Raw genomic sequence first — 72,089 nt, forward strand, 5'->3', positions numbered from 1 at the left:
GGAACATAATAAAAAACAGAATCAACCAGGGCAGACAGAACAGAATAAAGGTCAAATGCAGTGAAGAAAAGCAAAGCAGCAGTGGTTTTCTCCAACAACTCAGTGAGGCAGAACATCAGCACCGCATGACCGCAGTCAGTGAGTAACAAAGAAGGATATCCTGTGTGGCACTGGCAATAACCCTCCCATGAGTCTGTGAGGGCAAAACCAAATAAACACTGAACAAACAACTTCAGAACACTGCAGCTGCTCCCAGCAGCTTACCTGTCACAACAAGAACACGGAAGTAAGAGACGGCAGATCATGACAGAAATCCAGCCTCCAGCAAGCGAGAAAGAGACAGATGCGCCCCACTCGCTTTTATGCAAGCTTTCCTCCACAGTGATTGGCTGAAACAAGACACCAGCTGGAAGTCACCTGAACTAATTACTTCGTCCTGCTACAATCCATCCCCATAAACTGAATCGTCGTTCCGACAATGAAGCAACCAAAAATCAACCAACAGCATTCACTCCTAATGACCTGTGCACCAAACAGTTCATTAACATGTTTTTTAAACCACCTTATCCTCAGAGGGATCCAGCAATACCATTGCCGCACAGGAACATCATCTAAAAACAAAACCTCATTGAGAAACCAGGTCAGGACCACCCAGATCCCTGTTCTGGGCTGCAAAGGTGGAGCTAATCCGATTCAGAAAAGCTCTCACCTTACCCAGTGCTTCCTTTTATAAATCCACCATACTCCACATAAGGATAAGATGACATGAGCCTGGACACCTCCACGCCACCTACACCTGAGCCGGTACCCGCCTTACCCAAACTGTGACTCCGCAATTTGCTGGGCGCCAGTTTTCTGGCCTCCCGGGATGAGCACAGGCAGGAACACAAGGCTCCGCCACACTCCTTGATGAGGTGACCCGGTTGCTAAAAAACCTACAAACACGAAATACTCAGGATCCGTTGGCTCAACTGCCCCTGTAACACCTCAATAATACTGACCAAATCCAAACACTCCTTGCTGGGGCAATACTTAACCTCCTCCAGCCAGTCACCCAACTTGATGCCCATCCTTACCCTCAATGGAAAGCATTTTCGGACACAGGGCAGAAAATCTGTCTGCCTCTTAAAGGAACACTGGCACTGTAAGGTGCAGTAGGGGGAAGCAACCTCAAGGGTGCTGCACTGGGGCCAGGCACAGCTGCCACCTGTTCCTGTTTAAGCTTCTCATTAACCGTTCTTAGCTGAGTGGCCAAATCCCACATTTCCTGCCTCTCCGCTTCCATTACTCCCTCCGCACTGGCTAAGACTTTCCCCACCATAATGGTACGATGAGAAAACGAGGGGAAATAGGTACCTCGCAGTTCCAAAGAAGCTTGTTGCCATGTGGTTAGAAAGTTCTACTCAAACTCAAAGTTTAAACTACTTCACACTAATATACTTCAGGTAAAGCGATTTAAAACATTTATGGTCTAATGGTTAAGCACTGGGCTTGAGACCACAGGATCCTCAGTTCAAACCCCAGCCTGACCTGAAAATCACTAAGGGCCCTTGGGCAAGATCCTTCATCCCCAAGTTGCTTCCGGTGTGTAGTGAGCACCTTGCATGGCAGCATCGGTGTGTGAGTGTGTCTGTGTCAGTGTGAGGCATCATTGTAAAGTGCTTTGAGCTTCTGATCCAGATGGAAAAGCGCTATATAAATGCAGTCCTTTTACCATTTGCTGTCATGCATCATTTTTTAAAGTCTATAAACAAGCCTTGTGCTGGTCCATCTGCTTCTGATGATGGTGCTAGACCTACTGCTAGTGCTAGCACCAGTATTGCCACAACAACTTTGAAAAGTTACTTTATTAATTACTTTAAACAGTTACATTTTACACTTACTTTATACAGTTACTTCATTAGCAGCTGCGGACAACTTGTCGGCAGCTGCTGAATGTAACTAATAAAGTAATTAGTAATCTAGCTTGGTTATTTTTAACAAGGTTAACAAGGTCCCATTGAGATTGAGATCTCTTTTACAAGGGAGACCTGGGGCCTCATGTACAAAGCATGCTTACACACAAAAACCTGGTGTACGCCCGTCTCCACATCCACGTGCAAATGTATCAAAAGTGACGTGAGCGTGGAAATGTGCGGTGCCACACAAAAATCCAGGCTGGCGTGCGCACGTTTCTACAGCTATTAGTCCACTGCAGACATGTATAGGTGACATTGGGAACCGTTAATAGTGTGAAAACAAGAAGTCATCTGAGTGGTGTGCACATCAGAGACACACTGATGAACATTTAACACACCCACACCCACGTGTTAGCAATTATATAGATGGACATAAAAGCATGCGCAAAGTAAAATGGTACTAACAGTGGCTGCATTAGCGTTGTTAGAGGACCTTGCAAATGGTGCAAATCAACGTAGCGTGTATTCAGGGAACACGAGGATTTACTTCCAAATGAGGATAATTGGCTCTGAAACCGATTTTGATTGTCAAGGCCACTGTTATTGGAGGTGCGCACAGAGCAGCGGTCGCACATACTGTAGGTGCTGACCACACTGCCCCGGGTAATGGTCCATCAATATGTGGAGGCTGCACGATGCGAGATGGGGGTGGGGGTGCTTGTGTTTAGTTTATTCATGTAATTGTTCTGAATGAAAACCAGAGCGGGCACATTTGGGCATGTGTGCATTCAAATATGTTTTTATTATAATTATTGTTGTTTTTTTTTGTTTTTTTTTGCTTGATGGTGAGCTGCAGAGCTTCTTAACAGGCTTCCTGTGCTTCATATTTGTCAATAAACGGGTGTGTAAATTGTGAATGGTCAGCGGAGGTGCGCCTCACCTTTTTAATGTCATTGTGTGCGCCGCAGCATGTCGGCCTCACACACGCCCAGCTCCCACGAACATTTTTCCAGTTTTATGATTAATCCATTTAACAGCGTACTGAATAAACTGTCCCTGTGTGTCTCCACATAATTTGCAGTCATCTTTAGTATAATTTTGTTTCTGCGTTCATGTTGTCAGATGTGTGTTGTGGGGAATCCCTGCTCAAAGGGCCTAGTTACATGAAATTGCATATTTAAATGGGGCGTGGCCAGGGAGGAGTTTGGTTCCATGCTCAATTCCACGTTCAGTGGGATGTACAAACAGTGTGTGAATTCATGCCTACGCACACTTTTATACGCACATCTGAATATATTTGTGCTTACGCCAGATTCAGGGTTTTGGTGTACACCATGTTTAGTAGAAAGTCCATGTTAGTATTTGTACAGTAGTGTTCAGAATAATAGTAGTGCTATGTGACTAAAAAGATTAATCCAGGTTTTAAGTATATTTCTCATTGTTACATGGGAAACAAGGTACCAGTAGATTCAGTAGATTCTCACAAATCCAACAAGACCAAGCATTCATGATATGCACACTCTTAAGGCTATGAAACTGGGCTATTAGTAAAAAAAAAGTAGAAAAGGGGGTGTTCACAATAATAGTAGCATCTGCTGTTGACGCTACAAACTCAAAACTATTATGTTCGAACTGCTTTTTTAGCAATCCCGTGAATCACTAAACTAGTATTTAGTTGTATAACCACAGTTTTTTATGATTTCTTCACACTGCGAGGCATTAATTTTGTTGGTTTGGAACCAAGATTTTTGTTGTGTGGGCCGCCAGAAGAGGAGGTACTGCTGGCCCACCACCAGAGGGCGCCCTGCCTGCAGTGCGGGCTTCAGGCACTAGAGGGCGCTGCCGCCTCACAGGAACAGCCGAGGTGACAGCTGTCACTCATCAACTGTGACAGCTGTCACCGATCATCTGCACTTCATCCCAGATAAAAGCAGGATGACACCTCCACCACGTCGCCGAGATATCGTTCTTCTAAGGAGGTAATATTCTCTGCTGTATTTAACGCTGACTAATAATCTGAACTTCTTTGCAGCCGTTTTCCTGTGGTGTTGCCTTATCTGTGGGATTGGCGTTTGGTGTGATCAGCGACGGCTTCGCTTCACACCCCCACCAGATAAGTGCTTAAACAGGAGCTGCACGAGTGTGTGATTTGAGGTGGAGGTGGAATTCCCACCGTTGTTGTTACTGGGTGTACCCACACTTGACTGTCTTTGCTCTTCGCCAGCAGTACCAGATCCGACACGCGGAGATGGTGGCCACCTGAGGGACTCGGGACCTGGCGGCTCCAGTATCCTTCGGGTTCGGTGGCGGAGGAAATCGTGTGGTTCCGGTTCTTCTCTAGACGGACGTCTCCTATTGTCGAGCCTGCCCACACGACACCTTTATCCATTGACTTTGTATCATTCTATAATCTGCTGTGTATGGTTGTGGCATTCACAACAGTAAACTGTTCAAATTTGACTCCTTCTATTGTCCGTTCATTTGCGCCCCCTGTTGTGGGTCCATGTCACTACACTTTCACAACAGGATATCTCGGCCAGCGTCATGGACTCCGAGGGGCGTCACCCAGCGATTGAACGGCCAATGGGAGAGCAAGGTACACAGGCGTCTGCAGGAGGCATGATTGGTGAGTTGCAGCACATCCTCACCGCCTTTACGGCTCGGTTGGATCAGATGACCGAGCAAAACATCCTCCTGAACCGCAGGGTGGAGGCTCTCTCCGCACAGGTGGCAGCGAGCGCTCAGGGCGCTGCTGCAGCTCCTCCTCCTGCCGACCCTGTGCAAGATATGAATGTTCCAGTGGTCATTCAACAACCCCTCCACCATCCCCCTGAAACATACATAAGCCCCCCAGAGCCGTACGGAGGTTGTGTGGAGACGTGCGTGGACTTTCTGATGCAGTGTTCGCTCGTCTTTGCACAACGACCCGTGATGTACGCGTCTGATGCTAGCAAGGTGGCTTATGTTATTAACTTGCTTCGTGGTGAGGCACGCGCTTGGGCTACAGCACTTTGGGAGCAAAACTCACGGCTCCTTACCTCTTATACTGGGTTTATGAGGGAGTTCAGAACAGAGGAGAGACTGCTTCAACAGTGCTGCTGTCAATGCGACAGGGGCGCCGGCGCGCAGCCGAATATGCAGTCGACTTCCGCATCACGGCTGCGAGGTCCGGCTGGAATAACGTTGCGCTCCGCGCCGCCTTCATAAACGGAATGTCGTCGGTCCTGAAGGAGCACCTGGTAGCTAAGGAAGAACCACGGGATTTAGATGGTCTTATCGATCTCGTTATACGGTTAGACAATCGGTTGGAGGAACGCCGTCGGGAGCGAGACGAAGGACGTGGCCGGGCACGCGCCGTCCCTCTCCCTTCCGGGTTCAAAAAGGTTCCGCCCTCCCCACGCTCCACAGCCGCAGCGCTCCGTGGAGCAACAGCTCCCCCTGCTGATGTTGCTAGGGAACGCACAGGGCCAAAATGAGAACAGCTGACAGAATGAGGAGGCTGGTTCCGTGGGGAGTGTTTTCTCTGCAGCTCAAAAGAGCACACACAGAAAAACTGCCCCAAACGGCCCAAAACGACAACACCCACCCTTAGAGACTGGGCTAAGGGGGGGTCATAACATTCACGTGGGACACACACATATTGCCACACGACTCCCAGTTACAATCCTGAGTGGGGATTTAACCCTTCAAGCCCCAGCACTGGTGACACGGTGTCCCCGAAGGGAATCTGCTAGACAGCAGATGGGCAAGGGAGGTAGGGCTCCCTCTGGTGGCGCTCCTTCACCATTGCAGGTGCGGGGCACTAGATGGCACCCTTCTCCCCTTTAATCATGCACAAGACACAACCTGTAACTCTGGTGGTTGTCTGGGAATCACCGGGATGGAGATCGATGTTTTTTGTGACTCCTTCTACCTCCCGCGTGATTTGGGCTTCCCGTGGATGTTGAAACACAATCCCCGGATTGATTGGCCGTCTGGGGTGCTGGTTCAGTGGAGCGAAACCTGCCATCGGGCGTGTTTAGGATCCTCGGTCCCTCCCGGTTCCCAGGCTAAGGAGCAGGTCAAAGTCCCTCCCAATCTGTCGGCGGTGCCGGTTGAGTACCACCGATCTTGCTGACGTTTTCAGCAAGGATCGGGCACTCACCCCTTCCCCGCACCGTCCGTACGATTGCGCCATCGAATTGATTCCAGGCGTGGAGTCCCGTCCCAGCAGGCGTACAACCTCTCACGACCTGAGCGCGAATCGATGGAGACCTACATCCGGACTCCTTAGCTGCCGGGCTGATCCGGAACTCACCTCCCGATGGGAGCAGGTTTCTTTTTTGTGGGCAAGAAAGATGGCGGTCTTCGTCCATGCCTTGATTATCGGGGGCTGAACGAGATCACGGTTCGCAACCGATACCCGTGTGCCTTTGTTGATTCGGTATTCACCCCCCTGCATGGAGCAAAATATTCACGAAACTGGATCTTTAGGAACGCATATCAGCTAGTTCGGGTCCGGAGGGAGACGAGTGGAAGACGGCATTTAACACCCCTGTTTAGGTCATTTGAGTACCTAGTCATGCCGTTCGGCCTCGCTAACGCCCCAACGACGTTCCAAGCTTTGGTAAATGACGTCTTGCGGGACTTCCTGCACCCGATTCGTCTTCGTATATCTGGACGATTACTCATTTTTTTCTCCGGACCCTGAGATCCGTACGGCATGTACGTCAGGTCTTGCAGCGGTTGTTGGAGAAACCGGCTGTTGTGAAGGGCAAGAAGTGTGAGTTCACACTGCACCTCTTTGTCCTTCCTGGGGTTCATATCTCCTCCAACTCCGTCGCCCCGGATCCGGCCAAGGTCACGGCGGTGAGAGACTGGCCCCAACCTACGAGCCGTAGGAAAGCTGCAACAGTTCCTCGGCCTTCGCAAATTTTTACAGGAGGTTCATTAAGGGGTACAGTCAGGTAGTTAGCCCCCTGACAGCCCTGACCTCTCCAAAAGTCCCCCTTCCACCTGGTTGGATCGGTGCGATGCCGCGTTTCAAGGAGTTGAAACAGCGCTTCTCTGACTGCACCCGTCTTGCTGAAGCCGATCCCAGTCGCCAGTTTGTGGTTGAAGTGGGACGCCTCTGACTCAGGATAGGAGCCGTGCTATCCCAGAGCGGAGGAGACCGATAAGGTTCTTCACCCGTGTGCCTATTTTTCCCGCAGGTTGACCCTGCAAGAACCGTCCGGGAGGCCCTGGCACGAAGCCCGGATCCCGGAACAGGGCCAAAGAACAGACTTTACATCCCACCAGAAGCCAGGGCTAGCCGTCCTGGACTTCTGTCCACCGGAGTCCAAGCTCTCCTGCCACCCAGGGGTGCATAGGACCGTGGCAGTGGTCCAGCAGCGCTTCTGGTGGGCGTCCCTGGATGCTGACGTCCGGGCTTACATCCAGGCCCTGCACCACCTGTGCCAGGGGCAAGGCGGACCACCAAAAGGCACAGGGACTCCTTCAACCACTTCCTGTGCCTCGTCGCCCCTGGTCCCACATCGCGTCTGGATTTTCGTCACGGGCCTCCCGCCGTCCCGGGGGCATACCACCATCCTCATGATAGTGGACCGGTTCTCCAAGGTGGCCCACTTCGTGGCCCTCCCGAAGCTCCCGTCGGCCCAGGAGACAGCGGATCTCCCTGGTCCACCATGTCGTACGTCTGCATGGAATACCAACAGACATCTGTCTCAGATTGTTGTCCCCAGTTTTCCTCGCAGGTTTGGAGACAGTTTCTGCCGGGAGCTGGGGGCCACCGTGAGCCTCTCGTCTGGGTATCACCCTCAGACCAACGGACAGGTCTGAACGGGCTAACCAAGAGCTGGAACAGGCCCCTGCGATGTACCACATCCGCCACACCGACGGCTTGGAGTGAACACCTGGCCTGGATCGAGTATGCGCATAACAGCCAGGTGTCTTCTGCCATCGGCCTCTCCCCGTTCGAGGTGTGTCCGGGGTATCAGCCCCCTTTGTTTCCTGTGGGTGGAGGGAGAGGTCGGTGTGCCCTCGGTCCAGGCCCACCTGCGGGAGATGCCGTCGGGTGTGGCGCACTGCCCGTTCGGCCTTGTTGAGGGCCCGGATGAGGGCAAAGACCCATGCAGACCGTCGACGATCCCCGGCCCCCACGTATCGGCCCGGGCAGGAGGTGTGGCTGTCCACAAGGGACATTCCCTCCAGGTGGATTCCCCTAAACTGAAGGACCGGTTCATAGGGCCCTTCAAGATCCTCAAGGTCCTCAGTCCCGCCGCAGTGAGGCTCCAACTTCCATCCTCACTGCGGATCCATCCAGTTTTTCACGTGTCCAGATTGAAACCACATCACACCTCACCCCTCTGTACACCGGGTCCGACGCCGCCTCCTGCCCGTATCATCGACGGGGAGCCAGCTTGGACAGTGCGCCGGCTCCTGGACGTCCGTCGAATGGGCCGGGGTTTCCAGTATTTGGTGGACTGGGAGGGGTATGGACCCGAAGAACGCTCCTGGGTGAAGAGGAGCTTCATCCTGGACCTCGGCCCTCCTGGCCGATTTCTACCGTCGCCACCTGGACAAGCCTGGTCGGGCGCCAAGGGGCGCCCGTTTGAGGGGGGGGCCCTGTTGTGTGGGCCGCCAGAAGAGGAGGTACTGCTGGCCCACCACCAGAGGGCGCCCTGCCTGCAGTGCGGGCTTCAGGCACTAGAGGGCGCTGCCGCCTCACAGGAACAGCCGAGGTGACAGCTGTCACTCATCAACTGTGACAGCTGTCACCGATCATCTGCACTTCATCCCGGATAAAAGCAGGATGACACCTCCACCACATCGCCGAGATATCGTTCTTCTAAGGAGGTAATATTCTCTGCTGTATTTAACGCTGACTAATAGTCTGAACTTCTTTGCAGCCGTTTTCCTGTGGTGTTGCCTTATCTGTGGGATTGGCGTTTGGTGTGATCATCGACGGCTTTGCTTCACACCCCAACCAGATAAGGGCTTAAACAGGAGCTGCACGAGTGTGGTGATTTGAGGTGGAAGGTGGAATTCCCACCGTTGTTGTTACTGGGTGTACACACACCCACACTTGACTGTCTTTGCTCTTCACCAGCAGTACCAGATCTGACACGCGGAGACGGTGGCCACCTGAGGGACTCGGGACCTGGTGGCTCCAGTATCCTTCGGGTTTCGGTGGCGGAGGAAATCGTGTGGTTCCGGTTCTTCTCTAGACGGACGTCTCCTATCGTCGAGCCTGCCCACACGACACCTTTATCCATTGACTTTGTATCATTCTATAATGTGCTGTGTATGGTTGTGGCATTCACAACAGTAAAGTGTTCAAATTTGACTCCTTCTATTGTCCGTTCATTTGCGCCCCCTGTTGTGGGTCCGTGTCACTACACTTTCACAACAATTTTGCTTGTTTACTAGTGTGCTTGGGGTCATTGTCTTGTTGACACACCCATTTCAAGGGCATGTCCTCTTCAGCATAAGGCAACATGACCTCTTCAAGTATTTTGACATATCCAAACTGTTCCATGATACCTGGTATGCGATATATAGGCCCAACACCATAGTAGGCGAAACATGCCCATATCATGATGCTTGCACCACCATGCTTCACTGTCTTCACTGTGACGTGTGGCTTGAATTCAGACTTTGGGAGTCATCTCACAAACTGCCTGCAGCCCTTGGACCCAAAAAGAACAATTTTACTCTCATCAGTCCACAAAATATTCCTCCATTTCTCTTTAGGCCAGTTGATGTGTTCTTGGCAAATTGTAACCTCTTCTGCACATGTCTTTATTTAACAGAGGGGCTTTGCGGGGGATTCTTGCAAATAAGTTACTTCACACAGGCATCTTCTAACTGTCACAGCACTTACAGGTAAGTCCAGACTGTCTTTGATCAATCCTGGAGCTGATCAATGGGTGAGCCTTTGCCATTTTGGTTATTCTTCTATCCATTTTGATGGTTGTTTTCCATTTCTTCCCGCGTCTCTGTTTTTTTTGTCCATTTTAAAGCATTGGAGATCATTGTAAATGACAGCCTATAATTTTTTGCACCTATAAGTTTTCCCCTCTCCAATCAACTTTTTAATCAAACTATGCTGTTAATCTGAACAATGTCTTGAACGTCCCATTTCCCTCAGGCTTTCAAAGAGAAAAGCATGTTCAACAGGTGCTGGCTTCATTCTTAAATAGGGGACACCTGATTCACACCTGTTTGTTCCACAAAATTGACGAACTCACTGACTGAATGCCACACTACTATTATTGTGACACCCCCTTTTCTACTTTTTTTTTTTTACTAATAGCCCAATTTCATAGCCTTAAGAGTGTGCATATCATGAATGCTTGGTCTTGTTGGACTTGTGAGAATCTACTGGTACCTTGTTTCCCATGTAACAATAAGAAATATACTCAAAACCTGGATTAATCTTTTTAGTCACATAGCACTACTATTATTCTGAACACTACTGTACATGAGGCCCCAGAACATCTTTTTTTTTTTTAAGATTTTGACAAATTCATCTACATCCAAATTATTGTTATGGCTTTCTATGTCCCAGGATGATCAAATTTCACTTTCTCTCGTGCAACATTGTGCACCGAAAGGGGGTTAGAACCTGTGATAACACTGAGAAGGAGTCTTACATGCTGCACTCAACACCCATGACAGTTACATACATTATGTAGCATCGGAAAAAGCTTCATTATACTTATGCAGGATTTACATATAGTAGAAAAGTTGGATTCAGGAGGACATCTCTGATATCACGTCACATCAGACAACATGAACACAGAAAAAGAAATTATACTGTAGATGACTGGAAATTGACAGACTGGCATCCTGTCCTGGGTGTACCCCGCCTCGCGCTCACCTTTACATGCCACAGTGGAACAATAGCTGCTGAAACGTGCATACGCTGGCTTGGATTTTTGCGAGACGCACCGCACATTTCCATGGTCACGTCATTTTGATACATTTGCACGTGGACGTCGAGATTGGCGTACACTAGGTTTTTGTGCATACGCACTCTTTGTACATGGGGCCCTGGTCCCTGGCCCAAAACTGGTAGTCCACACACACACACACAAACACCACACACACACACACACCACACACACACACACACACACACAAACACACACACACCACACACACACACAAACTACAATAAAAAGATTTTAGCTTGCACAGTTGCTAACATAGTTATGATATAGGTTAATAAGTGCTTTCTTCCAGCCCAGGTCGGTAAATTAGTTGGTTTTTTTTTTTGTTTTTTTTGGCCCACACAACACACAAGGAAATGACTATGGGTGCTCTCAATGGGTTTCCAATAGGGATTAGACGACTAGTCATTATAGTCGACTATGACTAGCTAACATCTGACTGGTCAACTGTTTTTTGTTTTTTTTTTGTCGACTAGTTGAAAGCCATTTATTAAGTTCATTTAACCCTTGAAAGAATAGACCTTGTGGAGCTGTCTCCACTCCCTTCACTCAGTGAAGAAACCTTGACAGGTGAATTAGTCAGCTCAAATGTGTAGTCTATACCTATTAAATGAATGCAGGTTGTCTTCATGCTCATGCTGCTTTTTTGTATTTGTGATGTTGTGCTTATATTTGTTAGTAAATGTCACATTTGAGTTTCACCTTGAAAATTTGAAAGTGGCTTAATTCATTCAACATCAAATTTACTCATCGACTAGTCAATGACTAATGGTACCGACTAGTCGACTAATGATTTTCATTAGTCGACTATTCGGTGACAAATGGTACCCAACTAGTCGACTAATGATTTTCATTAGTCATCCCAACACTAGTTTCCAAAGCCCTTACTTTTTTCTTTCCCCCCATTTCATATCTAATAGCATCTGTAATATCTGGCTGTGTAGCCACTAAAAAATCTTATTAATCCATGAGAAATTGTTCATTAATCAGAGAGACGCAATTTTTTTTAACTGCAGAGTGTCATTTTCAAAGTGCCAGACTGAATTTACAGACCAGTGTTGCACACCCTATTTTCCACTGCTCTACATTAACACAGCAGGCTACAGCCGCCGGCCCTGAGAATATGAATGAATTAATTAATGAATGCATGATGGTTTAGGGTTAGTTTAGGTTCATGTTTAGTTTTTGTGAATACATAAAAGTTTGGTCATTTGAACAAGCCTCTGTTTCCAGACAATGGCACTGTATGGTGTGTGGTGTCCACATGTTTAAATGGCTGCCTCCTAGCAGGTGTTTCAGGGCAATAAAAAACTCAAACAGATGTCAGAGCGATAACAGAACTGAACACTGCACACTGAAATGCAGTCCATTTAACACTGACATTTGAGCTCTTGAGTAATGCAATATAATGGGTGTGTGTGATATACTATATTTTAACAATGCTCCTTTATGTTTTCTGTCATGCTTTTATGCTTTTGTTATGCTATTTGCACCAGCAAAGGACAGCCAACCAATTTAGTTGTACTGCACTTGTGCATAAGGGATCTGCCTGTCTGTCTATCTGTCTCTCGTGCACTGCAAAGTGTACTGTTCAGGAGCATTATTCCAAAGTGGTCCAGGTTCATTTCAAGAATAGGTCAGATTTGTAAACTTTTCCATCTGCATCAGAAGCACAAAGCACTTTACAATTTTGCCTCACATTCACCCATTGACACTCACCCCAATGTCAGGGTGCTGCCATGCAAGGCGTTCACTACACAGCAGGAGCAATTAGGGGTAAGGACCTTGCCCAAGGGCCCTTAATGATTTTTCTGGTCTGGCTGGGTTTTAAACCAGGGATCCCAGTCTGAAGCCCAACGCTTAACCACTCCCCAAGGTGACTGCACATTTGCATATATCTGCATTGTGGAAGCTTCCTGATGGCATGTTTAAAAATAGGTTAAAAATAGCTTCAGGGCCAGTCACAAACAATGCTGCAATATATATATATTATATATATATATATATATATTATATATTATAATATAATATTATATACATATATATAGTCCGAAATCGAGGTTGTGTGGCACAGAAAGTGAGTGGACACAACTTGCAGACTCTCAGACCAGGCGTAGGAGTAAAAGAAGACATAATCTTTAATTCGGGCCAAGGTGTGTTCCACTGGTAAGCAGTCAGCGGAGCAGCAGTACTAATGGGCGGCGCAAGGCAAAGACGTAGTCAGAGACAGGCCGGGTCCAAAGGCACAAGCAAACAAAATAATCAGGGCTGATGCAAAAGGCGCAGTCAAAAACAAAGAGCAGAATCAAAAACACAGCATGACAAATCAGGACTGAGATAAGAGCTGGTGAGTGTACAAACTCAACAAATCGGCTTGGGAGTGGTGACTGGAAACAGCTTAAACAGAGAAGTTGGTGATTAGGTAATAAGAAACGTGCTGGAGAACATTCTGGAAAGGGGGCGTGGCAGGAGGACGAAGGTGAGCAAAGATGAGGTGAAAGAGGGTGAAGAAAGGAAAACACTAAGCAAAGACACAAGAGCAGGTGCAAGAATGTGAAGTGACAAAACAAACAAATGAGATGAAGGTGAATGATAAAGATAAATCAAAAACCAAAGGCACAATAAAACACTAATATGAAAACAATCCCACTAAGCATAAATATAGATATCTCGGTGAAGTAGCTGCTCTAAAATGAGCTTGGACAATTATTTCTTGAGAATGCCCGTTTCGAGGAACAAATCCAAGAGAAAGTTGGCTGCGGGGATGCATGCCAGCGATATGGTGGAGTCTGTCGGGGTGGAGCCCAAAGACGCCAGCGAGGTAGCATCGACTACGGAGTCTGAGGAGACTATGAGTGAGGTTAATCCAAGTATTCTTTTTGCCTTGAGCAAGATAACAGACAATATTACTAAGTCATTTGATGCTAAAGTTGGCACTGCTTGCTGCTATACATGAACAGACAGCTCGATCGCAAGTATTAGCAGTGCGGGTCGGAGATGCCGAGACACAGATCTCAGGCATGGAGGACTCATTGGAACTGCTGCAGGCTAAAGTGCTAAAACTTGAGAAAAAAATTTATAACATGGCAGATCATATGGACGATTTGGAGAACCGTAACCACAGATGTAACCTCCGTCTGATTTCCACATAGTACTATGACTCCCTCTCTTCAGGCTAATACACTTTCATTATGTGAGGAGGTTGGGCTGACTGATGTCTGAAGGAGCATACACCCTGCAGATAAACAATCCACCTTGTTCTCTGCACCGTATGTGTCAAACCAGAAATGATTACTTGTTTTTATCAAGAATCCATGGGCGCAATTTGGTGGGGGATAGGGGGGACATGTCCCCCCCCCACCTTTTCAACCAGGGGGGACAGAATATGGTATGCCCCCCCCCACCTTCTGGCATATATGTGTGTACTTGAAACATGCTATGCCAGTCTTATGTGCAAACCATGTCAGTCTTATGTGCAAAACCATGTAAGAATAGTATCTTTGTTTCTGCAAGTTTGTATTTTTAGCAGCATTGACTTGTTTACAACACCTGTTTCTTGTTTGTCACATTCTGAATTTTCTGGGACTGCATTTGCCCAGATTTGAAACCAAAAATAGTTGCCTGTAGGGTCTAGTGTCTACACATAAGTATCAATGGACCATATGCTAATTTACTAAATTCTGAAAGTTAGAAAAGGAAATCAGAAAAGCTATCTGGGACCTCAGAAAGCCCATCTGCAATTATCGCTTGATCTCCAAAATCAGTCTATGCAAGCAAAATAATGTTCAGTATGTGTTGTCATTAGTGCCACTTCGAAAATTAAATTCATGATAAGTAATTTATCCTAAACTTATGATCTGTTGTTTTTTCAAACTTTTCAATACATTTTACCACATTGCAGTTGTTTTTTTTTTTAATGAAAACTCAACCTATCATTCTTTTTGAGTTCTACACATGTGGTGATGCCTTATTTACACCAGGATGTTAATAAAATCAATGCTGGCTATTCTCAGAATAAAGTACTTATATCCACAGTTTCAAATTGCATAAGTCAAATGCTGTCCACTTTATGGTCTTCTCAAAACATTAAAATTTGTTGTGTGGCCCGCTGAAGAGGAGGTACTGCTGGCCCACCACCACAAGATGGCGCCCTGCTTGAAGTGCGGGCTTCAAGCACGAGAGGGCATCGGAGTGACATCTGTCACTCATCATCCGTACCAGCTGTCACTCATCCACTACTCATCACCACCACCATAAAGGCCGGACTGCAACTCCACCTCCCCGCCGAGAAATCAGCTACCATTCAGGTAACTTCTCTGCTGACTTAACACTGACTAATAGTCTGAACTTCTTTGCAGCCGTTTTCCTGTGGTGTGTCCTTATATGTGGGATTGGCGTTTGGTGTGATCAGCGACGGCTTCGCTTCACACCCCAACCAGATAAGTGGTTAGACAGGAGCTGCACGAGTGTGTGATTGGAGGTGGAGGTTCTCCCTCCCAATTGTATACAGACTGTGGGATTACTGAGTGTGCAAACTCACACTCATCAGGACTGTCTCTGTTCTCTGCCAGCAGTACCGGGTCTGACTGCTGAAGACAGCGGCCACCTGGGGCGCAGGGCTTGGCGGCTCCGGTGTTCTTCAGCTCCGTTGGTGGTGGAAGCTGTGTGGGATCCGGCTCTTCTCTTGCCAGGCGTCTTCTATCGTCGAGCCTGCCCACACGTCACCTGGTGTATGATTGACAGTCACCATATTGTTATTGTCTGTACGTCGTTGTGCGATTCACAACATTAAATTGTTACTTTTGGCTTATCCATTGTCCGTTCATTAACGCCCCCTGTTGTGGGTCCGTGTCACGACACTTTCACAACAAAAATTACTGTTCTGGATGCTCATAATGCATCTGAGCTTATCTAGAAACTGTTGGCTTCTGGGGCCTAAAGCGCCCCCCAGACCCCCGGCCTATGGGCTTCGGCCCTGCGGGCCTCGCACTTTGTTCCCCCCCAATTTCTAGTTCTAAAGTACACCCTTGCAACAATGGATTTACATTTAGTTTCATCATGTGATATAAAAAGTATAATTATTGCTGATCATGCTAGAGTAATCATGAACTTAAAACTTAAATCGCTACTATATCAGTCTCATCACTGGAGATTTAATAATACTATTCTTAAAGATGAGAAATTTATGTTTTACTTTTCTTCTGAATTTAAAGAACTTCTGAAAATCAATACTCCCTCAGCTAGCAATGCCTCTATATTATGGGAAACATGTAAGGCTGCAAGAGGGTTAATTATTTCATATTTCGCAACAAAGAAGGGTGAAAGGGGGAAACACAAACTTCTAGAGAGTGAGCTAACAGATAAAGAAAAAGCCTATATCTTTCTTCTTTACCATCACTGTGACAGGAAATTGCTAAGCTTAGGTTTACTTCAAATTGCCTTCTTACTGGGGATGCAGAGAAGAAAATTAAGTATACCAGACAGCAGTTTTATGAACATGGAGACAAAGCGGGGAAATGTCTGTCCTATTTTGTTAAGAAGTGTGCAGAATCTGAAAATATTGAGGCTGTATCTGACGAAGAAGGCCATAAGGTTTATGAAATAGACTGATAAATGACTGTTTTTTGTACTCTTCCGAACAAGTATCAGACGGGGATCAATTCATGGATAACTTTTTCACTCAATTTAACTTACCAACTTTGTCAGAAGAGCAGAAGTTTGCCCTTAATTGTCCTATAACAAAAACTGAAGTGATCAGAGCTATTAAAACATTACAAACTAGAAAATCGCCAGGGCCTGATGGTTTCTCTTCTGAATTTATAAACAGTTTCAAAATATTATGGTAGGACCTTTGTGGGATATGTTCAATCAGTCTTCTGCTGTAGGGGATTTCCCAAAGACATTGAAGGAGGCTAGTATATGTTTAATTTTGAAAAAAGGAAAGTGTCCTGAATTTTGCACATCTTATAGGCCTGTAGCCCTTTTAAATGTAGACAGGAAGCTGCTCTCTAAAATCTTAGCTTTATGTTTGGAGAATCTTTTACCAACATTGGTGAAGGACCAGACAGATTTTACCAAGGGCCGGAACTTGGTTGATAACATCAGACGAATGTGAAATGCTATTCACATTTTTTAAAAAAAATTCTAGTTGTGGTCTGGTGCTTTCCCTCGATGCAGCGAAAGCATCTGACCGAATTGAGTTGTTGGTCTTATTGTACACATTGGGTAAATTTGGGTTGGGGGAAAATTTAAAAAAATGGGTTGAAATTTTATATGAGACCACAAGTAGCAGTTTTGACTAACAGAGTCTGGTCTGACTACTTTAACACTCACAGAGGTGTGACGCAGGGTTGTCCTTTATTGCTCCTTTTATTTGCTATAGCTATAGAGCCACTTGCTGAGGCTATAACACACAGTTTAGAGATCGGACAGCTGTGTCATAAAATAACACTGTATGCAGACAATGTTCTAATTCTGCAGTCCAACGGTGAAATATCTATTCCAGGGCTCATTGATGTGATTGACAGATTTAATAGATTTTCTGGTTATGAGATTAATTTGGCCAAATCAGAGGCTATGCTTCTTGGTTCTCTTTCAACAATGCCAACTATAGATCCTCCCTTCCCTTTTAAATGGTCTTCTAATGGGTTTGAGTATTTGGGGATTTTTATTATGCCATCTTTTTTACCAATTATATAGAACTAACTCTGTACCTTTATTTTTAAAAAATTAAGCAGGACTTAGAACGTTGGATGTCTTTGGCGGTCTCTCAGCTAGGCCATATAGCCCTGGTTAAAATGAATGTGCTGCTCAGGTTATGGTGTCCTATTCAAATGATTCCAGTTTTATTCTCCAAAAGGGTGTTGAAGGATATAAAGTTGTATGCAAAAGTTTGGGCACTGATATATGATATATATATGTGTGTGTGTGTGTGTGTGTGTGTGTGTGTGTGTGTGTGGTGTGTGTTTGTATATATATATATATATATATATATATATATATATATATATATATATATATATATATATATATATCCATGTCCATATATCCATATGGACATGGATATAGTGTTAAAGTAGTCAGACCAGACTCTGTTAGTCAAAACTGCTACTTGTGGTCTCATATATAAAATTTCAACCCATTTTTTATAGGGCACTGATATAAGAGACTGAATAAGCTGGTCAGGAAGTCCAGCTCTGTCCTGGGCTGTCCTCTGGACTCTCTGGAGGAGGTGGCTGAGAGGCGCGTGTTAACCAAGTTCAAATCCATCATGGACAGTTCCTCTCACCCTCTGCACCGGACTGTAGTGGAGCTGAGCAGCTCCTTCGGTGACAGACTGAGGCACCCTCAGTGCAAGAAGGAACGATACCACAGGTCATTCCTCCCTGCTGCTGTCAGACTGTACAATAACACTGAAATAACCATATGCAATAATACAATGAGGAAAAAGTATTTGAACACCCTGCAATTTTGCAAGTTCTCCCACTTAGAATCATGGAGGGGTCTGAAATTTTCATCTTAGGTGCATGTCCACTGTGAGAGACATAATCTAAAAAAATATTTTTTTAATAATTTATTTGTATGTTACTGCTGCAATAAGTACACTCAACAAAAATATAAACGCAACACTTTTGGTTTTGCTCCCATTTTGTATGAGATGAACTCAAAGATCTAAAACTCTTTCCACATACACAATATCACCATTTCCCTCAAATATTGTTCACAAACCAGTCAAATCTGTGATAGTGAGCACTTCTCCTTTGCTGAGATAATCCATCCCACCTCACAGGTGTGCCATATCAAGATGCTGATAGACACCATGATTAGTGCACAGGTGTGCCTTAGACTGCCCACAATAAAGGCCACTCTGAAAGGTGCAGTTTTGTTTTATTGGGGGGGGATACCAGTCAGTATCTGGTGTGACCACCATTTGCCTCATGCAGTGCAACACATCTCCTTCGCATAGAGTTGATCAGGTTGTCAATTGTGGCCTGTGGAATGTTGGTCCACTCCTCTTCAATGGCTGTGCGAAGTTGCTGGATATTGGCAGGAACTGGTACCGCTGTCGTATACGCCGGTCCAGAGCATCCCAAACATGCTCAATGGGTGACATGTCGGTGAGTATGCCGGCCATGCAAGAACTGGGACATTTTCAGCTTCCAAGAATTGTGTACAGATCCTTGCAACATGGGGCCGTGCATTATCCTGCTGCAACATGAGGTGATGTTCTTGGATGTATGGCACAACAATGGGCCTCAGGATCTCGTCACAGTATCTCTGTGCATTCAAAATGCCATCAATAAAATGCACCTGTGTTCTTTGTCCATAACAGACGCCTGCCCATACCATAACCCCACCGCCACCATGGGCCACTCGATCCACAACATTGACATCAGAAAACCGCTCACCCACACGACGCCACACACGCTGTCTGCCATCTGCCCTGAACAGTGTGAACCGGGATTCATCCGTGAAGAGAACACCTCTCCAACATGCCAAACGCCAGCGAATGTGAGCATTTGCCCACTCAAGTCGGTTACGACGACGAAACTGGAGTCAGGTCGAGACCCCGATGAGGACGACGAACATGCAGATGAGCTTCCCTGAGACGGTTTCTGACAGTTTGTGCAGAAATTCTTTGGTTATGCAAACCGATTGTTTCAGCAGCTGTCCGAGTGGCTGGTCTCAGACGATCTTGGAGGTGAACATGCTGGATGTGGAGGTCCTGGGCTGGTGTGGTTACACGTGGTCTGCGGTTGTGAGGCTGGTTGGATGTACTGCCAAATTCTCTGAAACGCCTTTGGAGACGGCTTATGGTAGAGAAATGAACATTCAATACATGAGCAACAGCTCTGGTTGACATTCCTACTGTCAGCATGCCAATTGCACGCTCCCTCAAATCTTGCGACATCTGTGGCATTGTGCTGTGTGATAAAACTGCACCTTTCAGAGTGGCCTTTTATTGTGGGCAGTCTAAGGCACACCTGTGCACTAATCATGGTGTCTAATCAGCATCTTGATATGGCACACCTGTGAGGTGGGATGGATTATCTCAGCAAAGGAGAAGTGCTCACTATCACAGATTTAGACTGGTTGTGAAATATTTGAGGGAAATGGTGATATTGTGTATGTGGAAAAAGTTTTAGATCTTTGAGTTCATCTCATACAAAATGGGAGCAAAACCAAAAGTGTTGCGTTTATATTTCTGTTGAGTGTATATATATATATATATATATATATATATATATATATATAATATATATATGTGTGTGTGTGTGTGTGTGTATAATGTATGTATATATATATACGAGGTCTATTAGAAAAGTATCCGACCTTATTATTTTTTCCAAAAACCATATGGATTTGAATCACGTGTGATTGCGTCAGACAAGCTTGAACCCTCATGCGCATGCGTGAGTTTCTCCACACCTGTTGGTTGCGTCATTCGCCTGTGAGCAGGCTTTGAGTGAGGAGTGGTCCAGCCCCCTCGTCGTTGTTTCATTGCCAGGAACTGGCGGAATGATTTGGGCTTTTTTTCCATCAGAATTTTTTCAGAAACTGTTAGAGACTGGCAGCTGGAAACCATTAGAAAAATTTATCTGGCTTTCAGTGAAAGCGAAGCCTCCGCTCCTCTTTCCATGACAAAAACTCCTGTAACAGTGGAATGTGCCGTTCATTTCCAAACTGGATGCTGTGTTTTATCCGGGACGTCGTCTGCCTAGCACAGGAATTGTGAAAAGACGTGGACATCAGCACTTTTTCGGCACATTGAGACAGACGTGCAGAGGAATTCCGGTGCCGCATGGCGCAAAGCAACGCCGTGATGAAGCCTCACAGGACATGTTCTGGCATGTCCAGGCACATCCACAATTTCTCAGATAATCACTCGATGGAAAAACCACCGACAGCTGTCTGAACGCCATCTCAAAGCCGTCCTGTGAGACCAAAACAGGTGGTTTTGTCTCGCTCCAGTAGTGAATCCATCGTGACGTGCGAAGCCTCTGCTCGGCTTTCCATGACAAAATCTCTTGTTAAAAGTGAAATCTGCTGGAAAATAGTTGATGTCCAGCTCTTGTGATAACCAGAGAAATGGCACACGATGGTCACGGATCCAGACAGCCATCCGTTTAGAAATGAAATGGTCGTTCAGCCTGTTGATGGCGGCTTCGGAGCGCGGTGCGCCCCACAGCCGCTGGGGGCCGTCCTTAAAGCGACAGTAACACTCCTTATTCTCTGTGAAGCCCGTAACATTTTCACCGAAAGCCAGATAAATTTTTCTAATGGTTTCCAGCTGCCAGTCTCTAACAGTTTCTGAAAAAATTCTGATGGAAAAAAGCCCAAACATTCCGCCATTTCCTGGCAATGAAACAACGAGGGGGCTGGACCACTCCTCACTCAAAGCCTGCTCACAGGCGAATGACGCAACCGACAGGTGTGAAAAAACTCACGCATGCGCACGAGGGTTCAAGCTTGTCTGACGCAATCACACATGATTCAAATCCATATGATTTTTGAAAAAAATAATAAGGTCGGATACTTTTCTAATAGACCGCATATATATATATATATATATATATATATATATATATATATATATATATATTATATTCTATTTCTACCTCATTTTCTTATTTTATTGTATTGTTATAAGTATTATTATTATTGCTTATCCTTGCACACGCTGTTTGATGCACATTTTCCTATACTCGCACTCATCTTGTGTGTTTTTTAAGAGCTGATGTAACATGTGAATTTCTCCACTGTGAGATCAATAAAGTCTTATCTCTAACAACGCAGACATCAAACCTCACATTTTCACAGACTACAAGCTTCCCTCAAACTCAGTGATTGTGTTGTATTGTCCTTGGCAGTCTCAAGTCTCAAAGAAGAAATGTAAGTTTGATTCTTTTTGGAACCTTAATTTCTTACTTTCCCATTATTTATGTGTGACAAACCAAACAGAACAGTGTAAAGCAGAGCCTGAGTGATATGGATTTTTGGGAGCAATACTAAATCAATATTATGAAGTGAAAATTTCAATATACGGATATATATCTACTGATGAACACATAACAAATGTCAATCATTTATAACATTTAGTGATCAGTCCTTTATGACAAAGAAATGTAACTGATACTTGATTTTTACAGTTTAAACATTGACTTTCATATAAACAAGTATAAAGACAGGGCATCTGAAAAATATTTATAGCGCTTCACTTTTTTTCCATATTTTGTTATGTTACAGCTTTATTCCAATTTTTTTCCTCAAAAGTTATACACACAATACCTCATAATGACAATATGAAAAAAGGTTTTTTATATATATATATATATATATATCTATATATATATATATATATATATATATATATATATATATATATATATAATATATAATTTTACAAATGTCCCACAAAATAAATAAGAAATCATATTCCCAGCCTTTACCATGAAGCTCAAAATTGAGCTCATGGTGCATACTGTTTCCACTGATTATCCTTGAGATGTTTTCAACAGCTAATTGGAATCCACTGGGGTAAATAAGTGACTTGGACATGATTTGGAAAGACACACACCTGTCTGCATATAATTTCCCACAGTGACAATGTATGTCAGAGCACAAATCTAGCATGAAGTCAAGGATATGTCTGTAGACCTCTGAGACAGGAGTATCTCGAGGCATGAATCTGGGGAAAAGTACAGAAACATTCTGTTGCTTTGAGGTCCCACTGAGCACAGTGGCCTCTACATGTGAAATGGAAGAAGTTTCAAATCCACCAGGAGTTTTCCTATTGCTGGCCACCCATCTAAACTGAGCGACTGGGGAGAAAGGCCTTTGTCAGGGAAGTGTCCAAGAACCCAATGGCCACTCTGTCAGAGCTCCAGTATTCCTCTGTGGAGAGAGGAGAACCTTCCAGAAGGACAACCATCTCTGCAGCAAACCACCAAGCAGTCCTGTATGATAGAGTGGCCAGACAGAAGCCTGAAGCCACTCCTGAAGAACTCTCAGACCATGAGAAATAAAATTTTCTGCTCTTATGAGACAAAGATGGAACTCTTTGGCGTGAATGCCAGGCATCATGTTTGGAGGAAACCAGGCACCATCCTTACAGTGAAGTATGGTGGTGGCAGCATCATGCTGTGGGGATATTTTTCAGGGGTAGAAACTGGGAGACTAGTCAAGATTGAGGGAAAGATGAATACAGCAATGTACAGAGACATTTTGGATGAAAAACTGATGTAGAGCGCTCTTGACCTCAGACTGAGGTGACGGTTCATCTTTGAGCAGGACAAAGATCCTAAACACACAGTCAAGATATTAATGGAGGGGATTCAGGAAAACTCTGTGAATGTCCTTGAGTGGCCCATCCAGAGCGCAGACCTGAATCTGTTTGAACATCTCTGGAGAGATCTGAAAATGGCTGTGCACCGACACTCCCCATCCAACCTGATGGAGCTTGAGAGGTGCTGCAAAGAGAAATGGGCAAAACTGCCCAAAGATAGGTGCACCAAGCTTGTGGTATCATATTCAAGAAGACTTTAGGCTGTAATTGCTGCCAAAGGTGCATCAACAAAGTATTGAACAAAGGGTGTGAATACTTGTGTGCATGTGATTTCTTATTTTTTATGTTTAATAAATTTGCAAAAATTTAAAAAAATATTTCATGTTGTTATGGGGTATTGCAAGTACAATTTTGAGGGGAAAAATTAATTTACTCTATTTTGGAATCGTGCTGTAACATAAAATACATATACAGTGGTCCCTCGCTATAACGCAGTTCATCTTTCGCGGCCTCGCAGTTTCGCAGTTTTTTTAGTGCAATTTTGCATGCTTCTTTTTTTTTAACAGCACATTGTGTTCTGCGTCCTTATCAGGCAGGCCGGTCGCGGCACCGGTCGGCATCACTGCGATTGCTCTCACTGCCTCCGATGCGCTTACTGAGTCTGCGGGCTCGGTAAACGCCGCAGCGGGCCACTCACACCGCCCCCCCTCTCTGCTGTGCGGAGCTGCGGACAAGTCTGGCAACAGGTACAGAGACTACGCTCGCTGTTTTGATGTGGAGCGCTCCGCCAGCCCACAAGGATAGATTTCTTGCCATTGGTGGCAAGGTTAGACCTTACTTGTGTGAAGTGCCTTGAGGCAACTTTGTTGTGATTTGGCATTATATAAATGAAAATAAATTGAAATTGAGCAGCTGGAGCATGTGTAACCACATCGCGCAGCTGCGGTGGAAAAAAATTACAGGCCACCAGGATTGCTTCCCACCTGGTCCTATCTGTGAGGAGTTTGTATGTTCTCCCAGTGTCTGTGTGGGTTTCCTCTGCATGTTCTGCTTTCCTCCCACCATCAAAAATATGCTTATTGATGGTCTGCTCCTTGCTCTGACCCTGACTGTGGCTGCGTCTCTTCATCTAGGGTTGGTCCCCCAGTGCTGGACTGTGGCAGCCTACTGCTCTGAGTGATTGGATTGTGTCTAACTGTAAATATGATGGGTTAAATGCAAAGGACAAATTACATTGTATGTATTCATTTATGCACAGTGACAATAAAGGCCTGTCTTTTTCTTAGGATTTCATGTCAGGGATTTGAGGATGTTCAATTTAGTGACCTCAAAAGGGCATCTCTGTTTGTGCAGCTGATGTGGTTCTGCTGGCTTCATCAGACAGTGACCTCCTCCATTGTGCACTGATCAGATTTGAGGCTCAAGCGTGTAGCGACCAGCGCCTCCAAATCCATGGTCCTCTGTTGGAAAAGAGTGGATTGTCTCCTGTCGGTCAAAGGAAGGCTATTGCCCCAAGTGGAGGAGTTCAAATATCTTGGACTCTTCTTCATGAATGGGGATAAAATGGAGTGATAGATTGACAGGCAGGCTGGGGGTGCATCTGAGGTCTTGTGGCCATTGTACCAGACTGTCGTGGTGAAGAAAGAGTTCTAATTTTTATAGTCTATAAACACCATGGGCCTCATTTATCAACATTGCCTAAAACAGGTGCAGATCTGAGCGCATAATTGGTCTTACGACAAGACACACGTGTGATTTATGAAACATTTGTATCTGACCAATCCCAGCGTACGAATGATCGGCTCTTGATAAATGCAGGGGCTGAATTTAATCATCATTACCATGTTATGCCCTTAAATATTCATGGTTCGGAAGCTTTGCCCACTGAGCTCAACATGGACAGAAGAAGCACTGGGAAGAACAAAAACTTTTCGGAGATGGAAATCGGCATCCTAACATCGGAGGTGGAGAAAAACAAACTTGTACTTTCTGGCAATCTGAAAAGTGGAGTCAAAGGCGCTCATAAAAATGCCGTGTGGAAGAGTGTACCGGAGGCGGTCAACAGCGTTGCCGCAGAGAACGGACTCTGGCTGAGGTTTGAAGAATTCTTTGACTTAACCTATGCCTAATGATTTCGAATCAATCTTTTATGCACACAGTTAAAAGCTTATGCATGCTAATTGATTAAGAATTCGTTGCATTTAGGTCAAGAAAAAGTGGTCCGATTTAAAGCTGGCCACCAAAAAACGTGTTGCGGCACTTAAGCGCAGCATTAGGCATACTGGGGCAAACCCAGTGGAAAACCAAGGCTATTTTGAGTTTGTTTGCAAACACAGATTTCAGTTTATTTATGATTATTTCACATTTTAATGTACAATGATTAGTTGTCATGTTTAGGCTATTTAGCATATGTATTTTTTATTTTACAAAGGAAGCAGTATCATTAAAAACGTAGGCTTTTTTAAATTAATTTTGTTTAATCCATTTTAAGAATCCGTTTTGATCTGTTCTGAATATGTGGCTGCTTATGCTTGGATGACAGCTGAGGTTTGTTTCATAATTATTTTCAGACTCAGACAGATTTTGTAGTGCTGCGCTGCAAATCCACAGACTCAGATTTGCATACACGAGCTCAGACCAAACGTGAGCTCTGTCGTGAGATTCGTCTTAGCCTCCGCTCACGTCCAAATTGATAAATACCGAAGTTTGCGTAAAAATGGTCGTTTGATAAATGAGGCCCCATGTGTTTATTTTTTTGAATTTCTCCACTGTGAGATCAGTAAAGTCTTATCTCTTTTTTTTTCTGTGCCCTGTAGTTACTGATTCTTCAGTGGGTTTTTTTCCCCCTTGGTGTCATGTGCAGCCCCCGCTCAGGGGTTAGAGCTTCACTCTTTGCGTGGGTGTTCTGGTTTTTCCTTTCATTATTTGTACTTATCATGTTAGTCTGTTTGGTTGTGTTATTGCTTGCTTGTTTACTATTAGGTTACTGGTTTCATCTTTATCTTATCATTTGTAGTCATTCAGTTATTTATTGCTTTTTCCCTCGTGTTACACTTTTCATCACTGATTCATGCTTTGTGTCTCAATTTATTCTGTAGTCTCTAGGTTTGTTTATTCTCTGTTTATCATCTCATTTGTGTTATCAGTTATGCAGTAGTGTCAGGTTTTGGTTCTGTTAATTATTAGTCTTATTTGTTTTGTCATCTGCTTGTATCTTCAATCATAGTCAGCTCCAGTTCAGTTTTGTCTTAGTGTTTGTTTATTGTCTGATTCAGTTCTTATGTAATTTATCTTCTATGTATCTACTGGTTCGCTTTTTGTTTCTCATGTTCATGCTTAGTGCTGGTCTTGTTCATTATGGTATTTTATTCTGTTCTTAGTTGCTGTCATGCTCTATTCTTAGTCCTCTGTTTCTGTTTGATCTCTGTTCTGTTTGCCCTCATGCCATCTGTTTGGTTCACTTCACATCACTGTACCTGCCTCGTATCTTTCACTCACACTCTTGCCACAGCTCATGTGTCTTTGTCTATTACATCACTCCACTCTGTGTTTCCCTTCCTTCACTACCTTGCACAGTGTTTAATCTTTGTCCACTAGCCACACCCCCTTTCTAGAATCTTCCCTCCACACATGCACCTTGTTACCTAATCAGTCTGCACATGCACTTGTTTACACCACCTGTTATTTAAGCCTCCACAGTCTCACAGCTCACTGCCAGATTGTTGCTCTGTACACTCTCCAGGCCGGTTCCTTGCTCAGTTTTTGCCTATCTGTATTCTGACTCTGCCTTGTTTGTTGACCTTGTTGCAGCTTTGCCTCTGATAGCCTATACACTGTGTTTTTTTGACCTGTGCCTGTTTTTGAACTACATCTCAGCCTCTCGCCATTCTGATACCTTTGCTTCGCTGCTGGACTCCCCGTGTACTGACCACCTGCCTGTTCTCTTATTAAACCTTTTGAACTCTATCAGTCGTGTGAGATTGCATTTGTGTCCACCCAGTTTGTGCCATGCCTGATACTTGGCAGAGGTAAACATTCTCTGAGTGCCATAGTTTATTTATAGTCTAAATTGGTTGCATTTACGCACTGATTCTTATGGTGTGCTGCTTATTGGCACCGGACTGACCTGAGGATGCCCTGCGTGTTACACCGATGACTGTGTGCCTTTTGTTTCAGTAACCCACTGTTTTTGTTGCTCTTCTGTTTTTTTTTTTTTTTGTTTCTGTTTCTTATACTTGTGACAATTGGTAAAATTTTGTAAAAACCTTGAAACTGTCTGCTTGAGGTTTGGTCCTCAACATCATCATCAGGAGTTTTCCTTCCCACTGTCGCCTGTGTGCTTGCTCAGGGGGGTTGGTAAGGTTAGACCGTACTCGTGTGAAGCACCTTGAGGCAACTTTGTTGTGATTTGGCATTACATAAATAAAATAAATTGAATTTTATTGTCCCATGACCCTTAACTGGAGCAAGCGGCTGAAGATGAGTGAGTGAATTTCATTGTTTACATTTTTTATACACCCAGTTGTTCCCAACTAAAAGGCATTTCAACCAACCAACAAACACTTCCGTGTTCTATACAGATATATTTAACATCATCAGAAAAGTTCTGTGGATGTTAAATGCAGAAAGTAACGTCTTTCATTAAAAAAATCTCCTTTAACAGTGGAATATCCGGATAAAATGCTGAAACCAACTTCTTCTGAAACTTCTCTGTTCTCTCACGACGTCCTGGATCAATAGAGCCTGAAATGTGGAGGTTTTCAGCTTGAAACAGGCTGACGACGGCGCCTGGGAGTGCTGCACGACGTCTCGCTCCGTGGGAAGTCCTTAAAGCGACAGTATCACCTCAAAATCTCTCATCAGCCGTTACAATTTTCACGGAAAACCATCTTAATTTTTCGAACCGTGTCCACTTCGATGTGTCTCACAGGTTTAGAAAAAATTTTGATCAAACAAAGCGCCAGTCTCTCAGCAACTTCTCAGACAAAGGAATTCCGACGAGGGGCTGGACGACTCCTCCCACAAGGAGTGCTCACAGGCGAATGACGTCACCGACAGGCGTGGAAAAACTCACGCATGCGCACGAGGGTTCAAGCATGTCTGACATAAAAATATATGAATGAAATCCATATAGTTTTGAAAAAAATAAAAGGACCTATACTTTATTGACAGCCCTCGTATGTGATTTTACAAGCATCTGCAATGATGATTTACAGACTTTGTCACACCCTTAAAAAAAAAACAAAATTTTGCAAATTTTTGTTATAATTTAAAATCTTTGCTACCTTTTGGATCCTCTCATCAAGCCCTTTAATTTGATGTATTACATGACATGTTTTGCTGTAATCTGACGTTTGACCTAATTTAAGTGATCTTTGACCTCAAGCAGAACCCTGAAGGTCAAGGTCAATCGCTTCTCCCAGGTAATGGCTTATGGGCACTATGTTCATGCCAAATTTGGAGGAAAATTTACAAAAATTACAACCAGGAAAGTTGTTTTGTTGAATTTTGTGTTTGATCTTGCTATGACCATGACCTTTGACCTTGAGCTGCTATATGTGAATTTGCAAGAGTCTGCAATTTAAACTGTGTTAATGGTGAAAAATGCAATGATTACAAACAAACAAAAAATACATACTGACAAAACTTCGTTTTGGCAAGATAACAAAAAATACATACTGACTAACATATCTTGCAAAACTTCATTTTGGCAAGATAAAAAATGAAAACTGTCACCCTGAGAGTGACTGGTATCTTGCCAAAAGGTGAACAAAAGAGACTACCATGAGGAACGACCACCATGAAGAGGGACTGATGGGCGAGGGAATGTACTATATTTATTCCCCCCCCCATGTCTCTCCACTCTCCTCAACCTGGCTTCCTCCCTGCCACCTCGAAGGTAAAGCGGTTTTTACTGCTGCAGCCTTCAACTCCCCAAGCTGGGTGGCGCGGGCCCCTCCTGCTGCGGCATTCACCCACTTTGCCTCAATTCAGATGACGGAGTGCTTCAAGTTTAGTGCACATAAACAATGTCAATGTATATGTGTTGTCTTAATCCTGATGTGTGCCATTATTACAGTAAACTAGTAATAATTGTGGATAAATTGCTGTATTTTCTCTGAGGTAATTGGAATGTAAACATAATTTCATTGTCTGGCAAAATTTGATGTGGCGCTGCTCCATTCGTTCTGTCTTTTTCCTTGAAATGAAAATCCCCCGAGCGTACTACACACCACCTCACACAAAGGCTGCTAACCAGAAAATGATGCAATCGACAGGTGTCAAAACGTTCACGCATGCGCACAAAGGTTCAAGGTTTGCTCATGCAAGGACACGTGATTCAAATCCATCAGGTTTTTTGCAAAAATAAAAAGGTCCGATACTTTTCTAACAGACCTCGTATTTTCTTATTGTTCTCTGATCAGTTCCTATGAGGTTTCTTCTGTACTTTTATCTGATGGTTTGCTTTTCAGTTCTGAAATTATTATTATTATTATTATGATTTTTTTTTTTTTTTTGGTGACCAGTTCTCTTTTGCCTGCAGAGGGTAGAGTAGTTCTTCATAGAAGCAGGTCTCTTCTGTTTGCAGAGGGTGGAACTATACATCTGTTAGGAAACTTTTATCAGGTAAGTGCTCAACTGATTTTAAATTTTAAAAATGTTTGCTGCTGTTCAGCTTTGTTTACTATGTTATCGGTCTAAAAGTTATCTAAAAAGATAATCTGATAATGAAAACATTATCTTCGATAATTATCTGTTATTGAATTATCGGAACTGTGCCCACCACTGCTCAGACTTCGATAATTATCTGTTATCGGATATCGAAACTGTGCCCACCATTGCTCAGACTCACTTTTATTGTCACTCGACCCTTACAGGCAGAACGAAATGCATTTTCTCCAGGTCTCAGTGTAGTTAACTGGGACAATTTTTTTTAACCTAACCTATTGTATAAACTTTTGCAATATAAACTTTTGCAATGTACAATATGTGCACACCTGTGGCCATAGAATATATATACAAGGCACAGGGTCGCCAGCAGCAGCATTAGAGTATTAAGAAGGTGACAATGTGCATGTAGTGCAATGTTCACAGTTTGGTGGTGGATGTTTAACTGTTCAACCGTCTGACAGCATTCGGGTAGAAGCTGTTTTTCAGTCTAGACGTTTTTGCCCGGATGCTGCACAGCCTCCTTCCAGAGGGAAGGGGTGTGAACAGACTGTGCGCAGGGTGGGTGGAGTCTCGGAGGATGCAGGTGGCTTTGTCTCTACATCTGGAGATGTAAATGTCCCCAATGGGTGGTAAGCTGCATCCAATGGTCCTCTGTGCAGACTTCACCACCCGCTGCAGTGCTTTCTTCTCCACCACCGTGCAGCCACCATACCACACAGGGAGGCAGCAGGACAGGACACGCTCCACTGCACAGCTGTAGAAGGCCCTGAGGACCTCGGTGTTCAGTCCGGCCCGTCCTATTTTCCTCAAAAAATAGAAATGTTGGTGGGCTTTCTTGATGACAGTCGTGGTGTTGGTGTCCCAGGTGAGAGTGTTGGAGAGGTGGACTCCAAGATACCTGATGGAGGACAAGATCTCCATCGCAGCTCCGTTGATGTAGAGGGGGGAGGGGTGGTGGGGGCTGACCTGTGGAAGTCAACAACTATCTCCTTCACCTGTACGCTGTCTCATCCCCTTGGCTAATGAGCCCAATCACTGCTGTATCGTCTGCAAACTTAACATTAACTCACTTTTGCGTAAGTTCAGTTTATAGCCTGACACAAGCCCAAATGTATTAAGAAGTTCCAGAATGGAGGGAATGGCTACCTCTGCCCTTGATACAAACAACAGGAGATCATCCTTGTAGAGAGATAGTTTATGTTCAATGCCATACCACAAAATGCCATGTATAGAGTGGTTACCCCTTATAGCTATCGCCAACGGCTCAATAGCTAATACAAAAAGGAGGGGGCTGAGGAGACAGCCCTGTTGGGTTCCACGATGCAGACAGAATGGCTTTGAATAATTACTATTGGTGAGCACCATAGCTGAGGGACAGGCGTAAAGTAATTTCACCCAGGATAGAAAGGAACCTCCAACCCCAAACCTATGCAGAGCCTCAAACAAGTAGTCCTACTCTATTCTATCGAATGCCTTTTCCGCATCCATGGAAAGCAGGCATTCAGAGTCTGCTTGACTGGTTGAGTACATTATATTAAAAAGATGGCAAATACTAAAAAGGAATGTCTGTTTTTCACAAAACAAGTCTGATCATAGGAAATAATGTTCAGCAAAACTCTTTCCAGTCGGTTGGCTAAAACGTTTGCTAATATTTTATAGTCCGAATTTAAAAGCAAGATTAGTCTATAGGACCCGCACTCTAAGGGTTTTTTATCCTTTTTTGGAGTAGTATTATACAGGCTTGACTTAAAGTATTGCGAAGAACACCTCTGGTAAAAGAGTCTGTATATAATGTACTTAAAACAAGGGTAAATTTTTCAGCTAATGTGGCATAAAACTCACTGGGCAGACCATCGGGGCCTGGTGAGCAGCAAGGTTGTAATGAGTTTATTGCTGTCATGATCTCCTGCTGTTGTCAGGGTGCATCCAAGGTGGAGATCTCGTGTGGAGACCATCCACCCTTTTCAGGTTTCAAATCCCACAAAACCTCGGAGAGGTCGCCCGTACTGCAAGATCTCAGTAACATTGAGAAATGCATTGAGACGCTTTGATCGGGCTGCACTTTGACCGCAGCACACGGACAACACCATTAACGTCGCAACATAAAACTATTTTTATATTGTGCCTAAAATGCTTGTGAATATATTCTCTGGGTTTTTAGATGTTGTTATTGTGTTTATGTAAACATGCAAGAATCACAGACTGTCTCTCCATTATTTTCAATGGGAGCTGCTGTGAGCTACAATCGCTTCCTGATCATGTCGTTCTGGGGGAAAGTGAAGTTTGCTCTTTAACGTCTTGATTATTGTTCTTTACAACACTGTTTGTCCTCTTTGTTCCAGACTAATATATATAATATGTCTGAAATTTGGCTTCCGTTGATTAAATTCCACGCAGATTAAATGTAGCAGACACAGATCATTCGTTATAATTGTTTTAGCAAGTTTTCAGGGTATCATGCATGCAGTTTCTTATTAACGTGACGAAAAGCATAAAAAATTACTTTTTTGTAGTATAATATTCATTTCTTTAGGTCTCTAAAGAAATCAGAGAGAAGATTAGGATCATTGGCATTTTCAGAGCTATACAAATTATAATAGTAGTGCTGGAAAACATAATTTAGCCCCTGCTGGTCCGTAACAGTCCCTCCGTCCTGGGACATAACCCCATTGATAGTTTGCTTGGCCCTTCACATTTCAGTTGCCCTGCCAAAGATTCCCCAGCTTTATCTCTGTGTTCATAAGTGTCACTCCAGTTTCTTAACAATAAATATTCTATAGAATGTGAAGTAAGCATGTCATATTCCACAGCAAGTTTCAGACATTCTGTATATAAATCTTGAGAGGGATTCTGTGAGTTCTTATTATCTAAATCTGCTATTTGCTTTAACAAATCTTTTTTATTTAGAGATAGAGACACGTTTCTTATTAGCTGTAAAGGATATCACCTGACCGCGAAGATAAGCCTTAAGAGTCTCCCAGACAGATGAAATGGTGACATCTGGTGTCATGTTAATTTCTAAAAACAAGGAAATTTGATCAGAAATGAACTCTATAAAATTCTCATCACTTAACAAAAGAGAATTAAATCTCCAGAGTCATCTGGGAGACGCCACACCAGGTGTGTTCAATGTCAGTAATAGAGGAACATGGTCAGATATTACAATAGGTTGATAATCACACGACTTAACATGACAGGTTAATTTGTTATCAGTAAAAAAAAGTAGTCTATTCTGCTGTAGGTTTGATGAGCATTTGAAAAAGAGTACTGTCTGTCTTGCAGGTGTAAAAAACACCAGATATCTGAAATGCCATAGGCTGAAAGAAAAGCCTGTAAATAGGAAGCTGATTTTGTAATTGAATATCCAGTTCATACAGATGATCTATCCATCCCAGGGTCCAAACATAAATTAAAGTTACCTCCCATAATAAGTAAATGGGAATCCAAACAGGGCAGGAGGCCAAAGATGCGTGAAAAAAAATTGGGGTCATCACAATTTGGGGCGTATATATAACATTAAGACTGAGAAGTGAACCTGTTACTATAACATAACGGCTGCTAGAATCAGCCAGGGTTGAAGAAGGAGTAAAAGGAACCCTTCTGTTTATCAATATGGCAACATCTCTAGCCTTCCCTGTAAAAGTGGAAGGAGAAAGCTGCCCCACCCAACCAGATTTCAAATGGACATTATCTGCATTTTTTTAGATGAGTTTCTTGAATAAAGGCTATACCAGCACCCATATTTTTCAAATGAGTGACAACCGTCTTTCTTTTAACAGGGTGGTTCAAGCCTTTAACATCCCAGGTGAATCAACCGAAGTAGCCATTGCAATCATGTCAAAAAATATAATTATAATAAATTGGAAAACACACCAAAACTGTGTCCATTATCTCTAATATTGACTGACTGCTCAAATAAAATAAAAAAAACATAAAATGTTTGTCTCATAACATTGACAGTAGAATACAAAAACCCTCCCATGAACCCTCTGAACCCCCAGGTGACACTAGCTCTTGGAACAAACAGCACACCTACCCTCTCTAACTGAAATACTTCCATAACTATCCTGCCTCAAGCTCCTTAAGGCGGCATAATATTTTTTTCAAGATGGCGCTGTTGACGCAGCAGCCTGTTACTTCAGCTCTGCTCCCTCTTTTCCTACTTTCACTATTTTTAATACTTTTTAATGGTGTTTATTTGTCTTTATTTGCAGTGGGCGGTACCCTGTGCAAGTATGTACATGGGAAACCCACTTTTGTTACTCTTGTGATTATTTTTATGATGCTCTCTGCACTATTTGAGGCAGCGCGGGGAAATCCCTTTGTTTCCAGCTCCGGACGTCTCATTGTTTATAGCCGGGATCAGCTGCTTGGACTAAGAGACTCAATGTACAGCGGGCCGGGTCCCCGCTATGCTGAGCACCCAGACGTACCTGCAGACATTCGGAAGAAACGGAGGGGATGCAGGACGGGCGGACAAAGCGGAGAAGGACTTATATTCCATCTTCCAGAGGCTGTATAAGGGCTGCAGTCTCATGTGCTTCACGGAGATGTGGTTGGATAAACATGTACCGGACTCTTTAATCAACATGGACGGCTTCACACTCATCTGCGCAGACAGGACACTGGCGGACAGCGGAAAAAAGAGAGGAGGGGGGGGCTCGCCGTTTATGTGAATGAAAATTGTTGCAGCACAACTCATATTCACGTCAAAGACCAGATCTGCTCCTCAGACGTGGAGCTACCCGCGGTGAGCATGAGGCAGTATTATCTCCCACAGGAGTTTGGAAGTGTAATTACGCTCTGCGCGTATATTCCTCCCTCTGCAGGCGGAGCCCTCCTTAGTTGCCCTGGCTGTGTGTTTGGGGTCATTGTCATGCTAGAAGACCCAACCATGACCCAGCTTCAATGTTCTTACTGAGGGAAGGAGGTTGTTTGCCAAAATCCCGCAATACATGACTCATCCATCCTCCCTTCAATACGGTGCAGTCGTGCTGTTCCCTTTGCAGAAGAGCACCCCCAGAGTATGATGTTTCCACCCCCATGCTTCACAGTTGGGATGGTTTTCTTGGGGTTGTTCTCATCCTTTAAACATGGTAAGTGTAGTTGATTCCAAAAAGCTCTATTCTGGTCTCATCTGACCACATGACCTTCTCCCATGCCTCCTCTGCATCATCCAGATGGTCACTGGTGAACTTCAAACGGGCCTGGACATGTGGTGGCTTGAGCACGGGGACCTTGTTGCCCTGCAGGATTTTAAATCATGACAACATCATGTGTTACTAATGTAATCTTTGTGACTGTGGTCCCGGCTCTCTTCAGGTCATTGACCAGGTCCTACAAAGTTCTAACATGAAAAATAAGGCACCAAAAATTCAATAAATTAACTGGAAAAAAGGTGTGGTATCACCAAATTCAATGCACACTTCAGTGGTGTCTTGCTGATTATACGAGGGTAGGCTGAAAAGTTCTAAGGCTCACCAAGAAGGAGAAATGCCATTTCAATAAAACTTGGCATGCATTAAGTTCAACTCTTCTGATGACTAACTGTGTTTTTTTTCTTCCAGGTTGTGAGGTAGTTTGTGGTTCATAGCCAAGTTTGAAAGTTCGTGGTAGAGGGAAACAGCAAAAATGGACAAAATCTGGCATCGCGGTGTGATTACGTACCTGCATAAGAAGGGGTTAAAGCCCAAGGACATTCATGCGGATATGGTTGCAACATTAGGGGATGAAGCTCCCTCCATATCTACAGTGCAGAAATGGGCAGCTGAATTTAAGAGGGGCAGAGAGAGCCTTGAAGATGACCCAAGGTCTGGGCGGCCTGCAACAGCCACAACCCAGAAAAACATTGACCTTGTTCATGAAATGGTGATGGACGACAGACGATCGACGATTAATCAGCTAGCAGATGCTGTGGGAATATCCCGTGAGAGAATTGAACATATTCTGCATGAAGAACTTGGAATGTTAAAGGTGTCAGCTCGGTGGGAAACGCACCAGGCTAGTTATGTCAAAGGCAAACTTGGCGTAATTTGAAGAGGTTCCAGCCAATTACATGGAACGTTTTCTTACCCAGGATGAGTGTTGGGTTCACCACTTTGAACCAGAGACAAAAAAACAATCAATGCAGTGGAAACACCCAAGGTCACCACCTCCAAAGAAGGCCAAGGTCGTTTCGTCTGCGGGGAAGGTCATGGTTTCAGTTTTCTGGGATGCCAAGGGCATTGTGTTCGTGGACTATCTTGAAAAGGGACAAACCATAAATGGACAGTACTATTCTAACCTACTGAGACAGTTACGCGAGGCTATCAAAAAGAAGTGACCAGGAAAGCTGACGAAAGGGGTGTTGTTCCATCAAGATAATGCCCCAACTCACAAGTCAACAGTGGCCATGGCCACTATCGATGAGTGTGGATTCGAACTGGTAGATCACCCACCATACTCCCCTGACTTGGCACCCTCTGACTTTCATCTGTTCCCAGTCCTGAAAAAAAAACTTGGCTGGGAAGCACTACCGGAGCAATGATGAGGTGATGGCTGCCGTTGAGGACTATTTTGACTCTCAAGAAGAAAGCTTCTATGCCAAGGGAATCGAAGCACTCAAGCACCGCTGGAAGAAGTGTGTGGAGTTACAGGGAGACTATGTAGAAAAATAACCCTGAATTTGTTCAATTCGACAACTGCATCATAGTCAGCCTTAGAACCTTTCAGCCTACCCTTGTACTACAGCACTCAGTTTGGAAAAAGGTAATTTAAAAAAATCTGGAGAATTTTTTTATGGTTTGAATTTTCAATAGCATCAATATCATAAGTGTCCTGACACAAAATTTACTCCACACAGCAGTGGGGTCGTGCTGGTTATACTACAGCATGCAGTCATTGTGAAAAATTTTGTAGAATTTTTTTATTGATGGAATTTTCAAAAGCATCAATGTTATAAGGTGTGGTGCGACCAAATTCACTGCACATCACACATCAGTGTGAAGGCGTGCGCCACGCCAGCCCACCTCATGGTGTGGCTTCTCCTGCCTCGGCACGGTGCAGGGCAGTGCCCTGCGGGAAGCCTGCCACCGCGCAGAGGCGTGGGGTAATGGGTATGGCAGCTGGTGACTTTGGATGCCCCTCGGGCCCTTCTCGCAGATCTCCCCAGCTACAGTGCCTGCCAGGACCCCAACCCACGGCTGGCGCCTCGCAGCTGACTTAGAACTGGTGGGGACCTGGGGAATCCGACTGTTTAATTAAATGGTGGGTGTTGACGTGATGTGATTTCTGCCCAGTGCTCTGAATGTCAAAGGGAAGAAATTCAATGAAGCGCGGGTAAACGGCGGGAGTAACTATGACTCTCTTAAGGTATTTGTTTGCTAATCTTGGACTGCCTTTTTGTGTACCGGACCCTGCTTTACCAACCAATAAATGATCTTAATATTCAGAGGTGTGAGTTTGAGTCCTGCATTTGTGTCCAAATGTCTCTGTCCACTCAACCTGATACACAGAATATATTAACAGTATAGGCACTTTAAATTCAGAACAGGTAATAAGAAATTACACTAGGAAAGTTAAAAAGAGAAAGAAACAGGAACATCTGTGTCCAACGACATGGAGCTATTACAAAATGAGGCATGAACACTCAAAATCTGTCATGTGTCCCAATGTGGAGAATGTGAAATGCAAAAAACGTTATCATGTTCTTAGAGCCATAAAGCTCTGATGATAATTCATGAAAGTGAAATGAAACACTTGTTAAATCAAACACTTATTTAATACTTTGATTAAAGAATTACTACTATAAAAGTTAGAGTCTTGATTATCTTAATATGAATCATGAAACACATTTCAGTGAGATAATGTTAAAGTAGTCCATTTCAAATTTATAAAATCAAAAAGTAAAAGTCTTACCCCAAGAGGAAAAGTATGGTACATATGACCACAATATGAGTCCTGGTTGAGTATCGCAACATTTTAATCTTCTGGTAATAAAACGAGAATAGCAACTCAGAGGGAATATCTCCTGTAATAACGCTTGGAAAGTTCAGGTGAAGTCCAAAGTCTGACTGTGTAGAAAGGGTTCCTGCCTTCAGGTTTTTCGTTATAGATGTTGCAAAAGATCTTTTCTGGTCCACAAACACCACAGTGGCAGTCAAAAGGACACAGCAGAGACGCTACTTCCTGAAACCACTGAGGATAAACGATATGCATGACAAGCTACTGGTATCGTTTTATTGCTGTAGGCATTGACAGAGTGCAAAATTTCAGTGTGTGTCCTGGAAAATCATTGGCTGAACACTGACCTCCTTGGAGGAACGTTTCATGTTTCACTGCCTCAGCAGAGCGGCCAACAATAAAAGACCATTCCCACCATAGAACGTACCTATTTGCGTTGCAGTCCGCTCTCAGGAGATTCAAGTCCATCTCATTATCAAGTCCATCTCAACAGGCATTATAACAAAGTCCAGTAACACAGCTGCTCTACTGTACTGTATCATACTAATACAATAACATGCTTTTGGAGGGCGGTATGCATTTTCAAGAGGCCCGACGTCCATACCCAGTCGCCCAAAATGACAGCTATTCGCCCGTGTTAGACGAGGGCGAATAGCTGTCATTGCGGGTGACGGGATGAATGGAGGGACTCAGAAAAATGCATACCGCACGACAACAGCATGTTATTTGCATTATTATCACTTTTTACTGAGATACACAACACGTAGCGTGTACATAAAAAGTTGGTTCACTTTTGTCGTGTCTCGCGCTGTCTGGCACGCGCTGCTGTCCCTCATCAAGCTGGCTGCTTTAGCTGCTGTTCACTGTCGTGCTATCCATGAGAAAAATCATCCGGAATATCCATTGCGGACAGTTCTTTTTTTTTTCCTCTGCGGACAGTTCTTGGGCTGCGTGCGCTATGACGTCAATTGTTTATGCACAGCGGGCGGGTATAGCCAGATACCGTCGACGTAAATCTACAATACCGGCCCAGCAACGCCTCGGTAAAGTGATAATAATGTAATATACTGTGCATCCAGAAAGTATTCACAGGGCTTCACTTTTTCCACATTATGTTACAGCCTGATTCCAAAATAGAGTAAATTTGGTTGTTCCATCAAAATTCTACTCACAACACCTCACAATGACAACATGAAAAAAGGTTTTTTGAAATTTTTCCAACTTCATGAAAAATAAAAAACTAAAGCCATGGGGCCTTATGTACAAAGACTTGCTTTGACATTCTACTAAAAGTTGGCGTATGCCAAAACCCTGGCAGTGGCATAAGCACAAATGTATCCAAATGTATAAAAGTGTGTGTGTGTAGGCATGAATCCATGCACGTTTGGTTTGTAAATCCCACTGAACATAGAATTTAGCATGTGTGCACATGCACCAAACTACTCCCTGGCCACGCCTCCATTTGAATATGCTAATGTATTCAAATAGCCTGGTTGTGTCATGCTGAAGGCACCATAAGTGTACAGTGTTGTGTGTTTGAAGACATCATCCTCTCGGTGTTGTTGCATGTAAAAGTTAAAGAACTTTCACAGACACCGTGCAAAAACAACAAAAGCTGTGGTTAGATCGCCTTTCTCCCAGCTCGTGGTAATGTAAAATGGAAATTAAACAAGCGCATTTCTGTATGTAAATGCTGAACTGAGCTACGCACACACACTGAAGTAAAAAGATATTAGGTGCGCGGCGGCTGACAGTGTGTGACATTAACATGACACACTCTTTTATTGACAAATACTAAACACAGTTGGGGGCTTGTTAAAGCTCTCTAGTTCCACCATCAAGCAAAAGAAAACATATTACAACCCCAATTCCAATGAAGTTGGGACATGGTATACAATGTAAATAAAAACAGAATACAATGATTTGCAAATCCTCTTCAACCTATATTCAATTGAATACACCACAGAGACAAGATATTTAATGTTCAAACTGATAAACTTTATTGTTTTTGTGCCAATATTTGCTCATTTTGAAATGGATGCCTACAACATGTTTCAAAAAAGCTGGGACAGTGGTATGTTTACCACTGTGTTACATCACCTTTCCTTCTAACAACACTCAATACGCATTTGGGAACTGAGGACACTAATTGCTGAAGCTTTGTAGGTGGAATTCTTTCCCATTCTTGTTTGATGTATGACTCATCAGACCACAGCACACTTTTCCACTTTGCGTCTGTCCTGTTGTGTGTTGGGGGGGTGTGGCTGGACATTTTGGTGTTCTTTTCTTTTCTTTGCTCTCCAGGTGGTATGAAAACTGATTTGTCTGTGGAGAAGGTGCTGGCTGAAGAGTCCTTCACCCTCATCAACATTATGTGCAGCACCTGTGGATGGTGCTCACATGCAACCTTAAAGACTTTCAGCTGAAGCAGATAATTAGATGGCGTTCTGCATTTAAGCCATGTGTGATTCAAGCAGAATTGCCGGGAACTCGACCTTGTGATGTTCGTTTGTGAGACGCTGAGGACCGCGCCTGGGTTTGACACATCGTGCCTCTGAAGGAAGAAGGGTGAGGGACACATGCTGTCAGCACACATCAGAGGTGATTAATTGTTTGACTAATTGTTGATAGTAACTTGGTATTTTGTTACGCAGTATATTTGAATTGTGATGAGAGTTGTGCAGCTCGCTTCTCACTGCCGTGGCGTGCGGACCGGTGATCCTCCACCTGTTGTGAGAAGCTGCTCATTTGCATAAAGTTTAAAATACAGACCTGAATGTGTTGCTGATAGTGTGTGCCTTTTGAAGGATATTGGTTGTAACTGCTGACTTACCTCACCTCTTCTATCCTTCGCAGAGAGTCGGTTTGTCGTGTCCACCTGGGGGGTGTTTGGCGGTAACAGTGAGTCCAGAAGCGCCGGGCTTCGATCCTTTTGGGCGCTGGAGAGCGTGCCAGCCTTCACTCCACCAGAATGACGCTGTTTTAGTTTTTACACTTTGTTATGCACTAGAGGGTGAAAAATAAATTGTTTTTGTTATTGGAACCGCTTTCCAGTTATTTTAGCGCTGGGTTCCGTCAGACGCAGGTCCGCTCCTCAACTCGCGTCGATACATAACATGTCCATTTCAAATGAGCTCGGTTCCAGAGAAGGCAGCGGTGTTCCTGGATGTTGTTGATATATGGCTTTCGCATTGCATAGAAGAGTTTTAACTTGCACTTAGATGTAGCGACGAACTGTATAAATGGACAATGGTTTTCAATGTGGTTTTTTTTCAGTTTCTTGGGCCAACTGTGCTGGAAATTATAAATCTCTCATTAACTTCTGGATCTGTTCCTAAATGTTTCAAGTCTGCAGTGATTAAACCATTACTTAAGAAATCCAATCTCGACCCTAGTATATTGAAAAATTATAGACCGATATCAAATCTATCATTTTGTTCTAATATCCTGGAAAAAGTGGTTTTGCGACAGCTCGTGGACTACCTCACTGAGAATCATCTTTTGTGAGCCACTGCAGTCTGCTTTTAGAAAATATCACTCCACAGAGATAGCACTTACTAAAGTAGTGAATGACCTTTTGCGAGCAATGGACTCAGATACCACTACAGTCTTGGTGCTGCTGGATCTTAGTGCTGCGTTTCATACTGTGGATCATCATATTTTACTCAATAGGCTGGAGAATCACTTTGGGATTACTGGAACTGCTCTTGCATGGTTGACGTCATACCTGTCCTGTCGTTCTTACTGTGTATTGTGTAATGGCACCTCCTCTGACCGTAGGGACATGAAGTTTGGGGTTCCACAGGGATCCGTTTTAGGCCCCCTGCTTTTTTCCCCTTTATGTAGCACCCCTTGGGAAGATACTGCGGCGCTTTGGGATTCCCTTTCATTGCTATGCTGATGACACTCAATTGTACATAACAGTAACTGCTGGTAATCTCATTCACATAAAATCTTTGGAAGATTGCCTTGCATCAGTAAGAAGTTGGATGTGTAGTAACTTCCTACTTTTAAATTCTGATAAGACTGAAGTTATGGTCCTTGGTCCAGCGAGGTATCGGCATCAATTTGAACAGCTAGCACTTATCTTAGGTTTGTATGTTATACATCATACAGATAAAGTGAGGAACCTTGGAGTAATTTTTGATCCTATGCTGTCCTTTGACCTCCACATTAGAGACATTACTAGGACTTCTTTCTTCCATTTACAAAATATAGCAAAGATTCGTCCCATCCTGTCTATGGCTGATGCTGACACTTTGATTCATGCATTTGTCTCTTCTAGATTAGACTATTGTAATGCTCTATTTTCTGGCTTACTGCAGTAAGCCAGAATTAGGGGTCTTAAACTGGTTCAGAATGCTGGTGCCAGACTTTTTGTTGTGTGTTGGGGGGGGTTTGGCTGGACATTTTGGTGTTCTTTTCTTTTCTTTTCTTTGCTCTCCAGGTGGTATGCAAACTGATTTATTGTCTGTGGAGAAGGTGCTGGCAGAAGAGTCCTTCACCCTCATCGACGTGATATGCAGCACCTGTGGATGATGCTCACGTGCAACCTTAAAGACTTTCAGGCTGAAGCAGATAATGAGATGGCGTTCTGCATTTAAGCCATGTGTGATTCAAGCAGAATTGCCAGGAACTCGACCTTGTGACGTTCGTTTGTGAGACGCTGAGGACCGCGCCTGGGTTTGACACATCGTGCCTGTGAAGGAGGACGGGTGAGGGACACATGCTGTCAGCACACATCAGAGGTGATTTGATTGTCTGAATAATTGTTAACAGTAATTTGGTATTTTGTTACGCAGTATATGTGAATATTGATGAGAGTTGTGCAGCTTGCTTCTCACGGCTGTGGCGTGCGGACAGATGATCCTCCACCTGTTGTGAGAAGCTGCTCATTTACATAAAGCTTAAATTCAGACCTGAATGTGTTGCTGATAGTGTGTGCCTTTGAAGGATATTAGTTGTAGCTGCTGACTTACCTCACCTTTTCTATCCTTCACAGAGTCGGTTTGTCGTGTGCACCTGGGGGGTGTTTGGCGGTGAATCTGAGTCCAGAGGCGCCGGGCTTCGATCCCTTTGGGCGCTGGAGAGCGCGCCGTCCTTCACTCCACCAGACAGACGCGTTTTATGTTTGTACACCGAGTATTGCACAAAAGGGGGAAAATAAATTGTTTTGTTATTGGAACCGCTTTCTGGTTATTTTAGCGCTGGGTTCAGTCAGACGCAGGTCCGCTCCTCAACCCGCGTCGGCACATAACACTTTTGACACAAAGCACAACGTTTGACCACATTATGCCCGTTTTGGTGTCCCTGCACTGGCTTCCAGTTGCTTCAAGATTGGATTTTAAAGTACTGTTATTAGTTTATAAAATTTTTCATCGACTTGCACCTCCCTATCTAGCTGACCTGTTAAGCCCCTATGTACCAGCTCAGGCCCTGCGTTCTCAGGGTGCAGGACTTCTATGTATTCCCAGGGTGAATAAAAAGTCTGCCAGTCACAGAGCTTTCTCCTACCATGCCCCAGCTCTGTGGAACGATCTCCTGGCACACATTCGGCAGTCGGATACTGTGGAGACTTTTAAGTCACGTTTAAAGAATCATTTGTTTTCCCTGTTTTATCATTAGTGTTATGATGTGTTTTTTATTCTTGTTTTCTTTTATGGTCGTCTTTTTATTGTGTTTTAAATTTTTAATTCAGTTTTTTTTTTATGTTGTGTGAAGCACCTTGAGACAATTTCATTGTGAATTGGCGCTATATAAATTAATAAATTTGAATTTGTTTTCTGAAGTGTTCCTGAGCCCACATGGTAAGAATGTCGGTTTTTAATGCAGTGCCACCTGAGGGATCGAAGATCACGGGCATGCAATGTTAGTTTTCGGCTTTGCCGCAAACATGTAGAAAGCTCTCCAGATTCTCTGAATCTTCTGATTATATTATGAACTGTAGATGATGGAATCCCTAAATTCCTTGCAATTGAACATTGAGAAACGTTGTTAAACTGTTGGACTACTTTTTTCACACAGTTGTTCACAAAGTGGTGATCCTCGCCCCATATTTGCTTGTGCCTTTTGGGGATGCTCCTTTTATACCCAGTCATGACACTCACCTGTTGAAATGTGTTGCAGGCATCCATTTCAAAATGAGCAAATATTTGCTCAAAAACAATAAAGTTTATCAGTTTGAACATTAAATATCTTGTCTTTGTGGTGCATTCAGTTGAATATAGGTCGAAGAGGATTTGCAAATCGTATTTTGTTTTGGGGCAGCACAGTGGCTTAGTGGTTAGCACTGTTGCCTCACAGCGAGAAGGTTGTGGGTTCAATTCCCATGGCCTTTCTGTGTGGAGTTTGCATGTTCTCCCCGTGTTTGCGTGGGTTTCCTCCGGGTGCTCCGGTTTCCTCCCACATCCAAAGACATGCGGGTTAGGTGGATTGTAATCTTTAAAATTGTGTGTGTGTGTGGGTGTGTCTGTGTTTGTTTGTCTATTTGTGGCCCTGCGACAGACTAGCGTCCTGTCCTGGGTGTACCCCGCCTCGCGCTCTATGACTGCTGGGATAGGCTCCAGCCCCCCGCGACCTTTAATTGGATTAAGCGGTAGAAGATGGATGGATGGATGTATTTTGTTATTATTTACATTTTAAACAACGTCCCAACTTCATTGGAATTGGGGTTGTAATTTAAAAAACATTTGAATGCACACACGCCCAAATGTGATCACACTGGTTTTCGTTCGGAACAATTACACTGATAAATTATTTAACCACCAACCACACCGTGCAGCCTCCAATCAGATGCGCATTTGCGCACCACACATGGCTTGAACATTGATGGAATGAAAATGTTTCCTCTTAACAAAAACAAAATTTAGCATGTGATGGCGCCTTCATGGCAATTTGTGTGCAGTCAGTAGCTCCGATTACATTCTGGAAACCGGCTTTCGCTGCAAAGTGCTCTGTAATGTTGGGATGTACCTGGATGAGATTCGGATGATTGCTTCCACACAGCTGGTGGCTCGGCATCAGTTGATGCCAGGAAGCCCAGTGTGGTCACCACCTGTTTGGGCACAGACAGCACCTGGCTCCTTGCCATATTACACTCTGGGCCGGCCACAGCTCTCTGCGCAACTCCAGTGACATGAGTGAAAACAAAGTTTTTGTGTTATCATTCATATTCTCTTAGAAATGCCCCCCCCCCAGGAAAAAAATGTTGCCATGGTATGTAAACTTTTGAGCACAACTGTACCTTCGATCTGCTGTGGTACTCGAAAAGTTAATCGTTGCATTCACTGAATACACGCTCACATCGGATTGCACCATTTGCAAGGTGTTTCAACAACGCTAATGCAGCTATTGTTAGTGCCATTTTACGCATCACATTGCACATGCTTTTTATATCCATCCATATAACTGCAAACATGTGGGTGCGTTAATTGCTCGTCACTGTGTTACTGATCTGCACATCACTCTGATGACTTGTTGTTTTCACACTATTAACAGTGTCCCAGCACCACCTTTACATGTCCACAGTGGAACAATAGCTGTAGAAACATGCGTATGCCAGCCAGGATTTTTGCGTGATGCACAGCATATTTCCGCGGTCATTTCACGATTGATACGTCTGAACGATGGCATGGAGACGGACGTACACCAGGTTTTTGTGTGTAAGCACGCTTTGTACATGAGGCCCCAGGTCACACCAAATAATAAAGCCATGAATAATGAGCCACATATGGGTTTGTCAGAACTTTCAGTGATTATTCGAATAATGAGCCACGTATATGAACATTGCACAAACAATTAAAAAACACTGCAAGTGAGTGCGAGTGATTGCGTCAGAGCACCGCATCACAGCGCAGTTCATCTGATCGATTATAACAAGATGTTAAATCTATCATAAACATACTTTTACAGCTACTCATAAGAAGGAATGAACATGCAACTGTTTTAGCAAGCTATTTTACAATATAAACATTAACAAATAATTACCTTTTAGACTGTTCCAAATACATTCTCCACCTCATGAAGCGCAAGAAAGAGAGGAAAAAAGCTCCAGCTGAAATGGTCCTCTGTGATTCCGGAAGCAATTAGACAGGTGTTTTCTGAGAGAAAATGATTCATCTGCTATGAAATAATTATTTTATATATGCAGCATACAGCACACAAAACAGGCGGGATTGTCACAACGAAGTGCGTGAGAGGGTGGAGCCAAAATAGCCTGTCCAAAAATAGCCTACCCTGTCCTCGTAGCCGGCAGGTGGTCAGATAAGGGGCTTCTAACAGCCTCGTCCTCACCACAAACATGTCTCTAACATCTTCCTTTGTCCTCATAGTACCTTGTACACAAACTGCCCCACGCTAAATTTTTAATTTCTCGAAATTAGCACCACGTTCAGAGATGAGCCTTGTTAGCTGTATATTCTGCCTCTAAGAGCCACTATTCTCCCACTTTTGTTGAATAACTCGATTCATACCAAAAAAATGTTATGTGGCTCATTATCCATAGAATAGCAGAGAACTTTATTGTCATTGTGGACACAATGAAACTTCATTTTAGCAGCATCTCTTCAGCACCAAATCATTCAGAAAGCCAGCATATCATAAAAACAGTATATCATAAAAAGAGCAACATATCACATCCAACCACGCAGAACTAATAACAACATATATATACATACAACAGATGCTAGATGTGTGCTGATGCAGACTCACATACGAGGGTAGGCTGAAAAGTTCTAAGGCTCCCCATGAAGGAGTAATGCATTAACTGCATTATAGTGAGTCTTAGAACTTTTCAGCCTACCTTCGTAAAGTGCATTATTAGAGGAAAAAGTGCTGATGTACATAGGGTGCAATTAAGGAGAAGGATTTATACACTTGACCGCTTGCGGGTAAAAGCTATTTAGCAGTCTGTTGGTGCATGCACCTTGTGCCCTGCATCTCCTTCTGGAAGGGAGGGGGTGAACAGCTGGTGTCCAGGGTGTGTGGGGTCTTTAGAGATGGAGCTGGCTTTCCTCTGAAGCCTGCCAGCATAAATCTCAAACAGAGGGGGCAATGCGTGTGCACATGCTCGTGCATGTGTGTGCGTGTGTGCGCAGAGTGCAATGGTAAACGTATGGAACCAAATTTGCACACTAAAAGGAACCAAGCCGCACTCTAAATGCAATGCAACACAAATGGGATGAATTAATCCATGTCATGTGACATAAAAAGCACCAATCAAATGACAAGCATCCACTCAGCCATTATATAAATTAAATCATATAGCCTGTATTGTTCCACTCCTAATGTGAAGCATGCTCACAAGCTGAGGTTCTGGTGTATGAAGTTGTGGAGCAATACATGGAGTACTTTTGCAGGAATTGCTGTACTTTTCAGTTAACATATTGATTTTACAATATGTGTTTATGTGTTCTACTATTCAAAGGAACTGTTTACACAGAGACTGCTACCTGCTGCTTTGGACTCTGAACTAACAGTCTTTTTCAAGACTTTTTCAAGACTTTTTCACTTGTGCTTTTTCACTTCACCTGTGCTGCTCCACAGCGTGTCTGGTGGATTTTTTATTTTATTTTATTTTTTAGCACCGTTGTCGTGCGTTACTTGTGCTGTTCCATGGCCTGTCTGGTGGATTTTTATTTTATTTTTTAGCACTGTTGCCATGCGTTACCTGTGCTGCTCCACAGCCTGTCTGGTGGATTTTATTTTATTTTATTTTTTAGCACTCTTGCCGTGCGTTACCTGTGCTGCTTCTTGGCCTGTCTGGTGGATTTTTATTTTATTTTTTAGCACTGTTGCCGTGCGTTACCTGTGCTGCTCCACAGCCTGTCTGGTGGATTTTTATTTTATTTTATTTTTTAGCACTGTTGCCGTGCGTTACCTGTGCTGCTTCATGGCCTGTCTGGTGCCTTAACTAAAGCACTCCTTCTGTTGAATTACCTCTAAATTATTTACACATTATTCACTTTGCGTGTTTTTAGGAATCCGCTAGGTTAGCGTAGCTACTAGCTCTTAGCCGATTTAGCATGGCGGCTTCTCCTGTCTCTCCCGCACTTTTCTGCTCTGGGTGTGAAATGTTTAGTTATTCCTCGGCCTCCTTTAGCAGTAACGGTACTTGTAATAAGTGTAGCTTATTCGTAGCTTTGGAGGCCAGGTTGGGCGAATTGGAGACTCGGCTCCGCACCGTGGAAAATTCTACAGCTAGCCAGGCCCCTGTAGTCGATGCGGACCAAGGTAGCTTAGCCGCCGTTAGTTCCCCCCTGGCAGATCCCGAGCAGTCGGGAAAGCAGGCTGACTGGGTGACTGTGAGGAGGAAGCATAGCCCTAAACAGAAGCCCCGTGTACACCGTCAACCCGTTCACATCTCTAACCGTTTTTCCCCACTCGACGATACACCCGCCGAGGATCAAACTCTGGTTATTGGCGACTCTGTTTTGAGAAATGTGAAGTTGGCAACACCAGCAACCATAGTCAATTGTCTTCCGGGGGCCAGAGCAGGCGACATTGAAGGAAATTTGAAATTGCTGGCTAAGGCTAAGCGTAAATTTGGTAAGATTGTAATTCACGTCGGCAGTAATGACACTCGGTTACGCCAATCGGAGGTCACTAAAATTAACATTAAATCGGTGTGTAACTTTGCAAAAACAATGTCGGACTCTGTAGTTTTCTCTGGGCCCCTCCCCAGTCGGACCGGGAGTGACATGTTTAGCCGCATGTTCTCCTTGAATTGCTGGCTGTCTGAGTGGTGTCCAAAAAATGAGGTGGGCTTCATAGATAATTGGCAAAGCTTCTGGGGAAAACCTGGTCTTGTTAGGAGAGACGGCATCCATCCCACTTTGGATGGAGCAGCTCTCATTTCTAGAAATCTGGCCAATTTTCTTGGATCCTCCAAACTGTGACTGTCCAGGGTTGGGACTAGGAGGCAGAGTTGTGGTCTTATACACCTCTCTGCAGCTTCTCTCCCCCTGCCATCCCCTCATTACCCCATCCCCGTAGAGACGGTGCCTGCTCCCAGACCACCAATAACCAGCAAAAATCTATTTAAGCATAAAAATTCAAAAAGAAAAAATAATATAGCACCTTCAACTGCACCACAGACTAAAACAGTTAAATGTGGTCTATTAAACATTAGGTCTCTCTCTTCTAAGTCCCTGTTGGTAAATGATATAATAATTGATCAACATATTGATTTATTCTGCCTAACAGAAACCTGGTTACAGCAGGATGAATATGTTAGTTTAAATGAGTCAACACCCCCGAGTCACACTAACTGTCAGAATGCTCGTAGCACGGGCCGGGGCGGAGGATTAGCAGCAATCTTCCATTCCAGCTTATTAATTAATCAAAAACCCAGACAGAGCTTTAATTCATTTGAAAGTTTGTCTCTTAGTCTTGTCCATCCAAATTGGAAGTCCCAAAAACCAGTTTTATTTGTTATTATCTATCGTCCACCTGGTCGTTACTGTGAGTTTCTCTGTGAATTTTCAGACCTTTTGTCTGACTTAGTGCTTAGCTCAGATAAGATAATTATAGTGGGCGATTTTAACATCCACACAGATGCTGAGAATGACAGCCTCAACACTGCATTTAATCTATTATTTGACTCTATTGGCTTTGCTCAAAAAGTAAATGAGTCCACCCACCACTTTAATCATATCTTAGATCTTGTTCTGACTTATGGTATGGAAATAGAAGACTTAGCAGTATTCCCTGAAAACTCCCTTCTGTCTGATCATTTCTTAATAACATTTACATTTACTCTGATAGACTACCCAGCAGTGGGGAATAAGTTTCATTACACTAGAAGTCTTTCAGAAAGCGCTGTAACTAGGTTTAAGGATATGATTCCTTCTTTATGTTCTCTAATGCCATATACCAACACAGTGCAGAGTAGCTACCTAAACTCTGTAAGGGAGATAGAGTATCTCGTCAATAGTTTTACATCCTCATTGAAGACAACTTTGGATGCTGTAGCTCCTCTGAAAAAGAGAGCTTTAAATCAGAAGTGTCTGATTCCGTGGTATAACTCACAAACTCGTAGCTTAAAGCAGATAACCCGTAAGTTGGAGAGGAAATGGCGTCTCACTAATTTAGAAGATCTTCACTTAGCCTGGAAAAAGAGTCGCTCTATAAAAAAGCCCTCCGTAAGGCTAGGACATCTTTCTACTCATCACTAATTGAAGAAAATAAGAACAACCCCAGGTTTCTTTTCAGCACTGTAGCCAGGCTGACAAAGAGTCAGAGCTCTATTGAGCTGAGTATTCCATTAACTTTAACTAGTAATGACTTCATGACTTTCTTTGCTAACAGAATTTTAACCATTAGAGAAAAAATTACTCATAACCATCCCAAAGACGTATCGTTATCTTTGGCTGCTCTCAGTGATGCCGGTATTTGGTTAGACTCTTTCTCTCCGATTGTTCTGTCTGAGTTATTTTCATTAGTTACTTCATCCAAACCATCAACATGTTTATTAGACCCCATTCCTGCCAGGCTGCTCAAGGAAGCCCTACCATTATTTAATGCTTCGATCTTAAATATGATCAATCTATCTTTGTTAGTTGGCTATGTACCACAGGCTTTTAAGGTGGCAGTAATTAAACCATTACTTAAAAAGCCATCACTTGACCCAGCTATCTTAGCTAATTATAGGCCAATCTCCAACCTTCCTTTTCTCTCAAAAATTCTTGAAAGGGTAGTTGTAAAACAGCTAACTGATCATCTGCAGAGGAATGGTCTATTTGAAGAGTTTCAGTCAGGTTTTAGAATTCATCATAGTACATAAACAGCATTAGTGAAGGTTACAAATGATCTTCTTATGGCCTCGGACAGTGGACTCATCTCTGTGCTTGTTCTGTTAGACCTCAGTGCTGCTTTTGATATTGTTGATCATAAAATTTTATTACAGAGATTAGAGCATGCCATAGGTATTAAAGGCACTGCGCTGCGGTGGTTTGAATCATATTTGTCTAATAGATTACAGTTTGTTCATGTAAATGGGGAATCATCTTCACAGACTAAAGTTAATTATGGAGTTCCACAAGGTTCTGTGCTAGGACCAATTTTATTCACTTTATACATGCTTCCCTTAGGCAGTATTATTAGACGGTATTGCTTAAATTTTCATTGTTACGCAGATGATACCCAGCTTTATCTATCCATGAAGCCAGAGGACACACACCAATTAGCTAAACTGCAGGATTGTCTTACAGACATAAAGACATGGATGATCTCTAATTTCCTGCTTTTAAACTCAGATAAAACTGAAGTTATTGTACTTGGCCCCACAAATCTTAGAAACATGGTGTCTAACCAGATCCTTACTCTGGATGGCATTACCCTGACCTCTAGTAATACTGTGAGAAATCTTGGAGTCATTTTTGACCAGGATATGTCATTCAAAGCGCATATTAAACAAATATGTAGGACTGCTTTTTTGCATTTACGCAATATCTCTAAAATCAGAAAGGTCTTGTCTCAGAGTGATGCTGAAAAACTAATTCATGCATTTATTTCCTCTAGGCTGGACTATTGTAACTCATTATTATCAGGTTGTCCTAAAAGTTCCCTAAAAAGCCTTCAGTTAATTCAAAATGCTGCAGCTAGAGTACTGACGGGGACTAGCAGGAGAGAGCATATCTCACCCATATTGGCCTCTCTTCATTGGCTTCCTGTTAATTCTAGAATAGAATTTAAAATTCTTCTTCTTACTTATAAGGTTTTGAATAATCAGGTCCTATCTTATCTTAGGGACCTCGTAGTACCATATCACCCCATTAGAGCGCTTCGCTCTCAGACTGCAGGCTTACTTGTAGTTCCTAGGGTTTGTAAGAGTAGAATGGGAGGCAGAGCCTTCAGTTTTCAGGCTCCTCTCCTGTGGAACCAGCTCCCAATTCAGATCAGGGAGACAGACACCCTCTCTACTTTTAAGATTAGGCTTAAAACTTTCCTTTTTGCTAAAGCTTATAGTTAGGGCTGGATCAGGTGACCCTGAACCATCCCTTAGTTATGCTGCTATAGACGTAGACTGCTGGGGGGTTCCCATGATGCACTGTTTCTTTCTCTTTTTGCTCTGTATGCACCACTCTGCATTTAATCATTGGTGATCGATCTCTGCTCCCCTCCACAGCATGTCTTTTTCCCGGTTTTTTCCCTCAGCCCCAACCAGTCCCAGCAGAAGACTGCCCCTCCCTGAGCCTGGTTCTGCTGGAGGTTTCTTCCTGTTAAAAGGGAGTTTTTCCTTCCCACTGTAGCCAAGTGCTTGCTCACAGGGGGTCGTTTTGACCGTTGGGGTTTTACATAATTGTTGTATGGCCTTGCCTTACAATATAAAGTGCCTTGGGGCAACTGTTTGTTGTGATTTGGCGCTATATAAAAAAAAAATTGATTGATTGATTGATTTTAATAACAGCCAAAATGTCCATGTTGAACAAAGGACAGTAAATCTGCAAGAATCAAAATCTGTAGCTGCCACAGAATACATTAACAGTACAGTCACCTTAAATTCAGACCAGATAATAGAAATTACACTAGGAAAGTAAAAAAGAGAAAGAAACAGGAACATCTGTGTCCATCTAACTCAACAAAAATATAAACGCAACACTTTTGGTTTTGCTCCCATTTTGTATGAGATGAACTCAAAGATCTAAAACTTTTTCCACATACACAATATCACCATTTCCCTCAAATATTGTTCACAAACCAGTCTAAATCTGTGATAGTGAGCACTTCTCCTTTACTGAGATAATCCATCCCACCTCACAGGTGTGCCATATCAAGATACTGATTAGACACCATGATTAGTGCACAGGTGTGCCTTAGACTGCCCACAATAAAAGGCCACTCTGAAAGGTGCAGTTTTGTTTTACTGGGGGGGGATACCAGTCAGTATCTGGTGTGACCACCATTTGCCTCATGCAGTGCAACACATCTCCTTCGCATCATCCGCGAAGAGAACACCTCTCCAACGTGCCAAACGCCAGCGAATGTGAGCATTTGCCCACTCAAGTCGGTTACGACGACGAACTGGAGTCAGGTCGAGACCCTGATGAGGACGACGAGCATGCAGATGAGCTTCCCTGAGACGGTTTCTGACAGTTTGTGCAGAAATTCTTTGGTTATGCAAACCGATTGTTTCAGCAGCTGCCCGAGTGGCTGGTCTCAGACGATCTTGGAGGTGAACATGCTGGATGTGGAGGTCCTGGGCTGGTGTGGTTACACGTGGTCTGCGGTTGTGAGGCTGGTTGGATGTACTGCCAAATTCTCTGAAACGCCTTTGGAGATGGCTTATGGTAGAGAAATGAACATTCAATACACGAGCAACAGCTCTGGTTGACATTCCTGCTGTCAGCATGCCAACTGCACGCTCCCTCAAATCTTGCGACATCTGTGGCATTGTGCTGTGTGATAAAACTGCACCTTTCAGAGTGGCCTTTTATTGTGGGCAGTCTAAGGCACACCTGTGCACTAATCATGGTGTCTAATCAGCATCTTGGTATGGCACACCTGTGAGGTGGGATGGATTATCTCAGCAAAGGAGAAGTGTTCACTATCACAGATTTAGACTGGTTTGTGAACAATATTTGAGGGAAATGGTGATATTGTGTATGTGGAAAAAGTTTTAGATCTTTGAGTTCATCTCATACAAAATGGGAGCAAAACCAAAAGTGTTGCGTTTATATTTTTGTTGAGTGTACATGCAGCTATTACAAAATAAATCATGAATGCTCAAAGTCAATCAATCAATCAATCAATTTTATTTATATAGCGCCAAATCACAACAAACAGTTGCCCCAAGGCGCTTTATATTGTAAGGCAAGGCCATACAATAATTACGTAAAAACCCCAATGGTCAAAACGACCCCCTGTGAGCAAGCACTTGGCGACAGTGGGAAGGAAAAACTCCCTTTTAACAGGAAGAAACCTCCAGCAGAACCAGGCTCAGGGAGGGACAGTCTTCTGCTGGGACTGGTTGGGGCTGAGGGAGAGAACCAGGAAAAAGACATGCTGTGGAGGGGAGCAGACATCAATCACTAATGATTAAATGCAGAGTGGTGCATACAGAGCAAAAACAGAAAGAAACACTCAGTGCAACAAGGGAATCCCTCAGCAGTCTAAGTCTATAGCAGCATAACTAAGGGATGGTTCAGGGTCACCTGATCCAGCCCTAACTATAAGCTTTAGCAAAAAGGAAAGTTTTAAGCCTAATCTTAAAAGTAGAGAGGGTGTCTGTCTCCCTGATCTGAATTGGGAGCTGGTTCCACAGGAGAGGAGCCTGAAAGCTGAAGGCTCTGCCTCCCATTCTACTCTTACAAACCCTAGGAACTACAAGTAAGCCTGCAGTCTGAGAGTGAAGCGCTCTATTGGGGTGATATGGTACTATGAGGTCTCTAAGATAAGATGGGACCTGATTATTCAAAACCTTATAAGTAAGAAGAAGAATTTTAAATTCTATTCTAGAATTAACAGGAAGCCAATGAAGAGAGGCCAATATGGGTGAAATATGCTCTCTCCTTCTAGTCTCTGTCAGTACTCTAGCTGCAGCATTTTGAATTAACTGAAGGCTTTTCAGGGAACTTTTAGGACAACCTGATAATAATGAATTACAATAGTCCAGCCTAGAGGAAATAAATGCATGAATTAGTTTTTCAGCATCACTCTGAGACAAGACCTTTCTAATTTTAGAGATATTGCGTAAATGCAAAAAAGCAGTCCTACATATTTGTTTAATATGCACTTTGAATGACATATCCTGATCAAAAATGACTCCAAGATTTCTCACAGTATTACTAGAGGTCAGGGTAATGCCATCCAGAGTAAGGATCTGGTTAGACACCATGTTTCTAAGATTTGTGGGGCCAAGTACAATAACTTCAGTTTTATCTGAGTTTAAAAGCAGGAAATTAGAGGTCATCCATGTCTTTATGTCTGTAAGACAATCCTGCAGTTTAGCTAATTGGTGTGTGTCCTCTGGCTTCATGGATAGATAAAGCTGGGTATCATCTGCGTAACAATGAAAATTTAAGCAATGCCGTCTAATAATAGTGCCTAAGGGAAGCATGTATAAAGTGAATAAAATTGGTCCTAGCACAGAAATCTTGTGGAACTCCATAATTAACCTTAGTCTGTGAAGAAGATTCCCCATTTACATGAACAAATTGTAATCTATTAGATAAATATGATTCAAACCAACGCAGCGCAGTGCCTTTAATACCTATGACATGCTCTAATCTCTGTAATAACATTTTATGGTCAACAGTATCAAAAGCAGCACTGAGGTCTAACAGAACAAGCACAGAGATGAGTCCACTGTCTGAGGCCATAAGAAGATCATTTGTAACCTTCACTAATGCTGTTTCTGTACTATGATGAATTCTAAACCATGACTGAAACTCTCCAAATAGACCATTCCTCTGCAGATGATCAGTTAGCTGTTTTACAACTACCCTTTCAAGAATTTTTGAGAGAAAAGGAAGGTTGGAGATTGGCCTATAATTAGCTAAGATAGCTGGGTCAAGTGATGGCTTTTTAAGTAATGGTTTAATTACTGCCACCTTAAAAGCCTGTGGTACATAGCCAACTAATAAAGATAGATTGATCATATTTAAGATCGAAGCATTAAATAATGGTAGGGCTTCCTTGAGCAGCCTGGTAGGAATGGGGTCTAATAGACATGTTGATGGTTTGGATGAAGTAACTAATGAAAATAACTCAGACAGAACAATCTGAGAGAAAGAGTCTAACCAAATACCGGCATCACTGAAAGCAGCCAAAGATAACGATGCGTCTTTGGGATGGTTATGAGTAATTTTTTCTCTAATAGTTAAAATTTTATTAGCAAAGAAAGTCATGAAGTCATTACTAGTTAAAGTTAAAGGAATACTCGGCTCAATAGAGCTCTGACTCTTTGTCAGCCTGACTACAGTGCTGAAAAGAAACCTGGGGTTGTTCTTATTTTCTTCAATTAGTGATGAGTAGTAAGATGTCCTAGCTTTACGGAGGGCTTTTTTATAGAGCAACAGACTCTTTTTCCAGGCTAAGTGAAGATCTTCTAAATTAGTGAGACGCCATTTCCTCTCCACCTTACGGGTTATCTGCTTTAAGCTGCGAGTTTGTGAGTTATACCACGGAGTCAGGCACTTCTGATTTAAAGCTCTCTTTTTCAGAGGAGCTATAGCATCCAAAGTTGTCTTCAATGAGGATGTAAAACTACTGACGAGATACTCTATCTCACTTACAGAGTTTAGGTAGCTACTCTGCACTGTGTTGGTATATGGCATTAGAGAACATAAAGAAGGAATCATATCCTTAATGTTGTGAAAGTGTAGGGACACGGACCCACAACAGGGGGCGTAAATGAACGGACAATGGAGGAAGTCAAATATCAACACTTTACTGTTGTGAAACAAGCACAACAATCACAACCAATAATAATAATTGTAGCGATAAGTCAATCACAACGGTGTCGTGTGGGCAGGCTCGAAGGTAGGAGACGTCCGTCCAAGCCGAACCGGAACCACACAATTTCCTCCACCACCGAACCCCGGGAATACTGGAGCCGCCAAGTCCCGAACTCCAGGTGGCCACTGCCTCCGCTTGTCGGATCCGGTACTGCTGGCGAGGAACAGAAACAGTCAGATGTGGGTGCGTCTGCACCCAGCAACACGTGGGGTGAAACACCACCTCCACCTCTAGTCAGGAAAAACACTGCAGGAATGTAAGTACTTATCCGTGTAGCAATCTCCTGCTGTTCTTCTCTCTGTACAAAGGCAAAAAGTATTTTCTAGTCAAAGAATAATTCGCTGGCTGGATATGTTACCTTCTGGGTCGAACGATATCTCGGCAAAGAGGTGGAGATGTCGTCTGGCTGATATACCGACACTGATCCGACGAATGGTGACAGCTGTCAAAGATGATGAGCGGCAGCTGTCACTCTGGCTGCTCCTGTGAGGCGGCAGCGCCCTCTGGTGCCTGGAGCCCGCACTCCAGGCAGGGTGCCCTCTGGTGGTGGTGGGCCAGCAGTACCTCCTCTTCAGCGGCCCACACAACAGGACCCCCCCCTCAACGGGCGCCTCCTGGCGCCCGACCAGGCTTGTCCGGGTGGCGGCGGTAGAAATCGGTCAGGAGGGCCGGGTCCAGGATGAAGCTCCTCTTCACCCAGGAGCGTTCTTCAGGTCCGTACCCCTCCCAGTCCACCAAATATTGGAAGCCCCGGCCCATCCTACGGACATCCAAGAGCCGGCGCACAGTCCAAGCCGGCTCGCCATTGATGATCCAGGCAGGAGGTGGTGCCGGACCTGGAGCACAGAGGGGTGAGGTGTGATGGGGCTTGATCCTGGACACGTGGAAAACTGGATGGATCCGCAGTGAGGCTGGGAGCTGAAGCCTCACTGCGGCTGGACTGAGTACCTTGACGATTTTGAACGGACCGATATACCGGTCCTGCAGCTTAGGGGAGTCCACTTGTAGGGGTATGTCCTTTGTAGACAACCACACTGCCTGCCCTGGCCGGTACGTAGGGGCCGGGGCCCGCTGACGGTCTGCATGGGCCTTTGTCCTCATCCGGGCCCTCAGCAAGGCAGAACGGGCGGCACGCCACACCCGACGGCACTTCCGTAGGTGGTCCTGGACCGAGGGCACACCGACCTCTCCCTCAACCACCGGAAACAAAGGAGGCTGGTACCCTAGACACACCTCGAAAGGGGAGAGGCCGGTGGCTGCAGACACCTGGCTGTTGTGGGCATACTCGATCCAGGCCAGATGGGTGCTCCAGGCCGCCGGGTGCGCGGCTGTCACGCAACGCAGGGCTTGCTCCACCTCTTGATTGGCCCGTTCTGCTTGCCCGTTGGTCTGGGGATGGCACCCGGATGAGAGACTCACCGTGGCCCCCAGTTCCCGGCAGAAACTCCTCCAGACCTGCGAGGAGAACTGGGGACCGCGATCAGAGATGATGTCTGTTGGGATCCCATGCAGCCGGACAACGTGGTGGACCAGGAGGTCCGCTGTCTCCTGGGCCGTCGGGAGCTTCGGGAGGGCCACGAAGTGGGCCGCCTTGGAGAATCGGTCCACTATCGTGAGGATGACGGTGTTGCCCTGGGACGGCGGGAGGCCCGTGACAAAATCCAGGCCGATGTGGGACCAGGGGCGATGAGGCACGGGCAGCGGCTGGAGTAGTCCCGAAGCCCTGCGATGGTCCGCCTTGCCCCTGGCGCAGATGGTGCAGGCCTGGATGTAATCCCGGATGTCGGCCTCTAGGGACGCCCACCAGAAGCGCTGCCGGACAACTGCCACGGTTCTTCGCACCCCTGGATGACAGGAGAGCTTAGAGCCGTGACAGAAGTCCAGGACTGCAGCCCTAGCCTCTGGTGGGACGTAGAGTTTGTTCTTCGGCCCTGTTCCGGGGTCCGGGCTTCGTGCCAGGGCCTCCCGGACAATTCTCTCTACGTCCCAGGTGAGGGTGGCCACGATAGTGGACTCCGGGATGATGGGTTCCGGTGGATCCGACAACTCCGCCTTGACTTCATCTTCATGTACCCGGGACAAAGCATCCGATTTCTGGTTTTTGGTCCCAGGACGGTAGGTGATCCGAAAGTCAAAATGGCCGAAGAACAGTGACCAGCGGGCTTGCCTGGGGTTCAGCCGCTTGGCGGTCCTGATATACTCCAGGTTCCGGTGGTCAGTGAAAATCGTGAATGGCACGGACGTTCCCTCCAACAGATGTCTCCACTCTTCAAGGGCCTCTTTCACCGCAAGGAGTTCTCGATTGCCGACGTCATAGTTCCGTTCGGCCGGGGTCAACCTGCGGGAAAAATAGGCACACGGGTGAAGGACCTTATCGGTCTTCCCGCTCTGGGAGAGCACAGCTCCTATCCCTGAGTCCGAGGCGTCCACTTCAACCACCAACTGGTGGCTAGGATCGGGCTGCACCAGAACAGGTGCAGATGAGAAGCGCCGTTTCAACTCCTTGAACGTGGCATCGCAACGATCCGACCAGGTGAAGGGGACTTTTGGTGAGGTCAGGGCTGTCAGGGGGCTAGCTACCTGACTATAGCCCTTAATGAACCTCCTGTAGAAATTAGCAAAGCCGAGGAACTGTTGCAGCTTCCTACGGCTAGTGGGTTGGGGCCAGTCTCTCACCGCCGCAACCTTGGCCGGATCAGGAGCGACGGAGTTAGGGGAAATGATAAATCCCAGGAAGGACAAAGAAGTGCGGTGAAACTCGCACTTCTTGCCCTTCACAAACAGCCGGTTCTCCAACAACCGCTGCAGGACCTGACGTACATGCCAGACATGGGTCTCAGGATCCGGAGAAAAGATGAGTATATCGTCCAGATATACGAAGACGAATCGGTGCAGGAAGTCCCGCAAGACGTCATTAACCAATGCTTGGAACGTCGCGGGAGCGTTTGTAAGACCGAACGGCATGACCAGGTACTCAAAGTGACCTAACGGGGTGTTAAATGCCATCTTCCACTCGTCTCCCTTCCGGATCCGAACGAGGTGATACGCATTCCTCAGATCAAGCTTGGTGAATATTTTGGCTCCATGCAGGGGCGTGAACACAGAATCCAACAAGGGTAAGGGGTATCGGTTACGAACCGTGATCTCGTTCAGCCCCCTGTAATCGATGCATGGCCGTAGCCCGCCATCCTTTTTCCCCACAAAAAAGAAACCCGCACCCATCGGGGAGGTGGAATTCCGGATCAACCCGGCAGCCAAAGAGTCCCGGATGTAGGTCTCCATTGATTCGCGCTCGGGTCGGGTCGTGAGAGGCTGGACGGGAACTCAACGCCCGGAGCCAAATCAATGGCACAATCATACGGGCGGTGCGGGGGAAGGGTGAGCGCCCGGTCCTTGCTAAACACCTCCGCAAGGTCATGGTACTGCACCGGCACCGCCCCTAGATTGGGCGGGGCTCTGACCTCCTCCCTGGCCTGGGAACCGGGAGGAACCGAGGAACCTAAACATACCCGATGGCAGGTCTCGCTCCACTGAACCACTACCCCGGACGGCCAATCGATCCGGGGGTTGTGTTTCAACATCCAGGGAAATCCTAAAACCACACGGGAGGTGGCTGGAGTCACAAAAAACTCGATCTCCTCCCGGTGATTTCCCGACACCACCAGGGTTACTGGTGGTGTCTTGTGAGTGATTGGAGGGAGTAGGGAGCCATCTAGTGCCCGCACCTGCACAGGCGAGGTAAGCACCACCAGAGGGAACCCTATCTCCCTGGCCCATCTGCTGTCTAACAGATTCCCTTCAGAGCCCGTGTCCACCAGTGCTGGGGCCTTCAGGGTTAAATCCTCATAAAGGATTGTAACTGGGAGTCGAGTGGCAATGTGGGTGTGTCCCACGTGAATGTCTCGGCCCACCCCTAGCCCAGTCTCTAGGGGCGGGCGTTGGTGTTTAACCGCTCGGGGCAGTCTCTCAATTGATGCTCTATCGAGCCACAAACAAAACACGCCCCGTGGTCCAGCCTCCTCTGTCTATTTGCTGCTCTAAATGTGGCCCTGCTCGTGTCCATAGCTTCGTCAGCAGGGGGAGCTGTAACCACACGGGGCGCAAGGACCGTGGAGCGTGGGGAGGGCGGAGCGCGATCGGAACCGGAAGGGAGAGGGACGGCGCGTGCCCGGCCACGCCCTTCGTCTCGTTCCCGACGGCGTTCTTCCAACCAATTGTCCAATCGTATGACGAGATCGATAAGCCCATCTAAATCCCGCGGTTCGTCCTTAGCCACCAGGTGCTCCTTTAGAACCAATGACAGTCCGTTTACAAAGGCGGCGCGGAGGGCAGTGCTATTCCAGCCTGACCTCGCAGCCGCGATGCGGACGTCGACTGCATAGGCAGCTGCGCTCCGGCGCCCCTGTCTCATTGACAGCAGCACGGCTGAAGCGGTCTCTCCTCTATTTGGGTGATCGAACACTGTTCTGAACTCCCTCACAAACCCATCATATGTCTGAAGGAGCCGTGAATTTTGCTCCCAGAGCGCTGTAGCCCAAGCGCGTGCCTCACCACGAAGCAGATTTATCACATAAGCTACCTTGCTAGCGTCAGTCGCGTACATGACGGGACGCTGTGCAAAGACGAACGAACACTGCATAAGGAAATCCGCGCACGTCTCCACACAGCCTCCGTACGGCTCTGGGGGGCTTATGTATGCTTCCGGGGAAGGTGGGAGGGGTCGTTGAACGACCAGTGGAACGTCGCTGTTACGCGCAGGGTCGACGGGAGGGAGAGCCGCAGCGGCGCCCGGAGGGCGCGCTTCCACCTGCGCGGCGAGAGCCTCCACCCTGCGGTTCAGGAGGACGTTCTGCTCGGTCATCAAATCCAACCGAGTCGTGAAAGCGGTGAGGATCCGCTGCAACTCACCGATCACCCCTCCAGCGGACGCCTGCGCGCCCTGTTCTTCCATTGGCCGTTCAACAGCCGGCTGATGCCCCTCGGGATCCATGACGTTGGCCGAGATATCCTGTTGTGAAAGTGTAGGGACACGGACCCACAACAGGGGGCGTAAATGAACGGACAATGGAGGAAGTCAAATATCAACACTTTACTGTTGTGAAACAAGCACAACAATCACAACCAATAATAATTATTGTAGCGATAAGTCAATCACAACGGTGTCGTGTGGGCAGGCTCGAAGGTAGGAGACGTCCGTCCAAGCCGAACCGGAACCACACGATTTCCTCCGCCACCGAACCCCGGGAATACTGGAGCCGCCAAGTCCCGAACTCCAGGTGGCCACTGCCTCCACTTGTCGGATCCGGTACTGCTGGCGAGGAACAGAAACAGTCAGATGTGGGTGCGTCTGCACCCAGCAACACGTGGGGTGAAACACCACCTCCACCTCTAGTCAGGAAAAACACTGCAGGAATGTAAGTACTTATCCGTGTAGCAATCTCCTGCTGTTCTTCTCTCTGTACAAAGGCAAAAAGTATTTTCTAGTCAAAGAATAATTCGCTGGCTGGATATGTTACCTTCTGGGTCGAACGATATCTCGGCAAAGAGGTGGAGATGTCGTCTGGCTGATATACCGACACTGATCTGACGAATGGTGACAGCTGTCAAAGATGATGAGCGGCAGCTGTCACTCTGGCTGCTCCTGTGAGGCGGCAGCGCCCTCTGGTGCCTGGAGCCCGCACTCCAGGCAGGGTGCCCTCTGGTGGTGGTGGGCCAGCAGTACCTCCTCTTCAGCGGCCCACACAACACTTAAACCTAGTTACAGCGCTTTCTGAAAGACTTCTAGTGTAATGAAACTTATTCCCCACTGCTGGGTAGTCTATTAAAGTAAATGTAAATGTTATTAAGAAATGATCAGACAGAAGGGAGTTTTCAGGGAATACTGTTAAGTCTTCAATTTCCATACCATAAGTCAGAACAAGATCTAAGATATGATTAAAGTGGTGGGTGGACTCATTTACATTTTGAGCAAAGCCAATTGAGTCTAATAATAGATTAAATGCAATGTTGAGGCTGTCATTCTCAGCATCTGTGTGGATGTTAAAATCGCCCACTATAATTATCTTATCTGAGCTAAGCACTAAGTCAGACAAAAGGTCTGAAAATTCACAGAGAAACTCACAGTAACGACCAGGTGGACGATAGATAATAACAAATAAAACTGGTTTTTGGGACTTCCAATTTGGATGGACAAGACTAAGAGTCAAGCTTTCAAATTAATTAAAGCTCTGTCTGGGTTTTTGATTAATTAATAAGCTGGAATGGAAGATTGCTGCTAATCCTCCGCCCCGGCCCGTGCTACGAGCATTCTGGCAGTTAGTGTGACTCGGGGGAGTTGACTCATTTAAACTAACATATTCATCCTGCTGTAACCAGGTTTCTGTAAGGCAGAATAAATCAATATGTTGATCAATTATTATATCATTTACTAACAGGGACTTAGAAGAGAGAGACCTAATGTTTAATAGACCACATTTAACTGTTTTAGTCTGTGGTGCAGTTGAAGGTGCTATATTATTTTTTCTTTTTGAATTTTTATGCTTAAATAGATTTTTACTGGTTATTGGTGGTCTGGGAACAGGCACCGTCTCTACGGGGATGGGGTAATGAGGGGATGGCAGGGGGAGAGAAGCTGCAGAGAGGTGTGTAAGACTACAACTCTGCTTCCTGGTCCCAACCCTGGATAGTCACGGTTTGGAGGATCTAAGAAAATTGGCCAGATTTCTAGAAATGAGAGCTGCTCCATCCAAAGTGGGATGGATGCCATCTCTCCTAACAAGACCAGGTTTTCCCCAGAAGCTTTGCCAATTATCTGTCATGTGTCCCAATGTGGAGAATTTGAAATGCCACAAAAAAAAATATGTTATCATGTTCTTAATGCTTCTTAATTAAGTTAATATGAGAGAAACCAATATAAACCACAACACTCATGATAATTCATTAAAGTAAAATGAAACACTTGTTAAATCAAACACTTAATTAATACTTTGATTATAGAATTACAACTATAATATTTTATGAAGGGTCCAATTAATTGAAATATTGAATGTGGTAAATATGAACGCAGTAAAACATAGATTGTGTTAAAAATGAAAGCAGTAAAACTTTGAATGTGGTGAAAATGAAAGCAGTAAAACAATGTGGTTAAAAGTGAAAGCAGTAAATACTGAATGTGGTAAAAAAATCAAAAGGGTAAAACTGGACTTGATAAAAATGGAAGGTGTGAAGTACTAAACATGACAATGAGTGATGTAAAAGACAACATCTGATTAATATTGCCCCTTTGAAAATTAGAATCGTTAAATTTAGATGCCATTAAAATCACATTATGGTAAATATTAATCTTAGAAATATGTCTTAAAAATATAACATTGGCTAATTTAATTCACTGCCTCGATTTTAGCACGTCCACTTTACCCACTTCAATTGTATCATTCACCGCGTCAACTGTGTAATTTTGCTCACTTCCGGTAGATCAGAATACGGCAGCAGCCACTGTGCGACAGCGGATATTTATAGTCCAGAGCCACTGAGCATGTCACTGACCGCAGGGTGGTGCCATTAGGAGTCGCAGGCGAAGAGCGCTCATATCTAAAAGCACTTCACAAAAGCAGCACTACTCTGCTCTACTCGGCTCGACTCTACTCGGTTTGGTTCCAGGTGCGTCCTTTTCTACTACAAATAGTATCTCGTCAACGTGGGCGGGGTCAGCAGAGCAAACTGCAGTGACGTCGTTTTATACGTGACTCCGTGTGTTTGCTGCTCTGTGAGTTTTTAAGAGAAAGTTGCTGGCAACGAGATGAAACACGCTTGAAAAGTACAGAAGACTTTGGAATTCATACAATAATATGAAGACGAGAAGATACGAGCTGCTAGAGACAAAGAGACAAAGCATGACGGTAAGCTAATCGTTAGCTCATAAATAAGTAATAACTGCAGGCTGTCGCTATTAAGTATTAAAATTGTGGTTGTCAAAATAAAGTGTTAATTTAGATTAATTAATTACAGCACCTATCACACCTTCGGTCACACTTTGCTCCCTTTTGATTTGACGTCACTGACTTGGTCTGTAAATAAAGACGTATTTCTGAGAGCAATAAATGTGTTGGATGTCAATACTTTTTATACTGAAGTAACTTGCTTTGATCACTTATTGTTAAAAATCAAACATGGAAGTTTGTGCGTTTACTGACGTTCATGCACAAAATGTTAATTCGGTTTTAATGACCGTTAATTAACGTCGTCACTGAACTCGAACAGGTTAAAACACATTAAAAACTTTTGATTTGTTTTTCATCCAGATTTTAATGTTCAATGGACAAATTTAAATATGAAATCTCATAAGATAATTATTAAAGGTGTCATATTGTGCAGAAAGAATCAGCTCCCAAACTCCCACAATTCTGTTTTTATAGGCGTTCTTTATAATACAGCCTTTTATTGTCATTGTACACATAAATACAATGAAATGTGTCTGCATTTAACCCATCCAAATTACAGTTAGACCCTTCTCCCAATTTAAGATCAATTTACAGCTTAATACCTGCTTGATGTGCAACAGAAATAACCCAGATCCTGTTTGCCAGATTATTAAATGCCCCAAACAGAATTTAGGTAAAGTTGAGGCCGCGGCCCGCTCCAATTACTAATAACATGAATTGAAAGAGTAAAAAGCGTAAAACAAAACTGTACCAGTATGCTAGCCATATGAAAGGGAAAAGAAGTGTGTCTTAAGTCTGGACTTGAAAGTCTCCACAGAATCTAATTGTTTTATTGACGCAGGGAGATCATTCCACAGAACAGGGGCACGATAAGAGAAAGCTCTACCTTCAGACTTCTTATTCACCCTAGGGACACAAAGTAGTCCTGCACCCTGACGTAAGATTTAATTAGGTCAGCTAGGTAGGGAGGTGCCAGTCCATGAATAAATTTATAGGTTAGTAGCAGAACCTTAAAATCTGATCTCACTGGGACAGGAAGCCAGTGAAGAGACGCCAAAATGGGTGTAATGTGGTCGAACTTTCTGCTTCGTGTCAAAGTCTGGCTACAGCATCTTGAACCAGTTGGAGAGCCCTAATGCTAGACTGCGGTAAACCAGAAAATAGAACATTGCAGTAGTCCAATCTAGAAGAGATGAACGCGTGGCTCAGGGTCTCAGCATCAGCCATAGACAGGATGGGACGAATCTTCGCTATATTTCGCAGGTGGAAGAAAGCAGTCCTAGTAATATTTCTAATATGGAGGCCAAAGGACAACGAAAGATCAAAAATTACCCCAAGGTTCCTCACTTTGTCAGTGTGATGTATGACACACGAGCCTAGCTGAGATAAAAAGGTCAGATACGTTTCTAACATACCTCATATATATATATATATATATATATATATATATATATATATATATATATATATATAAACCACTCCTAAGATTAACACAAGAGTAAAGTACTAAGCTAAAGTTCACAACAGTTACACTAACAATTAACTAACAGAAGTTTAAAAAAAAATGAAAAAATGAAAACGAGGGTCCGAAGTAGCTAGCGCAAGCTAACCACTAGCAAAAATGCTAGCCGCTCCTAAGCTTTACACAGGAGTAAAATAATTACTTAAAATTCACAGCAGTTCGACTGATAAACTAACAGAAGTATTAACCAGGTAAAAAAGAAATGGCTATAAAAATAACAACGGGTGGGAAGGTAAGAGTCGACCTAGCTAGCGAAAGCTAACCGCTAGCAAATGCTAACTGCTAGCGAATGCTAACTCCTAGCGATTTACAACATGACTATAGTTAATGTTCAGAGTAGATACAATTAATAACCAGAAGAGTGCTTAACAGAAATAAAAGAAACGTATACAACCATGTGAAGTTCAGAATAGCGTCACAACAACAAACAATCCGTTGGAAACAAGTTGCCACAGTACAATAGTTTGTGGTAAAATGTTACATCAAACCCTAACCCTTGTATAGCCAGAATTCCTTGATGTAATGGTGCTATCACTGAAGTGACCAAACCTTTTCATGTTAAATACCATTTGCTAAAATCTCAGTTTAGACATGATTATTCCAGCATCTTTGTAAAGATTTAGCCAGGTGTAATGTGCAGTGTCTTCTGGAGTAGCAAATCCCAAATTAAAATTCTTAGAAACGAACCATCATCATACCAAAACATCAATGACAAAATGTTTTTTACTTTTGACTCAGCCAGAAATGACAAATTATGATACAATCACATAAGTCAAATTGTTTACTGCAACTAAAAGAAGAGCAAATACAAAAAAAAAAACAAAAAAAAAAACTGTGCAACACAAACTATACAAAAGTTTCATGTGTCCTGGGGTGGGGACGCAGGACACACATCCCGGTCATGCATTGCTTGGATAAGCTCGCCCAGCACGCCAAGGAATGCCCGATTAAACGTAGCTTCCACCTCCGTTGCTTCTTCGAGGATCAGTCGGAACCCAGTTCAGCTTCAACCTCAACATCGCTGGATGGATAGATTCTCCCGCTCCTTTTACTCTTGCCTGGACAATAATGAAGGTAGAAATGGGAAGTGATTAACAAAAGTTTTAAAAAATTTGGTCACTTTGCATAAAAGTTTTTTTTTTTCAAAATTATGCTCCAACAAATCACACCATTTGGAGCATAATTTGAAAGAACATGACTTTTATGCAAAGCAACTAAGATAACTGAAATTTTGAGAAGGTGGGATTTTTTACAATATTTTTATGGCTCTTTTCTTTTTGGGGGGGGGTGTCGCCCTGCGTGCGTGTGTGTGTGTGTGTGTGTGTGTGTGTGTGTGTGTGTGTGTGTGTGTGTGTGTGTGTGTGTGTGTGTATACACACACACACACACACACACACACACACACACACACACACACACACCATATTTGGGAAATACATTTTGGAGCTAAAAGCTACGTGATATGAGTCATTATTCTTACCAGTGATGACATGTTGCTGTGTGGTGCTCGAACCCTCCTCACTTATGGAACTGGAGTCTTCAACAAAAACACAAAATCACAAAATGTTAAAAAAAATTACAGTAATGGCACTAAATTAGATGTAAACGTTTGTTGTCATGCTGACTTTTGGTGTTTTTCTGTCAGAAGTTAATACTTTAGGCGGAGCACAGAGTTAGCTAGCTCGCTAGTTAGCAGTCAGTTAGCTCACTGTGTTCACATACATGAGACAACGATGTTACTTTAACATAAGTTTAGACTCAAAATCTTCGTTTGTTAAAATGCGCTTCCCACCAATGGGATAAGTAACGTTAAACGGTGCTTTCAAGCAGACTACAGACAAAGTCACAAAAACCCTTACCATCCGTCGCTTCCAACAAAGTCGTGGCCGAGTCACGGTCATCCTGCCTCCGGGTGCTCATTGGTCGGTGTCCGTAAACAGCCTTCCTTTGGTCGAACTGTTTCCAGCCCTTACAGTCTGATCTACTCCAGTTGTTGCTGTCCTGTAATCACTTTTAAGCTTTTTCAGCTGTTCTCTGCGTTGCTGTAATGTCCGGTTAGCCGGGTGCTGCCAAAGACTGGGAGATTTTCTCATTTCGGGTCGCTTCATCCACCTCTCTGTATTCTCTCCTCCGCCACCAAACACAAACGGCCACAACTTATCCACAGACCAGTGCGAATAAAAAAAAACCTTGCTGTGAAACAAAAGAAAAACCCGGTTTCTGTAACACCGCTGTGACTATTTAAAAATGGCGGGTTTGATTCTCGTCTCGGACGGCGCGCTCATGACTCATTCAGTGATGACATTCTCTGTCCAATCAGTGGCCGGCAGCCTGTTGACGTCACTTTTTAGTATCGGCTCAGCTTGCTTGGAACTGCTCATGAGCAGGTACTAAAAAAAGCACCCGGTACCAGGTACTAACCCTAATGGAAAAGCAAAAAAAACGAGTAGAGTCGAGCAGAGTAGTGCTACTTTTGTGAAGTAGAAAAGCCCTTTTAGATTTGGGCGCTCTTCGCCTGCGACTCCCAATGGTGCCACCCCGCGGTCAGTGACATGCGCAGTGGCTCTGGACTACAAATGTTCACTGTCGTACAGTGGCTGCTGCCGTACTCCGATCTACTGGAAAATTACACAGTTGACGCGGTGAATGATACAATTGAAGTGGGTAAAGTGGAGGTGCTAAAATCGAGGCAGTGAATTAAATTACCATAATGTGATTTTAATGGCATCCAAATTTAACGATTCTAATTTTCAAAGGGGCAATATTAATCAGATGTTGTTTTGTATGAGTCCTGGTTGAGTATCGCAACATTTTAATCTTCTGGAGAACCAAAGTTGCTGAGTGGATCAGCAACGCTAATTAGGAACCCAGACAATTAAAATGAGAATAGCGACTCAGAGGGAATATCTTCTGTAATAACACTTGGAAAGTTCAGGTGAAGCCCAAAACCATCATTGGACGCAGTTGGACTCTAAAGTTAGAAAGATATTTACAGATTCGAAGTTCACGGCTCAATAAATCTGAACAGAAACATTGTAGAAAAGCAAACAACACTAGTTTCTAACCTCAGCAATGTAGACAATGAGCTACAACCTTATTTTTATCCATATGAGCCGTCCTCTGAGCTGGAAAAATAACATTGATCTGAAAGAGCAAGCGGCAGAGAAACGGAAGCTTAGGGACCATCTACAAAGTTCTAACACGAAAAATAAGGCACCAGAAAAAAATATTCAAAAACTTAATTGGAAAAAGGTGTGGTATCACGAAATTCACTGCACACTTCAGTGGTGTCTTGCTGATTATACTACAGCACTCAGTTTGGAAAAAATGGTAATTTAAAAAAAATTGAAATTTTTTTTATTGTTTAAATTTTCAATAGCATCAATGTTATAAGGTGTGATGCCATCAAATTCACTGCACACAACAATGGGGTCCTGCTGGTTGGAAAAAGGTAATTTTTAAAAAATGTGGAGAATTTTTATGGTTTGAATTTTCAATAGCATCAATGTCATAAGTGCCGTGACACAAAATTTACTCCACACAGCAGTAGGGTCATGCTGGCCATACTGCAGCACGCAGTTTGGAAAAATGTCATTGTGAAAAATTTTGGAGAATTTTTTATTGATGGAATTTTCAAAACATCAATGTTATAAGGTGTGGTGCCACCAAATTCACTGCACATCACACATCAGTGTGAAAGCGTGTGCCACGCCGGCCCGCCTCATGGTGTGGCTTCTCCTGCCTCCGCACGGTGGCAGGCTCCCCTCAGAGAAGTGCCCTGCACCACGCCGGAGGATGGGGGCCAGGGCCCCGGTGGCATGGGGTAATGGGTATGGCAGCTGGTGACTTTGGATGCCCCCCGGGCCCTTCTCACAGATCTCTCCAGCTACAGTGCCTGCCAGGACCCCCCCACTGCTGGCGCCTCGCAGCTGACTTAGAACTGGTGGGGACCTGGGGAATCCGACTGTTTAATTAAAACAAAGCATCACGAAGGCCCACGGTGGGTGTTGACGTGATGTGATTTCTGCCCAGTATGGTGGCCCTGAAGTGCAAAACACAACAGCAAATCGCACAGCACAGCAGCAAATCGCACAGCACAACAGCAAAAGAAAAACGACAACATTAACCAATACGGAAAAGGTAGGTACCTTCAGGTGACACGAATCATTGCTGGTTGGACGCTGGTCCGTCCTGTCCTGTGAACCGGAAGGTTTACATGTTTTCAAAATATGAGCGCCGCTATTGAAAACGTATGTGCTCTTATTAAAGAATATTTTGATGCAGGACATGAATATGATGTTATATTTGATATGCTGTCGACAATTCATAACAATAAACAGTCTTCGCACACCGAAGACACGTTTAAAAGAAGCAGGGCTGAACAGAAGACTAAATTACAACTGAATCCACGAAGGATGGCTTTGAGAACACGCAGGAGGTTTACAAGACGTACCTATCACTCCATGGGTCCAAACTACATAGGTATGGCATGTAGATGGGTATGACAAACTGAAACCATTCATGGTTTATTTCAAATAGTTGTTTCAGTTGTTTCAATAACCTCATGACTACATCACGTTTAACGCGAATCCTGTGTTTTTGTTGGAGAGCTTACCACATAGTCCGATAACTGAAGAGTTGCCCCGATCCTTCCAGCTCAATCAGAATTGCACGCCTCACCTCTGGGAGTGGGGAATAATTTAATCTTCTGTTCAGCCCTGCTTCTTTTAAACTTGTCTTCGGTGTGCAAAGACTAATGTTTATTGTTATGAATTGTCGACAGTATATCTAATATTACGTCATATTAATGTCCTGCATCAAAATATTCTTTAATAAGAGCACGTACGTTTTCACTCGCGGCGCTCATATTTTGAAAACATGTAAACCTTCCAGTTCACAGGACAGGACGGACCACCTTCCAATCAGCAATGATTCGTGTCGCTGATTGGACGATGGTCTGTCCAATCAGCGACGATTCGTATCACCAGAAGGTTCCTACCTTTTACGTTTTGGTTAATGTCGTTTTTCTTTTGCTGTTGTGCTGTGCAATTTGCTGTTGTGTTTTGCACTTCAGGGCCACCGTAGTCCAGTGCTCTGAACGTCAAAGGGAAGAAATTCAATGAAGCGCGAGTAAACGGCGGGAGTAACTATGACTCTCTTAAGGTATTTGTTTGCTGATCTTGGACTGCATTTTTGTGTACCGGACCCTGCTTTACCAACCAGTAAATGATCTTAATATTCAGAGCTGTGAGTTTGAGTCCTGCATTTGTGTCCAAATGTCTCTGTCCACTCAACCTGATACACAAAATATATTAACAGTATAGCCACTTTAAATTCAGAACAGGTAATAAGAAATTACACTAGGAAAGTAAAAAAAGAGAAAGAAACAGGAACATCTGTGTCCAACGACATGCAGCTATTACAAAATGAGCCATGAACACTCAAAATCTGTCATGTGTCCCAGTGTGGAGAATGTGAAATGCAAAAAACATGTTATGTTCTTAGAGCCATAAAGCTCTGATGATAATTCATGAAAGTGAAATGAAACACTTTTTAAATCAGACTTATTTAATACTTTGATTAAAGAATTACTACTATAAAAGTTAGAGTCTTGATTATCTTAATATTAATCATGAAACACTCCTAAACACATTTCAGTGAGATAATGTTAAAGTAGTCCATTTCAAATTTATAAAATCAAAAAGTAAAAGTCTTACCCCAAGAGGAAAAGTATAGTACATATGACCACAATATGAGTCCTGGTTGAGTATCGCAACATTTTAATCTTCTGGTAATAAAACAAGAATAACAACTCAGAGGGAATATCTTGTTGTGTGGGCTGCTGAAGAGGAGGTACTGCTGGCCCACCACCACAAGATGGCGCCCTGCTTGAAGTGCGGGCTTCAAGCACGAGAGGGCGTCGGAGCGACCAGGAGTGACAGCTGTCACTCATCCACTACACATCACCACCACCATAAAGGCCGGACTGCAACTCCACCTCCCCGCCGAGAAATCAGCTACCATTCAGGTAACTTCTCTGCTGAATCTTAATCGAGCATTAGTCTGATCTCTTTTGCAGCCGTTTTCCTGGGACGGATTCCTTGTCTGCTGAGTTGGCGTTTGGTGTGGACTGCGACAGCTTCGCCTCCCACCCCACCCAGATAAGTGGTTGTCTCAGGAGCTGCACGAGTGTGTGAGTCGGAGGTGGAGGTTCTCCCTCCTAACTAAACACTGACTGTGGGATTACTGAGTGTGTGAACTCACACTCATCAGTACTGTCTCTGTTCTCTGCCAGCAGTACCGGGTCTGACTGCTGAAGACAGTGGCCACCTGGGGCGCAGGGCTTGGCGGCTCCGGTGTTCTTCAGCTCCGTTGGTGGTGGAAGCTGTGTGGGATCCGGCTCTTCTCTCGCCAGACGTCTTCTATCGTCGAGCCTGC

General features: G+C 44.3%; 1 long non-coding RNA gene across 1 annotated transcript; it reads left to right on the plus strand.

Annotated features, from left to right (window-relative positions):
* The first annotated feature begins 37,041 nt into the window (after window positions 1-37,041).
* On the plus strand, window positions 37,042-44,926 carry LOC117502477. Its single transcript, XR_004558313.1, has 3 exons — window positions 37,042-37,142; window positions 41,539-41,544; window positions 44,914-44,926. It is a non-coding gene; the product is annotated as an uncharacterized LOC117502477 (long non-coding RNA).
* The last annotated feature ends 27,163 nt before the right edge of the window (window positions 44,927-72,089 follow it).

This window comes from Thalassophryne amazonica, chromosome 2, assembly GCF_902500255.1.
Source record: "Thalassophryne amazonica chromosome 2, fThaAma1.1, whole genome shotgun sequence".
Lineage (NCBI taxonomy): Eukaryota > Metazoa > Chordata > Actinopteri > Batrachoidiformes > Batrachoididae > Thalassophryne > Thalassophryne amazonica.